This window comes from Columba livia, chromosome Z, assembly GCF_036013475.1.
Source record: "Columba livia isolate bColLiv1 breed racing homer chromosome Z, bColLiv1.pat.W.v2, whole genome shotgun sequence".
NCBI lineage: Eukaryota > Metazoa > Chordata > Aves > Columbiformes > Columbidae > Columba > Columba livia.
This window is the reverse complement of record NC_088642.1, coordinates 67,507,104-67,578,699: the sequence shown is the minus strand read 5'-3', so window position 1 is coordinate 67,578,699 and position 71,596 is coordinate 67,507,104. Positions and strand designations below refer to the sequence as shown.

Here is a 71,596-nt window from a genome sequence, read left to right as displayed (position 1 = left end):
CCGCGGAAAAGGGGCGTTTCCCCCCTCTGCGCAAGGCTCCCGCCGCGTCCCTGCTCTCCGCCGTTCGTGGCGTTTCCGGAGCTGATCTCTAGGCCCCATGCGCGGATTTTCCGCTCCTTTCCACGAGCGATTCCCGCTCTTGCTGGGCTGAGCGAGAAAGCCTGAGCAGCGCTCTGCGGCGCTGACGCTGTCTCTCCCCGCAGGTGATGATGCTGGGCAGCACGCGGGTGGCCGAGCTGCTGCTGCAGCGCGGAGCGGACCCCAACCGCCCCGACCCGCGCACCGGCTGCTTCCCGGCGCACGACGCGGCCCGCGCCGGCTTCCTGGAGACGCTGGCGGCGCTGCACCGCGCCGGGGCGCGCCTCGACCTGCCCGACGGCCGCGGCCGCCTCCCCCTCGACGTGGCGGCGGGGGGCCCGCACGGAGTGGTGGGCCGCTACCTGCGCCACCCGCCGCCCCTCGCTTAGACTCTTGTGCGACCACTCCCCTAATTTATTGTCCGCGCTCGCTTCAGGAGACTCGAAGTCGAGCAGCATTCACGCGTTGTAAGTAATTCCCGAATCGCGTCTCCCGACTCGGACGAACGAAAGACCAGAGGGATACGTATTGTTTTGTACGCTATACTTTGCACGTGTCTGTATGTTATCCTACACTTGAAATCTACACACCTCCACGCCGAGCGTTATTCACGCGAGAGTCCAAAACACTGTGAAGAGTAATAAATATGAAGGAAAACCCCTGCAGAGAGGTGGCACAATAAACCCTTCGTGTTTTCACAGGACAGCGTCTGGGCTTTCTGTTTATGCTTCTCCCCGGGGCTTCCCGCTCGCAATTACCAGCCCTCTGTCGGAACGGGACGGGAGAGGCTCCGGGATCTCCCGGGCCCGAGCCGGCTACCTCCCATTTGATTTCAAGCCCAAGTTAAATCGGACTGAAGGGGCTCTGAAACCAGTCTCAGCCTCTCCCTAGCAAAACCTGCCGAACGGTGGGGAACTGAGGCTTTCTGGAGAGATTGTGGCTTTGGCAAATACCTTCTTAAAACCATATAAGGTGCTGTGCATGTCTGTACATGGGCCCGTGGCGTATCTGTGGCTCTTCTCATGGAAGCTGTAAACAAGGCGCCTGGAAGGAGAAAATAAAGAGACAATTGTGTCTCTGCAAGCCCGATACCGCCCTCGCTTGAAGTTATAGGTGCTTTACCAACTCGCAGGTGGCCTTCCCTGAGTTACTGTAAGTTTAAAAGTATTTTGAATAAATCGTGACGGTTACAGTGTGGAACTAACAATTAAAAATCAAACGTCCGAGCTCGGTCCCAGGGTTCCCCAAGGTGTTCGAAGGTGGCACCTTTGGTAAAAAGACAACAACTCCTTGTAACAAGTGGTTGTAACACCTGTGCTGCTGGAGTAGGAGCGGGGTGAAGGGTAGATTAATTAATTGTCCGTGAGCCGATCCGTATTTCACTGACCGCCGCGTCTGGTCCCAGACCCGCAAGGGTGTGCTGTGGGAGGGGCCGGGCAGCAGCGGGAGGGGCCGGGCAGCAGGGCAGGGCGGTGAGGAAGGCGGCAAGGATGGCGCTTCCAGCCCGTGCGGCTGTCGCCGCTCCTGCGACACGAATGGGAGACCTTGCCTCTGCAACGCGGGGCTGTGCTTGCACATCCCGCGGGCTGGGGACAGAGAAAGGAATCGCAAGGCAGAGAAGCAGGAAAGGGCTGGTCTTCTTTCCCAAGTGCAAATCTCGGGCACTTCGCAGAGCTAGTGGTAGCAAATTAAAGGGGAGAAAAACGTATCTTCATTTTACATTCCGACTGAGTGTCCAACTCCTAGATAGTTAATACGTAAACATTAAAAATAATATATATACTTTTTTATAACGTATTTGATTATGTAATTTATTGCAACATAATTTCATACAACGCATGCTTTAGAATTGCTTCGTTCAAATTAGCACACTATAAATACGTAGTTATGCTGTTTATGTACATAGTACATCTATGTAATACCTGCATTAAAACGTACATAATATGCGTAGATATCAAAAACATTATGATTCTGTATCAAGCCCACGTATTTGCTTATCAATTATTTTATATGTAATATGTTTATGTTTAATTTTAACCACTTCGTATGTATACAAAATATGTACAAAAGAAATCATATTATGTTTAGTCTATATTCATACTTGTTTATTATAATGTCTAGAATATATATTTTATACATATATTTAAAGAGAAAATACATAAGATTATAATATGCCAAGATAATACCGTGTGAAATTGTACTGTACTCTGCCTCAGTACATGACATAGCCATATGCGAGTCAAGGACAATAATGGGGACACAGCATTCAAGAACCTGCATCCCATGCCTGAGGGAACCGGGATGGAGCCAGGACCAGATGTGGAGATAGGGCTAGGTTAGAGCCTGACTACCCTCTTTACAGAAAAGTAAGGGTCTAATAAACTGCACTTCCAACCTTAGTTAGACCAGTATTCCTATTTTAAAAACCCTTTTTTCCCAAAAACTATAATTCCATTTAAAATTTGGGGTATTTCCATTACAGATTATGAAACAACAACAACAACATTAATAATGATAATGATAATGATAATGATGATGATGATGATGATGATGATGATGATGATGATAATAATAATAATAATAATAATAATAATAATAATAATAATAATAATAACGACAACAATGATGCATAAAATCGTCAGCAAAATTACAGATTTTCCTAGACTGATCGCACCAAACGAGCAGAATATGCCCTCAAAAGCCAGCAGGACTAAATGCCCGGTAGCTATAAATTTGCCTCGCGCCGCGGGTGCAGAGTCCCTGCCCTGGCCAGGCCCACGCGGGGTCTACTTACAACGTGGGAGGATGTCGGTTCCCAACACAATCCCGCCCGACCGCGGAAACTTTCACAGGCACCTTTTATTCTGGCGGCAGCGTCGGCTCCAGCGAGGACCAGCAGCAGAGCAAGGCGCGGCTGAAAAGGTCCTGCCTGAAAGGACGAATAGTGATTGTTAACAACAAACAGCAGCAGCAATACACATTTCGAGAAAGCTCTGAAGCATTGCGTTTAACGTCGCAGATGACTCGCGCCTTTTATTTTTAATATCGCAGCTGTAATTGAATACATGTGGAGACACACGCACACACAGCCAACCCTCTGCAGCACGGTTTGCGCCCTGTGCATGGGTGAGATGTTCCTTGGGCCCGGCTCGTCCATGCATTCAGCGTTGGTGGGTATTTGGTTTCTATTGCCAAAACTGTCAGTTCATCCTCCCACCACCACTCCAGCACCTGTATCATGCACCCAGGTAGGCACACTTTTCTCTTAGTTGTGCCTTGCCTGTCGGGGAGGGGTCGCCACGGGAGTGGGAAAAAAACTAAATGAAGTTAAATGAAGAAATGAAATTAAATTATTTTTTAAAATAAAATAAAATAAAATAAAATAAAATAAAATAAGATAAGATAAAATAAAATAGAATAAAATAGAAAAAAATAAAATAAAATAAAATAAAATAAAATAAAATAAAATAAAATAAAATAAAATAAAATAAAATAAAATAAAATATCTCGCAGAGCTACTTTCTTTTCGAAATTTACTCGGTCCAGGAGAAACCAATACAGCATTGCTGCTAGGGTCACTCCGTTCTGAGGCAGAAGAGACCTTCTATTGACATGGGTGTTATTGCTGTTTGTCAAGCCGAGAGAAGGAGGTGTTTGTTATGGGAGAGGAGGATGTTGTACACGTGTACATTCGCTGGCCCTCCCCGGGATCGCCAGACTGCCTCCCCTGTCCGGAGCCTTCCCCGTCGGCTCCCTGCAGCCCCTGCGCAGCCCCAGCTCCGCGCCTAGCCGCGTCCACCCGTGCCGTGCCGTGCCGTGCCGTGCCGAGCCGAGCACGGCCCTGCCGCCCCCGAGCATGGCAAAGATGCGCCCGCAGGACTCGCACCCTCCGTGCTCATCACTCTTTCCCCGCGCCTCTCGTAGAGGTACCCGCACCCTGGGAGGAAGGATGCGCAGGTAGAGGGGCTCCCAGGGAGAGGGTGGGACGGAGGCAGCAGGACCCCCAGCCCAAGCCTCCTAGCGATCCTTTGCCGGGCGGCGGGCCGTGCTCCGCACCGGCTGTCAGGGGGCTCAGAACCCCCACGGCCGTCCCTGTGGTAGCTCCTGGAGCCGGCCCGGGCGGGGCGGGCCGACAGGTTGCTCCAGGCTTTTCGGTGCTTCCTCCCCGCCCCCCGCTACAAAATCTCACCCTTCGAGCAGAAAACAAAGCGGTCCGGCACCGTGGAGCACGGCCGGGGAGAAGCTCGGGGGAGATTAAACAGTTAATTACCCGTTTCTGTTACCGGCGGCGGGAGACGAGATCCGCTTTTTTTTTTTTTTCTTCGCTCCGCTACGCAACGGCCCCGCGTCGCGTTCAAATGACCATGTGACAAGGAAATAGCTGTTCGCCCGGGGCAATACTGGCCTGTGCTTTTAAAGAGGCAGGGATCCGCTAGCCGTCCCTGCGGGGCACTACCGCGGCCTCAGGCGAGGCGGGCTGGGATCGCGGTGCGCCGGGCCCCCGCAACCCCAGTCCCACCGAGAGAGTCCCAGAGGGACAGGGGTCCAAACCCAACCAAATTAGAAGAAAACAAAAATGAAATAAAATAAAGAAATAACACCCTCCCCCCCTGCAAACGGAACGGGAGGCGGCATGTTTGGAGGGGACAGACGTAGTGGGGGAGGGCAAGGACATGTCGTCAAGGCTTTATTTGAAAGCAGAGGAGCGCCCTGCGATTGGCCGGCCTCCACGCCCGTTTGGTGGTGGTGCTCCTGTGGGAGGGGAGAGGAGCCGGCGGCCTCCCCCGGTCCCATCCCCCGCCGCCGGTCCTCCTTCGCCTGCTTTCGAGGCGGGAGCCATCATCATTGGAGGCGTTTAAGTGCAGAGGAAGGGGGGGGGGGGAGGAGGGGAGAGAGGTAAAGCAAAATGGGGAGTAGAAATCAGTCAAACGGAAAAAAAAAAAAAAAAAAAAAAAAAAAAAGGAAAATAAAATCCTCTCCAATGAATGGAGGGTGAGAGAGCCGATTCCCCCATGGGGCCCTGCCAGGGAGGTATTTGTAGCGCGGCACACCAGGGGTTCCCCCCGCACCCATGACCCTCCGGATAAGGTGCACTGTCCGCTTTCGGCGCGCCGGCAGCCTGCTCCTCGCCCGGGCGCTGGGCTGGCGCATCCTCCGCGGCGTCGTCGGGGCGCTGGGTCGGCGCTGGCCGCCGCGCCTCGCTCTGCTGCTGGTCCTGCGGAGAAGGCGCCGCGGGAGGCCCCGGCACAGGTAGGGCCCTGGGGGAGCGGGACTGTTGCCGTGGATGGCTCGACGGGACAGCGGGAGCGGGAGGTGGTGGTGGCCGCCCCGGGGCCGGCGGGAGGCCCGCTGCCCCCGGTAACCCGGCCCCGGTCGCGCAGCGCCCCGGAGCCCTCTCCGCACCATATAATCAGATTGCACCGGGACACTTGAGGGTTTTTTTTTCCCCTGTCTTTCTCTCTCTCTCTTTTTTTTTTTTTTTTCAAAACGCAGTAGGAAAACTACAGATTCTTGAAAAGTTGTAATGTCTTATTTATGCTTTTTCCCCACCTCGTTTAAAAGCTTATATTTTCGTTTTCTTTATTGCTATTTTAGAAAAAAATAAACTCACCACCCCTCACCAATGGTTGCAGACGGTTCCTTGCGAACAAGGAACAAAACTTCTTCTCTGAAGAGAGAAAATGGCCACTGTTTTCCATGCGTCTATTACTTTCTGCTGCTGTAAATGGCAGTGAAATACAGTGGCTTACTTTGCCTTCCCTTGCTCTTATATAAATATGCATAATAAGGGTCACAGCAGCTGAGCAGCGTCAGAAAGAGTAATTAAAATACACACGTATAAAGGATTTGAGATACCTGGGGTTCAGGCGTTTTTTTAGAGACTTTTTCCTGATTGCAGAGTGCAAAATCGGATCGTTGTGGATCTGCGTGGAGTAGTTTAGGCCTCGATCATTACACATAATTAGAGTCATAATGAATGATAAAGCGAATATTAATTTTGATGAGTGTTTGGGGATTGTTCTGCGAAATCCTCATAGGGGGACATTACAGGAGTCCACAACCTCCGCTATTCCAAAGCACAGATCGGAGAAGAACAGAAACAGAAGAGAGGGAGGGTATAAATATTTCCCTAGAAATCTGTGCAAAAATTGAGATTATATATATATATATAAATTAACCCTTCAAGATCTGGGTCTTGAGATAAAACAATTCACAGTTTGCCTGCTCCAATGTCTGGTTAGATCACTTTCAGAACTTTTTGAACGTCAAGTGTGGCGAGACTCACATATGTGTGTTGTGTGTATTTTTATGCATATATATAAATTAGAACAAATATTCAGTTTTCCTGGTTACCTTCAAATCCCTTGTTTTTTGAATTTGTAGGCCTAATTTCTACATCTTACAGTAAATGTGGGAAAAAGAAACTATAAACTCTGGCTGAATCGAAATGCATGAATGTCGAATATAAAACATAAATATGAAGATGCTGATTATGTCGAAGTAAATTCGCTGGCAAAACCCTTTAATGAATGAGACTGTGGCATTTTTTCCTCTCTGTTTCCACACTTGCTGTAAATACTGCTGCATTTTTTTTTCCTTTCTTTACCCCAAGCTTTTCTTCGAGTAGATTGAGTTCTATTAAAATGCTGGTTAGGTCTAAAATAGTCATACTTCTTCCATAACTACATGTAATAACATTACAATCACAAAAGTAATGTACAAATATTTTGGCAGCTCGGAGACAACAGATCCCGAACTCATAGTATTTCGGGCCGCAGGTTTCAGCAAGAGGGTGGCTTCACGTTCAGATTAGATGGAAGTTTATTTCGGGGGCGGGAATGGATGGAAATAAAGAGAAAACAGCTCTTTTTGGCCTCACTTTCCCGTGTAAGTAGACGGGTCCTGTTTTCAAGCTTTGTTCAAAATGAAATTACTTAATTAAATAGATGGAACAAAGAAGACTCGAGCACTCGAGCAGTGTTAGAGAGTGTGTCTTTCGCTGAAACAGCGTCCAGGAAGCTGCTGCTGAACCCCGAGTAGGTCCGAGGTGGGACCGACACTCAAAAACTGTTTGACAGGGACAGTCCAACAGTTGCACACCCAAGCAGAGCACTGGCCGAGCGCGGGCATATTTTTATTCCAAAATCTACATCTCTTTATTTCTTAGGACTGTGGGAGAGATTTTCTTTCTTTTGCCTTCCGTGTGTATTTTTTATTTGTCTTTTTTTCCCCCTCTCTATTTTTCTTTTTATTTTTATTTTCTTTTTTGTTGTTTTTGTTCCTCTTTTTTTGTTTTGTTTTGTTTTTTAAAGGAAGGGAACATTTTTCCTGATGAATGCTTAAGTACTTTTTGTAAAATGTAAGGTAATTATCTAAAGCCACCATGTCGTTTTACTTTCCGATGACTCCTTAGCCCAAAATGAAGGAGCGAAATAACGTGCATGTAAAATTTTCTGTAGGATTTCTAAGAAAAATGTCAAAATATCTAGGGATATTTTCACAGCTATTTAGGGCAGCATATTACATTCAGAAATGCATTACTCGCAAGTTTTTATCACACGACTCAGAAAACAGAAACAAGTATTTATTCTTTATTATTGCAGGTTGTTGTAGTGGTGGTTTGGTTGTTTTGTTTGTTTGGGGTCTGTTGTTTTGTTCAAAATAAACCTCTATGGCACAACTTCTAAAGGTCTAAAATTAAGGTCATAGATTTTCCAGTTCTTACCCAATATGTGTAATGAGGATAATTATCTTTGCAAATACACGAACATTTTAAGCTGGTGAGTAGAAGGATACTGTAAACTGTTTTATTCATAGGTTCTGCTTCAGTTTTAGCATAACTGCAAACAGCTGGGGTTTTTTACCCTGTAATTGTAAATCAGATTACTTCTGTGTAATCTCTCCATTGTATCCCACACCCCTGCCCCTCGTGCACCTTTTTCGTACTTGGATCGATTTTTTGTTTTTTTCGACAAAATACCTTTCCTGTAAGGTTTGTTGGGGAGGTAAGGTGGTTTCTCCTCCCTTCCTCCATGATACAAGTGTGATACGAGGGTAATTTTCAAAACATATTACCACGGGGTCGTCTGTTATTTCCCTAATCTCAGATATGACAGTGTGTTTTTATGTTTCGATTAAATTGCGGTCGTTTGCTGGTACCAGAATTGTGCAAAATAGGATATGCATTTGTGGAGGAACAATTCATATAAATTCAATAACATAACTCAAAATTGTGTATTTTAATGGTCCAGTAGCTTGGCAAGTGCTTTTGGAGAGTCAGTTAGCACAGGGCCGTATTTGTTGCTCTACACCATTCTGAGATTTCGTAGCTTTTAACAGATTTTTAGCAAGGATGGAGAAGCACACAGGCCCTCTGACTTCTCTACTAACGTCTTAATTTACAAATATGTTGAAGTGTGAGTGTACCATTTTTTTTATACTTACATATGAAAAAAAAAAAAAAAAGACACGTATGCAGATATCTTTACATACACAGACACACAAAATCCACTATCAATACTATTTCACAGAAAGCAAGAATAGCCAGCGGCAATATGGAATGCTGTGGCGCCTCACTATTGATTTGGAATTTTAAGACACCTGACACACGCAACCACGGACTTTTTCTCCTTGGATTTATCTCTACATCGCTGTGATTAAAGGCAGGTAGCACACGAAGGACTGAAGGACATTTTGCCTGGTGGGTGGGGGATAATTTCCTCTTAATTTTTCACAGTTTACGGACTTACAAAAAAAATTACTTTTACATTGTTTGTCGATTGATTTGTTCATTTAATTGCCTGACAGCCCCTGGGGTCTGCTCTGTACCATGCGCTGCAGCAAAACCACGGTTTGTGGGAGCCCGCCACAGGTCCCTGCCGAGAGAGTGTCTCACTCCATCCAAGTCTCCTTCCTTCTCTTACAACGACATTTTCCCTGGAAACTTCCCAAGGGAAGCCCAGAAAGTCCTCAGATGAGGAAATTTCAGTGAACTTCTGACTTGCCTACGCAGGGACAAATTTGTATTCATTTCTCCTCATCCAAAGATGCTTCTGCCTTTCGGCCGTCCGTACATGTAGACAGAAAATCGCCAGTTTTCCCCTTCGTCATGCAGGGCTGCTCGTACTCCCGAGCGGCGAGGAGGAGGTTAGAGACGAAGGGGAATAAAGGTGCATCTCCACGGCAGATACTTCTTCTGTAGCAATTCCACCGTTTTTCTGCAAATAAAAGAGACTATTAGGGAACTGACGTGGGGTGAGCGGGAGAAGAGGGGGGAAAAAAAAAAAAAAAAGTCCTGAAAAACTTCCTTAATCTATCTTCTGTATTTCCCCACTTCACCATCCCATCTCGGCGGTGGCTCCGAAACGACCCGCTCTCCGCGTTGCCTGCGGGAGCCTTAGACCCCCCCTCCTTCGCCTTGTCTCTAACCCAGGTCTGCCCGTAGCTTCCATGTGGCGAGGTAAAACCTTCAAGCCCGCGGATCGTGTGTGCCGCGCAGCCCCGCGGGCCCTCGCCCGATCCCCCGTCTCCTGGACGGGGGGTCGCTATGTGTGCGGGGGGGTGTATCACGCGGCCCGCAGCGGGGAGCTGCTTTGTCCGGGTGAAACTGGGGGGGGCGCGGAAGGGGGCGCGGAAAACAAGGGGAGGAGTCAGGTGCTTGCTTTTGGGGGACTTTTACAGCGTCAAGGCGAGGCCCTGCTCGGCTCTGGCTGCCGGGCTGCCGTACCTTTTCCCGGCTGCGTCTCTCTGCGGCTTTCCTGCCCGCGAGAGGCTCCCGTAGGGACCGGCGTGAAGCTGTCCTCTTCTGCCGGGTGCCATTAGGTGGATCGCAGACTTCCTGCGGGCACGCCTCCCTTCCTCATCCGGGCCGCCAGCTCCCGTCCGGCGGCGGGATGGAGGGACGGACCCCCAGACCCACCGCTCGGAGGGGCTCGGGGCAGGGCAGACCCCTCCTCTCTGGAGGCATAAGCCAAATCAATCCCTTCCACAGAGTCTCTCTCTGCCCCGGGGAGGCTATGGTCCCCCCCCGTCCCGCCTGCCTCACACAAGACAATCGCGGGGCGCGTTCCCACCTGCCCGGGCCGGGGCGGCTACGTCCAGCCTGGGCAGCCAGGAGAAGCCGTTTGTCGGTGGGATGCGTCCTTCTGCCCTGTCTCAACACCCCACCTCCCCCGTGTGGGGAGGCACGGGAGGCGCAGGGCCGCAGACCCATCCCCTTCTTTCTCCCGCACCGACGGCGTCTCCGGAGGGAAGCAGTGCCCGCAGGACACTCTCCGCGCTCTCGGGGGTTGTGAAATCGCGCTCCGCCGCGGGGATGCCGAGCTGCCCCCGGTTTTCAGCTTGCGGAGCTCTCTGCTGGCACCTCGCGGTCCTTCGCCGCCCCCAGGAGCCCCCCAAAGAGGGTGCGCTGATTTTACCGCAGCCGCCAGCACAGGGCTCCCCTCCTCGCTTGGAGCCGGAGACGGGGGGAGGTTGCAGCGCCCTGCCCCGCCCGACGTGTGCGCAGGGGACTACGCGCGGCCGTGCCCAAGGGCTGGGGGCCGCCTGTCCTGGGGGGGCGAGGGGGTGGCCGCTGCCCTCGGGGAGGAGGAGCTGCGCCGGCGCGGCGGTCGAGCTCCCGGGCAGGGGAGACTTAAAGGCAGGGGTGGCCGTGCGGGTCGGGCCGCCGGGGGCGATGGAGGGGTCTCCCCGGGGCGACGGCTTCGGCGACCGGCTGTGCAGCGCCGCCGCCCGCGGGGACCGCGAGGAGGTGCGGAAGCTCCTGGACGCGGGCGCGGATCCCAACGCGATCAACTCCTTCGGGAGGACCCCGCTCCAGGTACGGAGCATTGGGGGTGGGGGTGACGGGTACGGGAGAGCTGTCCTCTGCCACGCTGGTGGGGGGCGGATTTCAGGTTTTGAAAGAATTTTTATTGTTATTATCGGATCTGGATTCCAGACGTAGCTGCCTGAATACAGTGCGGCGCTTTTCTGAACCCTTGCCCTCCTGCAAATACTAGATGGAGTGTAGAGGGGCACCGCCGGCAGCAAACGAATTATGCTAGAAAGTAATTAAAAGGAGAAGCAGGACTACAAAATCCGCTTCCAGATGGGTTCAGGAAGTTGACTGCGCTTCGATCGACTTTTCTTGTTTGTTTGTTTGTTTTAAATATAGCCTTAACGGGTGTTCTTCCCCGAGGAAATGGAAATGGGGTCCCTTGCTAGTATTTTCGCTTGAAAGAACGGCATAGAAGACGGGGTGGAAATTGTAACTGAGTAGAAATAGTAAATTGAAACTAGTTATTCAATAGTAGTCGTCACTATTAGTAGTAGTGTTTTAAATATTCGTTATTCATCAATATTGGTAGTATTAATTTATACATACTGTAATACCAGTGTGAGTGGATTTGCTTTACAGGCATTTTTAGAGCTAAAATTGTGTTATATTAATCAACATATTTAAGATGAAAACTTTAAAATGTTCACTGAACAATTAATATACTGCGATTTAAACTGGAGTTGTGTATTTCATGAAAAGGTTTTATTGTGTTGTCATTTGAAGTGATATATTGAATGGTTCACCAGCTAAGCTGGACAGCCATTTTAGTCCAGTCCTTATATAGAAAAGGAAATGTTTTTCTGAAGTTACTGAGCAAGGCACTGAGAAAGTTATTCGTTTGGTTTCTGTTGTACATTCAAATTCCATATTAAAAGGATCTCCAAATTTTTGTAAATTTTCTCTTTCATGCCCCATTTCAGAGTGAGACTAAGTTCTGTTTCCCTTACCAGCACTTTGCAAAATGGCTGCCACTCTGACTTGTGGACTCTATCTGAAAAACCTCTATAGGAATTTATAAGTTATTTAATTTATAAGCATTTTCACATTTATATTCTAAATAAAATAAAATATTTGTAGTCTATAGCCAAATTCTCATGATAAAGGAAAAGGAAATAGAGAGAGAAAAAAACCTATAATTTCAAGGTATTTTCTATAGTGTTAAGATTCAATTTATGGAGGTTAAAATTCCATTGAAAATGACCATGTAAATGCGGGAAGCAAAACCGTAAGTGTAACTTTCTTTTTTTCATTTGTTTGTTGGGGTCGATTTTCTCTGGTTTTGGTTTGGTTTAGTTTTGTTCAATCGTGCAGGATCAGACCTTGGCAGGAGTTTCCGCTTTTGCTTCAGCTGCGAAGTGGCACCGGGGTTCAGCGGAGAATTTCGTGCGTTACCCGTGGGCGCTGAACACTTTTCCCTGCTCCTGTGTGAAGTAGTGCTGGTTTAGCCAGAGCTGAGAGCGAGAGAAACGGCTCGATCCAGAATTCAGGGGGGAGGGGGGTGAATCCAGAACTCGGGGGGGAGGGGAGCTGAACCTTTGCCAGGACCCTGCCAGGCAGAGCTGCGCTGTTCGTTGACAGAGCAGGAACGCGTTCTCAGTGGCAGGCTATATATAGAACCACCATAACGCAACTCTGGCAGTAAGCCACATCCCTGAGGACCACATTTACACGGCTTTTAAACACCTCCAGGGACGGTGACTCAACCACTTCCCTGGGCAGCCTGTTCACAACCCTTTTTGTGAATAAATTTTCCTTAATATCCGATCTGAACCTTCCCTGGCACAATTTGAGGCCACTTCTTCTCGTCCTATTGCTTGTTACTTGGGAGAAGAGACCAACAGCCTGCTCACCACGACTTCCTTTCAGGTAGTTGTAGACAGCGATAAGGTCTCCCCTCAGCCTCCTTTTCTTCAGGCTAAACAGCTCCAGTTCCCTAAGCGGCTCCTCATCAGGCTTGTTCTATAGACACCTCATCGTAGTATAGAATATCGCAAGCTGGAAGGAACCCATGGGGATCATCGAGTACGGCCATGTGCATTTACGCAACTCACAAACAGCTGACGTAGGAAAACTGCACCCAAAAGTGACCCCGACCCACAGCCCCTTACCCCCCAGCCACCGCCCCGCGGGTATTCGCACTCGCGGTGCTCCGCGGCGCTGACGCTGTCTCTCCCCGCAGGTGATGATGCTGGGCAGCCCGCGGGTGGCCGAGCTGCTGCTGCAGCGCGGAGCGGACCCCAACCGCCCCGACCCGCGCACCGGCTGCTTCCCGGCGCACGACGCGGCCCGCGCCGGCTTCCTGGAGACGCTGGCGGCGCTGCACCGCGCCGGGGCGCGCCTCGACCTGCCCGACGGCCGCGGCCGCCTCCCCCTCGACGTGGCGGCGGGGGGCCCGCACGGAGTGGTGGGCCGCTACCTGCGCCACCCACCGCCACTCCCCGCCGCCGCACCGGGAGCCGGGCCGGCCGCGGAGGAGGCTGCGCGCTGACCCGCCCCGGCCGTCCCTCTGACTCGCCCGCTGCCCGCCATGCCCCCACGCCGCCGCTCTCGAAGCCCCGGAGGCAGCCGTCCTCCGCCTTCCCGCGCCGGGCCCCTCTCTCATTGTCCTCTGCGCGCATCTTCGCGACAGCTGGCGCGCAGGGTCCCCCCGCCACCGGAGCACCAGCGAGCGCTCACGGCTGGCGGTGCTCCCGGCAGCCCGACTGCTGGAAAGGGTCTTCCTCTGCTCCTCTTCCCCAGAACTTCTCCTGCACACCCCGGGCATTCCGCGTCCTGCTCCCGCGAGGCGCTGCACGCTGCTGGATTTTCTAAGAAAATGCGGAAAGAACCAAAATACGGCCACGGGGAGAGCGCCAGGTCCTCCTCCTTCGCAGGCTTGCCGACGGGTGGATGAGAATCAGCAAACCATTCTCCGGTGCTCCAGGGAAATGAATAAATAAACAATTAAACAAATAAATAAATCGCCATTTCCCCGCCTCTATAGGTTGTTAAATTGATGCAGTTTAAAAAAGTGAGAACGCTCCGCTTCCCGTAGCGGCTTTCTCACTGCCCGGCAAGACACTGTCTTGATCTCCATCAGATACTTGTTTTACGATGGTACTGATTTTATCCATAATCGCACAATCCTGGAGTGCTTTGCATTTTAGTGATACCTTGAGATTCTTTTATATAGCGCACCGAAACAGTGAACACTCTAGCCATCCCGTTTACAAATCTAATTCATCTTCGAATCTTCTCCCCTGATCACCCCGTTCAACTTGGAAAGTCTTAAAGTACTGAACGCTGATCGAGGTTAGAGTTTGGGAACTACTATAGATATTTTGTACAGATATATTCAAAGAAGGCCATTCACATGAGAAAACAATTAGTAATCGTTTAGCTACTGTTAGCTTTAACATCTGGAGATACCCCGTTCATCCAGAATATCTGAAAAACGAGCTCGGTATTTTTAAGAGAGCTTTCCGGGTCTCTAAACCAGAAATTTGGAAATAAAAACAAATGACTGGGGTTGGTTAAAAATGTGAGTCTATTCACGTCCATTACTTCTTCTCTCTTTTTTTTTTTTTCCCCCCTATGTGATTTCCATTGTCTACCCAATGCTCGCACTGCTTACGTGTGATGAAATACCTGTTGTTGTTATTCAACTGTAAGATATCGAAGGATTTGGCTTAAGAAAAAAAAGTATTGTGTTCAACTATTAAATGGTTCTGCCCGCAGCACTTTTCAGTGTTGGACGGTGTCATTTATTTTTACTTTGTTCATCCCTTATGTCTGTACATAAACACGTACGCATACACACATCGCATTCACGCAGGTCGAATACACAGGGCTTATGCGCAGATGTGTATTATTCATGCACAGAAATACTCGAGAGAAAAACATACATGAAACTCGATATTTTCCCTATTTATAACAACTCCAACAGAGCAACAAGAAAGTCCAATCGCACTTCGTATCTTTGCACGAATTTATGATCTTTTTAAAAGCGAAAGTTTTGTGTTGTGTTTTGTTGTTTTTGTTTTGTTTGTTTTGTTTGTTGTTGTGTTTGGGTTTTTTTTTCCGTTTTCCTGCTAAAATAAACAATGGCAAGCACACACTGCAGAATAAGGCACCATGGGCACACACTACGCCTGAAGGCTATTTTTTCCCATTTCCCAGATATGCTGGCATTTTTGTTACCCGCGCGTGGGAGCCTGCACTTTGCTCAGGACACACACCACGAAGCTGACAGAGGCGCTCCGATCACTCATCGTTTCGCCTCTAATTTCTAAGCTCCTACTAAAAGGAGCAGCTTTCTGCCGTTCATTGCTTTAAAATAGAATGGAGAAGAAAAAGTCACTCACCTCTTAAAAAAAAAAATATGTTATTTCCTAAGTCTCTGGGGGACAAATCGAAGGTGAGCCCCGTTTTCTCCTACCCCCGCGAGAGCGTTTGGCGGTGGCGGGAGGGGGTCAGCAAATCGGTCTGGGGCGGGGGCAGGGCTCTCTCCCCGGACTCCCCCGGCTAGCATGCAGACAGGAGCCCCGCTCAGCTTTGCCATGATCCTGGGGGCAGGTGACGGTCCCACCCGTTCTAGCTGCCGGCGGCCCCGGCCGGCGTGGCGGAGAACGGAGTATCCCCGGCTTCTCGGCTCCCCGCTGCCCCCGCTGCCCGCCTAAGGAGCCCACTTTCCCGTGGGAAAGAGGGCCAGAGCCTCGGAGGACCCCTTCAGGAATACGGCCGGTGAAGCGGCGTTCACACGGGGATGGCCGGGGGGTTTCCACGCAGCCTCTACCCTCCCGGGAAGGCTTTGCAGACAGACTGTCCCACGGGCTTTGGCTTCGGAGCTGCCGAAACTTCAGACTTCATTGTGAGGACGTCTGAAGAGAAGAGAAGAGAAGAGGATGAAGAACTTTTGGGACAGAGTCACGCACGGTGACTTCAGATATGTTCTAAGTGCGGGGTGTGACCGGGCAAGGCTTCCATGTACTGCTGCCACCGTGCAGGGAAGGAAAGGGAAAATTCACACTGCTTGGGCCAGTATAGAAAAAGGTTTTCCTGCCAAGTGTCCAGCCCAACCTCTGTGAAAAAATAATCTCAACTTTTTTGTCTCTGTAAGAAGTTTTTAAAAAGATAACTTTCATCACATTGAGGTGGCAGCACTATGCTGCTCTCCTTTCTGTCGTTAACGTCCACTCTTTGGACAAGGAGCCAGCACCACTGTGTTACAAAGCACCCTTCCATTGTGTGCAGATGCCAGCATCTGAATAATTTGACTCATATTTCCCATTGTGGTGTTCTCTATGAAGCTTTTATTATTTTTTTTTTAAATTACTTTTTTAAAAATAAAAGTATCTTCAGGTGCAATGGCACTTAGAAAAACAAGGTGTTTTCTATTACACATTCTGGAAATTAAGTCTTTGAGAATATGACTCCCAAGCTTTACAACGGGTACTATCCCCTTTAAATTCACGTACATTTAACGAAATGTATGGTGTTTAAGGGTTCATAGGTTTTGAATATTGTGTTCACAGTCTTTGAAAGCTTAATGCAAGTGGAAAATAAAAAGCATTTTAGGAAAGAAATTAATAAACTGACCTTGCCCAGGCTAAAGGCATGGAAATATTTGAACCCCACTGCCTACTTACATAGGAAATAAGCCTCAAACACTATGAGTAACAGGAGTAAAATGGAAACAGAGCCCTTCTAGAAGGAAGTTAGGAATTTGAAGATGGCACAGGTAAGCCACAGGTGGAGAGAGGCCTGTGAAGACATTCATATCTTACAAGAGCTCTGGTGGGACAATTTACCTAGGGCTTCTAGATCTATTTTTTTTAATCAAGTCTCATTCAATCCTAATCTGACACTCACTAAAGTAATTCACCATCTTTTTTTTTTTTTTTTTCCACTTTGTGGAAAAGAGAGCATGCTTTTGGTAGAAACACTTGCTAAGAAAGTGTTTCTGTGCTGGAGAAAGCACAAGAAAGGGAAGCAAAATGAGAGTTAGTCCTTAAGAGCTGAAAACCAAGAACCTTGCAACAAGAGGCTTCAGGTTGCCTCACAGAAAGGCAGCCAGACATTTGTCACTAGACCAAACATCATTCTTGGTAATTACTGTAAACTCAGGACTGAGGATGGGCTCTGTTTGCACCTATTGCTGCAGCCAGAGGCTGTGCAACCAGGGAAGGGGTTGCCACAAACGACCAAGGGGGCCAGGCATTTGGAATCCAGCTCATGCTGTCAGTAGAAGTCATTCGCAATACCTGATTTCCTATGACTGAACTAGGCAGCTCATGCTGCCATTGATGCAGTCACTGTTCTCAGGAAGCAGCCTCCTATACGCTGTTTCTGAACAAACACATTGCTACTTGAGGGGGTGAGAGAGGTGACCTAGACTTTCCAGGTGGGGAATGTCCCAAGATAAGCATTTTTTCTCTACATAGTGCTCGTGGTCAACAGCAGGGACTGGATAAAAAGACAAGAAAACATGCATGTTGAGAGCTGGGAAGATGGGGCAGAGGCACAGGGTTTCCAGAACAGGGGGGAAAGAAACAGATCCAGCTGAGGGAAGATGTGCCTGGAGAAAGATGAAACAAACACAGCAGAGTCTGCCCAAGCCTGAGAGGGTGCACACCAGACATTTACCTCTACTCCACCCCATGCCAACCTGGGTCAATGGTTTTGTTTGGCTTCTAAAACAAAGCGCATCCCTGCAGACATCCAATGCACATGGCTGATGAGCAGCGGCACTTACAATTAGACAGCAGACACTCTTCAGTGGAAATCATGTGAGAGAGGGCACCCCTTGCCTCCAGAGGCCACGCATTTGCAAGCTTTACTGTTTGTTTACTGCTTTCACCTGAGGTCCCAAGCAGCCTAAGGGCCAGAGAAGGAATTGAGAGTCAATCCAAGGTACTAATAACACCATGGACTGGAGAACTTGTATCAAATATTGTTCAGTTCTGAGGACTGAACTGATTCCACTGTCCTCCTCACATGCACTTTAATGGGAAAGCAATACCGACATGGGAAAGAATTCTTTTAAATGTCTGACTGTGGTATGAAAACAAGCAAAACATTATTTCAGAACATTCTTACACAGTGGATAAAAGCCCATTAAAAAGCTGCTCCATATAAAACATTAATTAATAACACACAGATTCTAAGGTCAAATTTAAAGATTTCCATGAGATCAAATGTCTCCCTCCTTCTGCTAGATGAACCACACTGCAGGAACCCAAACAACTAGACAGCTTTCATGTGCCCTCTATGATATGTTTCACTTACTACAGGCATTATTTTTGGTTCCATATGTTGCTAAATCTGGGGATGAAATATTGTGGCCAAACGTTTTTTTATTTTTCTTTTCCCTCTTCTCCTTTCAAGGTGCACATAGAAATCACTGTATTTTTAACTTGTATTGTTCCCTTAAGCAATGCTATTCAACACAGCAGACATTGGGATATTCTACAGTTTTGCATCATCCGTTTATTTTCTACAGCTGTACAGAAGCACACAAGCTATTATACGATTTATGAATGCACTTCATTTGTAGATATGCTTCTTCTGTGGTTGCTTTCAGTGAAAGCTCATGCACTTCTGTTCACTGGTAGAAAGACAAATTGTTTCACCAAATGTCAAGCTAAATAATTTCATGCTAAATAATGTACGGAAGAAACTTGATTCCATGAGGAATACCTACCCTAAGGCAGGACATTTGAAAATACAGAGGTATACGCATCTGGAAAGGATATCTTGCAAACAGACTAGTCCAGCAAGCTGGTTCACAAAAATTATATGCAGAGTTACTTTTGCATTTCCTGTCAGTCAACAATTCCTATAAAATCCTAGTCTACGCACCCATGGAAAAAATAGATGATATTAATTAAAAAATTGAGAAATGTCTGGATTCCGCATGATTTATTGTACATGAATTAAAAACATTTTGTTTTCTAGTATTGCTACTGAGACCATAAGGCATTTATTTTGCTCTGCTCTGAGTAGAAAACTGAGTCAGAAGGCTCACAGTGTCATTCATACCTGCCTACAGTTTCAGGAAGCACATTACATATTCAGAGATAATCGCAAGAGTGATAGTGTTATTCCTTACTGCTTGGTTAACTGAGAATAAAATGCAAAGACAATGGAAACTACACATATAGAATTAACTGTGAGCTTTCTTAAATAAATCTTTTTACTCCCTTTCAGTAAAAACATCAAATTAGTGTTACTTTCTCCCATACAGTTTAACAAAGATCAAGAGATCCAGATGCCCAGTTGTACGCTGGGAACTAGACTACTGAACAATTACTTGTTAATTTACAAGGATTAGTAGAAAACAGATGGTCCAAATTTGTTTTTTTTTTCAGCCTAAAGTTTTTCCCATAGAAACAGCATTAATTTCAGAATCAGTTCAAGAATGCTGAAAGCTAAATCGCTTTTCTTTTGGAGTGCAGTTCCAGACTTGCAATGAAAATACCTTTCCTGCTGCCACTTGGTCATGCAGCCCCACTGTGTTGATGCCCTTTCATAACATGCTTTAACTTGCTAATATGGTGGAATATGTTCCATTTTGGGGAATTTACTTTTTCTTTTTTCTTGGTTCTGTGAACTGATGAAACCTAAAGAGGAGTTTGATGTGCACCAGAACCAGAACCAAAATAAGCAGCAGGGAGCGGTAGGAGAGATGAGGAACAGCAGCCCTATAACACTGGAGGGAGTTAAAAAGTCCCACCAATACTTGTGAATAATTTTAGATGTGAATCTTTGTAATCTCTGCAATGCAGCTGGACCTGCTCAATGACACCCTGGTGATCAGACAGAAAACATATTTCCAAATATGCCTAGTCATGCATGGCTTTGCACCACAAATGGCCCGAGCCAATTCATAGCAAAGGTGGTAAAAAACTTGACAATTATTTAAATGAACCATTTCAAATTTTTGCAAAAACATGATTAAATATTAATTTCAGTTCTCTTGCACTGTCCTGCTTCAGTCAGTACTGCAATGACAGTGGGGAGAGGAAGCAGTCGTTAAAACAGTTAAGCCAAAGTTTCCATTTCAGAGAGCTGATCCCGCCCAGTACTGAGCACCTCCTGAATTAATTTCTCCCCTTACTGATACTCAGCTGGTTTTGAGAAACAAAATACTCTCCTGCTGGTTACACTTCTGGGAACCCCAACTGCTCTCAGGTCTGTTTTGAATAGTAATACAAAAACTAAATTCTGATGTCACATGCCTCTGTACTGATGCTGAGAGAGGCTTTCTATGTTGTTAGTATGAAACAGCGTGAAGTGAAAATGAGATATGAGTGGGCAATCTTTTAACATTAGCAAGACAGATCAAAGTTAGGCTGCACAGAATGATTTAGAGCAAAAAGAAGAGAGAAAAAGAGTAAATCTAATGGTCCGCCTCATGGTCTTGTTTGTACCATATTTGAACCTGCTGTATTGTATTGGCATCAGTACATTACACTGTTAACACACACATGAGAGGATGTTCCAAGCAAAATAAACTGAGAACTCCTCCAAGAGAAAAGGACTCTAGAAGCCTTGGATAGCTGGGGTAAGCAAAATACAACATCCAGACAATCAGTGAGAAGCAGGGTAGGGCACAACAGCAACTCCACAGTCAGAGAGAGCAAATGCTCTGGATGCGAGCTCAGAATACAGACAAGGTTCTGTTTGGGTCTGAGTGCTCCCGTGTCCAGATGCGGAAGCCTCTTCAGTCAGACCGGAAGGAGATCTGTGGCCTGTGACACAGGCGCCACGATGAAGCAGAACTCCTGACGAATGCCACTGGAAGCGCAGTTGGACAAAAGCTCCTGTGAGTGGGTGTGAGTCTTCCTCTTGCGTTTGTTATTTGCATGTTGAACTTTCTCTGCAGTGACACTTCTGCTTGTGGTCTGTGTGGATCTGGACATTTCATGTAGTTCCAAGTGCTGACATTTCCTTTGGGGCGCCAAGGAAAATTCTACAAGCAATAAGTGTGCTGCTGATTCTGTATTTCCCAGTCCTTGGCTAATAACAGCATGCCTCCTGCTTTGTGCCCGTGTGCTATTCACAATTGCTCACTTCCATTCAGTCTCTGCGCTGTGTATATGTGGAAAAAAAGGAAGCTTTCAGCATTTATTTCTAATATACCCACTGTTGCCCAGGTGCATTTCTCTATTTCACCAAGGCAAATCCCACACAGGAGCATGAAACATGACCTGTTCCTCAACAGCTCCTGCTAGCTCTAGGGGTCGTCTCTTTCCCCCAAAAGCCTTGGAAGCATTTAGGCCGTATAAGTCAATGAGTTAGTTTAGGACAATTTCACTGGAGAATGAGAAGGCGGCTTGAAAGACATTAAATTTCATTGGTCAATAACTTCACTAGGCTTTCATGGTCCAAATCCCTTTTGCATGAGACACGCAATTTACTAACAGATAAGCTTCTTTGATTGCTTCAGTGCTCATTACTTTGGTACCTGAGTTGAAGTAGCAACTGTTTAAATGAGACTTGAAAATGTAAGGGTTTGGGAAACATATATATAGAAACCATCCAGACTCTGAAAGGTCCTGCTGAAATAGAGACAGTATTTAGTACAAGAGATGTCAGTGTAAAACTGTAGTGGTAAGTGGATAACAGGTTATGTTTAACACACAGAAAACACAAAATTTCTGTAAGAGGAGCAATGGCATCAGTCGACCTTGAAAGGCTTTTATTGTAGAGTCTGACACATTTGAAAACCAGGCAACAGCAAATGTTTAGCATCCTATACTCTGGTAAGCTGTTCACCAGGCCAAGGTGTGACTTTGCAAGAACCTCAAGCTAGTATTTATTCACACTGATTTTGATGTTATGATACAGGAGCACTGCCAACACTATGTACCAGAAGAAGGCACTCCAAATCCACCACAGCAAATGGCCTGAATAATGTTAATTAAAAAAATTGAAATTGTCATGGAGAGACAGTCAATCAGGAGAGGCAATTTCCATCAATGAAGTCCTTTGCATGTCATTGTCTCACTCTTGTCAAATCAGAGACATATTGAGTCTAAGAACCACCACTGTTCTCTGCTATAATGTTAACTCGGTTTTAATAAAGCAGTAAATTACATTTGTATCTTGTTCTCTACTGTACTTGCAGTACTTCCTACAATAAATCTGATAGCTTTCTTAGGACTGTTTAGACATTACCTATGCTTTTCTTCCCAGATAGCATCTTCCTGGTATAGTCTGCTGGATAAATATCTCAGAATACATTTAAAAGAGTATAAAATATATGCTAAACTTTGCAAAAACACACTACACACTACCACTGTGTTACTGACTTTATATTAATTCTGCATGAGACACCTTCAAATAACAAGCCTCTACTGACAGAGCATATAGGTATCATAGAATAACAGAACAGTTTGGGTTGGAAGGGACCTTCAGAGGTCATCTGTCTCCAATGCCCTGCCTTGGGCAGGGACATGTTCAGCTGGATCAGGTTGATCAAACCCCAGTCTAACCTGACCTTGGACACTTCCAGTGATGGGGCATCCACAACATCTCTGAGCAACCTGTTCCAGTGCTTCACCAACCCCATTGGAAAATAATTCTTATGTTCAACCTAACTCTGCCCTCTTTCAGTTTAAAACTGTTGTCCCCTTCCTGCCACTACAGACCGTGGTGAAAAGTCTGCCCCTGACAGGCTGCAATAAGGTCTACTCAGAGCCTTCTCTAGTCTGAACAAGCCCAGCACTCTCAGCCTGTCCTCACAGCAGAGCCGTTCCATCCCTCTGATCATCATGGTGGCCTCCTGAAACTCTCCAACAGGTCCATGTCTTTGCTGTACTGAGGCTCCAGAGCTGGACACAGGACTCCAGGTGGGGTCTCACCAGAGCAGAGCAGAGGGGCAGAATCACCTCCTTCGACCTGCTGGCCACTCTGCTTTTGATGCAGCCCAGGATATGAGTGGCCTTCTGGGCTGCAAGCGCACATTGCCAACCCGTGCCCAGCTTTTCATCCACCAGTACCCCCAAGTCCTTCTCGGCAGGGCTGCTCTTAATCCCTTCATCCTCCAGCCTGTATTGGTACCGGGGGTTGCCCCAGTCGATGTGCAGGACTTGCATTTGGCCTGGTTGAAGGTTCACATGGGTCCATTTCTTAAACTTGTCCCTGTCCCTCTGAATGGCATCCCATCCCTCAGGCATGTCAACTGCACCACACACCTTCGTGTCACCTGCAAACTCAATGCCGCTATCTTAGGTCATTGATGAAGATAATACATAGTATCAGTCCCAGTACACACTGCTGAGGGACACCACTTGTTACTGATTTCCACTTGGACACTGAGCTACTGACTGTCACTCTTTGGACATGGTCATGCAGCCAATTCCCTGTCCTTACCTAGCGTTATATTAAGAATTTATAGCAGAAATGTATAAGAAAAAACACAGCTCTGCACCACACTGTCCTGTGAAACTGTAAGTACTCTGCCTATAAAACAAGAAAGTTAACACAATTATCTTTATGTGTCACTATGGAATGTAAAAAAAACCTAACCCAACCCAATCAAAAACAAACCCAAACCAAAAACGAAGGGGGACTGAAAATGGAAACCCAGAAATAACTTTTTCTTAAAACATCCAAATACGAACTTTATGGCTTCAATCCATTTCAGTGAAACTGTCTAGGGACAAAGATAACAACAATGAAAACTGTATTTAAGGCTAGTCATCTGATTTGGCTAGATATTAAAGGTAGTAAAAGCACATTAGATCTGTAGCTGCCTTCTGGTCAGCCTTCACACTTTAGCTCCTGCAACCTTAGCTCTTTAAAAAAAACACTAGGACATATGGAAAGTTGGTTAAGCTATTTCATCCAGTATCTGAAAAGCACCTGTACTGGTTTTGCTAGGGACAATATGTCCAAATCCAAAGGCTTTCACAGCAGGAGAGTGGGTGCCTAACAGCACGAGACTAGCAAGCTAAAAAGCTTCTGTACTTGCTTTTAAAAAATTTCCTTTGGATTAAAGTGGGTTTTGTTTGTTGTTTTTTTGTTTGTTTTTAATGTTACATTACTGTGAGAATGAATACCTTTCATGTTTCTGTTTTTTCCCTTGCTTGCCTTGTCTAGCATTCTTATCCCCTTCTGTCTCAACAATTCCTGTTGTTTCATGGACTTTGAACCTTAAGTTCTTCGTTGCACAATACTTTGTAAAAGTGATCTTATTAAAAGTGGTGTTTACAACATATCACCACTAACCCGTTCCATGAATGGCAAAAGTCACTGTCAGGCAACGAAAACCCACTCACAACACTAATGACTAGAAACAAATTGAAAAAAAAAAACAACAAACAAATTATTTCCACACAATTAGGAGAAGCATAGGTTTAATTTATTTTATTTACTAGACAAGAAGCAGCAGATTTTATTGAAGTAAAATTGTATTAAAAAAATGAAATGCATACATTCAAAGCACTCAAGCACATTCATCACTTAAAACAGAAAAGAAACCCACAGTTGTTCAGATCAATGAAGCAGCAAAAGGCCAGCAGAGTGTTCACCATGCTGACAGCAAAGCACTTTTCTGTGCAGTTCTGTAAATCACTTAAGTACATCCCCAGGCACATATTTGACTTAGGTATTACCTATTTTTTTGGAATGAGAACACTGATTCATTACACAACTGCTGCTGGGAAAGAAACAACACAAATGTTAAAACACCACATATTCTAGCACACAAACAAAAACCACTGCTTTTAAAAAAATGACTGAAATTAAAAAATATGGATAATGTATAAAAATAGTATAATTTTATTTTGAAATTGTCTCTTCAGTTTTTCTGGTATGTTTCTGAAGTGAACTGTAACCATTTGCCTCATTAAGTGAAAAAATGAAAGGCAGAAACAGCAAAGCAAATCGCGTATGTGAAATCTGCTTTCTTAGATCTTATTTTATGAAACTGCAGAGTTATCATCTAGCCTTTCCTTTCTTATATTAACTAGCAGGTGTCATTGAAAAGAGGATGACCACTCGCTACTGAATTTTTTCTTTGACCACTGTCTCATCCAGCTTGATAGCAAAGCTATCCTAAGCTTAGAACACACTCAAAATCTAACTTTAGCCATCTTACACATTATCAAGCATGACAAAGATTATAACAGCTGTCTTATACATTATCATTGATCAAGGTTTACTCCAATTTTTTTATGCTTGTAACAATTTTTGAAGATATTATAACCTCTGGAAGTTCAGAAGTGATCCACTCTACCTTGTGAGCACCCAAACTTCAAGGTCCATCCACATTGTTACTGCTTTGGCAGGATGACCGAACACTGCACTGTTGTCTGAAATACAAAGTCAAAGGAGATGAATGCTTTCTCTGTCAATGCAGAGCAGAATTACTTTTCAACATAAAGGCAGATTACGTAGCTTCCATTTGGATTACGAACAGGTGTAACTCTTTCCACATGCATGGTATCTCAAACCTCCTCCAACACCACAGAAGTTATAAGAATTACAGGGAGGGCATACCCTACAACAGTTCAACAACTTGTCATTACAACTTTTTAAACCTGTCTAACAGGCTTACTGGTATTGAGAAAAACAATCTGTATTGGATTTGTGTGGCAAGGTTTTGGTAGTGGGCTGGGGCTAAAGGGTGGCTTCTGTGAGAAGCTGCTAGAAGCTTCCCCCATGTCTGACAGAGACAATGCCAGCCAGTTCCAAGACAGGCCACTGCTGGCCAAGGCTGAGCCCATCATCAAAGGTGGCGGTGCCTCTGGGATAACATAGAATATTTAAGAAGTGGGAAAAAAACCTGCTGAACAACAGGTGCCAGAGGAGAGAAGTTAGAAAATGTGAAACAACTCTGCAGACGCCCAGGTCAGTGAAGAAGGAGGGGCAGGATGTGCTCCAGGCACTGGAGCAGAAATTCCCCTGCAGTCCATGGTGAGGCCAGTTGTTTCCTGGCAGCCCAGGGAGGTCCACGGTGGAGCAGAGATTCACCTGCAGCTCAGGGAAGATCCCATGCCAGAGCAGGTAGATACCCGGAGCAGGCTGTGACCCCGTGGAGAGCCCACACCTGAGCAGACTCCTGGCAGCACCAGTGGCGCCGTTGTGAGGGCAGGAAGGACTGTGGGAAGGACTCATGCTGGAGAAGTTCATGGAGGACTGTCTCCTGTGGGAGAGACCCCACACTGGAGCAGGGGAAGAGTATGGGGAGGAAGAAGCAGCACAGACCTGATGAACTGAACACAACCCCCATTCTATGTCCCCCTGTGCTCCTTGGAGGAAGGAGGCAGAGAAAACTGGGAATGAAGTTGAGCCTGAAAAGAAGTAAGGGGCAGGGGGAAGGTGGTTTAAGATTTGGCTTTGTCTCATTAACCTACTCTGATTTGACTGGTAATAAATTACACTAATTTTCCCAAGCCAAGTATGTTTTGAACATGACAGTATTTGGTGAGTGATCTCTCCCTATCTTGACCCATAAGCTTTTTGTTTTATTTTTCTTCCCTGTTTCAGCTGAGGAGGGGAATGTTGGAGTGGCCTGGTAGCCAAGGTCAACATGTCACACAATCATACTGCAGAAACACTTAATTAGAGTTTAGGCTCAGAAGCTACAACGGAAAAATTGTGTAACTTGCTTTTCATTTCTAAGGCTACCATACTGGCTTACATGCATAATATACACAGAAAGCTCTTCACAAATACAATCAGAATACTCTTGAAAACAAAGTTAATTCAAAAAAGTAATTTCTACAAGTTTCTTCATCAATTTTGAAGAACAGCTATCAAGAACAGAAACCTTTCTCTAAAGGTGCACTGACTGGTAATGAATGAAATACTCATGTTATGCAGGAACAAGCAACCTTGACATTAGCCACATTCAAGGGTAAGACCTGAGAAACAGTTCGGTCTCAGCTTTATGGCAAGGCCCTTAGCCTGCAAGGACTGCAGTATGCAGACTCATGCAACTACAGTCGAAGTGAAGCCTTGATGAACTTTCCACCTCCACCTTATTCACCCGAGCCAATTTGCTCCAGTCACACAACTATGTTCACCGATTTCATTGAGATATTTTTTGAAGAAGAAAATTACTCAGCAATATTTACAAGATCAGAGCTCTACACACATAAATTATGAATGTAAGTTTCAGTCTGTGACTAGAAAAAATGACTGAAAAATGCCCTTGAACTTGTAAGCTACCAAGCATATTAAAGTCCAAGTATATCAATGATGAAGTGTGCTGAAACACCTACTGTTACCTTACGTAATCTAAACTATCCCACAGTATTCACTCACCACAGCTCTCTCATCAAAGTACATTACTCCTCGTATCAGAGATCTGACAAATACCATTTCACCTAGGCTAGTGCAGAAGTTCAAAAAGGACAGGCAATATCAGCAGGTCCCCTCAGAGAGGCCAGAAGTTTATCTGAGGAGCATTCACAGAAGTTCTGACACCCTACCACAGGCTAATTTTCTTACACCTATGCTGTAAGAAAAATAAGTTCTAACATGAGATTCCTTTTATCATCCCAGTAGAGATTCTCTCCTGATCCCCATGGGGTTGAACCTTACCACAATAAAGGTACAGAGCTAAATTTTCCACTGTCATGAGTTAAAATTCTTTTCAACGAGACAGTTTTTCCTCTTTCACCAATACTTTTCCTAACAAAAATTAAAAAAAATATATTACATTGGTTCCCTTTTGAAATTCTCTGCTGTCACTGATTTGTTTACTTAATTTGGAAATGAGCCCGTGTTTTACTCAATCAGCTTTTGATGGCGTGGATGAAGTTCTGGTTGCCTTTGATGTCCCTTCCAAGTGTCAACTATAGGTAAGGTTTAGTTTTCCTGAAACCATCCCTACATGCCTGCTCTTGCTTCTGGATTCCTTCTTTGCAGCTTGTTCCCGCTTGCAACTTTTGCACTGGAGCTCTGTTTTGTGTTTAGCCAAGTCAATCTCCTGATTAGTCTTTCCATGGGTCACTCCCATGTTTGAAGGATGCTGCCCTTAAAGAACTGCCAGCTTTCTGGGGCTCCTTGCCCCTTCCAAGCTGCCTCCCCTGAGAGATGATACTTACTATTTCACTGGTTAAACCCAAGTATGCTCACCTGAGCTCCAGCACCTGTGCTCTGCTGCTTGCCTTCCTCTCTCTGCAGAGTACATGGAACATGACTATTTCAGGAGCATTACAGCAATAACTGCCAGTGGTTATCACCTCCCTAAATAACTCTTTTCAGTGAACAGAAGATCCAGGTGTACATCGCCCATGGTTGACCCATTCTATCCCAAAATTTCCCTGATGCCAGCCAGAAATCACTTGGACCACTGTGATCAATAGCATCACCTCTGTTTCCTGACCCATTACACAAATACAATGTGGTCATGCCCCATTCTCAAAGAGGAAGGGCTTTGTAAACTGGTCACACTGCAAAGAGACAGGCTGCAGGAAGATGCTCTGCCTGCAGAAAAGTTTGCTCCAAACTTTTTTCGAGGTCCTGTAACCTGAGCCTGGAGAATAATCTCTTTTTATAGCAATGGAGCCAGGAAATACTGGCCTAAAGACATCTTAGGCAGTTCAAAAATAGTAACAGATGACACATAAAAGGAGAGATGGCAGGCAGTCTACCCTTCAGCAGAAAAACAGCCTATGGACATTTTTGCTTCAATACTCCAGGGTTTTCTCAAGTCTACTGCGAGATCCAGAGGTGACACCACTGCATGTGTCTGGGTGGGCTGGATGGGAGGAGACAGATAAATGCAGCTGTGCAAAGAGACTGGCAGCATATTTTCTCCTGCCTGAGGTTTCTCCAGTCATAGCAGCCAGATTACAGAGCTCAGAAAGGAAAACTTGTGTCCATGTAGAGCTTTATGCTTCCTCAAACACTAAAGCCAGTTAACTGGCAGAGGCCCATTTGAGATGCCCAGCTGTGGCCTGGATGTAGGCTGGCATGGCTTTGCATCACCACTAATCACAGAATCCCAGCTGCAGTCTTGCTCAGCTCCCTCCTTCTCTGCATTCCTTACCACATCAGTGTAGTGCAAGAAGGGCTGCCTTTAAGGTCTAGGAAGAGGTGCCTCCGAAAAAGATCAGTTCAAAAACATCCATCATCTGACCTTTGAAATTCCCAGAGTAAAATATACATAGGAACACTTCACATCTACAATGAAATCTTCACATCTACAGATGTGAAGAGTTCTAGAACTCTTTATGGTTCAGCTACACACTTGTACAGAGGCACACAGACACATATTTCTCTTTGCTGTGTTGCAGAATTGCCTCTCTTTTAACTCACTAACATAGAAACCTAGGACCAATCCTTCATACTTTACCAAAATTTAATGCCTCAAACAGCAAGATTTTTAGTCTTTCCTGCTTTGCCTATGTAAAATCAAATGAGCCCCCCAAAGCCTCAGACTCTCCTGTCACTTTTCCAGAGTACTTGGTTATGTTAAATGAGAAACACTGGTGACTCCTACTCCCCTGACAAAAACTCAGGCCCCACTTGGCAATACCTAGTTCCTGTTTCCAGTTCTTCTAATGCCTCAGAAAATTATCGCTGAAAGCAAGCCACTACTAGCAAAGAGCATCAACACATAATGATTGCCAAGCCAAAGCAAAGCTACACCAATATTCATCACTGACAGCAGGCACTAGCACGTGCTTAAAACAAGCTACATTAGGATGGAGTGACCCTTCCCTCTTGTGCATCATATTTTCTTCTTTCAGCAAATAGCAGTTCAGGGACTGAGCTGGAGGAAGCAAGTGAATCAGTGTTTTGAACAGCTGATACTGCACTGAAGGAATGGTAAGCGTTCATTAAAGGGGAATCTTGCAAACTCAATGCCAGCTGTTTCCAGTCACCTGCTCTTCCACTCCCAATGAAGAATCAAGACAACCACGCAATTGAAAGCAACAGGACATTGCTTAATGAAGTACATCTGCCAGATTTGGAGGCAGATCCCTCAGTACCTAAGCAGTGCTATATGCATCACCATGACCAAAGCAGGTAAGGAATATCTTGCACATTATTTATTCAAACTCTGTGTTTTGGTGTTTTTTTTTTTTTTTTTTTTTTTTTGGTGTGTGTGTGGTGTTTGGTGTTTTATGCATGTTTTGGTTTTTTTTTTTTTTATAGCCAGGCATCTGTATTAAACAAAAAGCATGGCCCAGTCCTCTGAAAATGTTTTCTGTGGATTAGAGGGAAAAGGAATACTGATTCTGTTGTCTCCCTTATCCATCTATGATACTTCCACAGGACTGCAAAGGGGAAATGGAAAAGTCAGTTACCTCTCACAAGTGTATAGAAGGGACATTAAAAGAACTGTTTCAGATAGTCAGGTGAGGAAGGGTCATAAACATAACCCAAAGCCTCCAAATAGAAAGTAGGTTTTCTAGTGAAAAATTAGCAAAAGACTGATTTGAAAGATTTGGTTTGGACCTTCACAATCCTGACTTGGTCAAGTATGCTCAAAAGTGTCTGGGGTGAATTTTGCTTGAAACATCTTTCCTTTAGGACACTGGCTAAGCTAGAGATGACAGTCACTGACGTGAGAACCATATTGGAAACAAAACTGAAAATTTGATCCTAATCAGAAGACAAAAAAGGTTTTTACAGCACATATAGTTCTATTGATAATTGCATTTCAGGAACACATTTTCATTTATATGAAGACATGACTTATGTCTGTGTTCATTTTTCTTACCCATTCAAATTTCAGTCACCACAGTGAGAAAAGAGAAAGAAATAACCTAAGAGAGGAGAGAGTTATAAGAGACTGGACTCTTTCAAAAGTTTCCTCAACAGGATTCCTCCTTTTCAGACTGCTGCTGCTTCCCCTAACTGAGATCCTTGTGGCCAACTTGTCTGCTCTGTCTTTCATATTCTAATTCTCTTTCCCTGTCTGCCATACCATTTCAAGGGCAATCTTCAGTTGCTCTTTTGCTTCACACTCCTGTACTCTTGGGAGTGGCTATTAATCACAAAAAGCTTGTCAAGAAGTTGGATAAACATCCAAACTATTTTAACATTGTTATTTCCCTCTACGCTACTGCCAGAAACGAATCTGAAGGATGTCTGTGAAATAGCAGTGATGTAAAACTTGTAAGTAAACTCTTCTTTAAGAAAAATTCTGCCTAAAAATTCCCTCATATTTTGAAATGTTTTTATTTTCCACTTTTTTTTTCATGGTCTGTGGATTTGAAACCTGTGGGAGAGCGCAGTTCTAATAATTTCAGACTTGTTATTATCCATATCTTGTAACAAATTCCTCTCCGACATATTAAAGAGCACAACGGTTTTGGTTTGATTCAGTCTTTCCGCTTGGCTCTCCTCTGTTGTAAGATCTAAGCTAAACCTGAGCAGAAGTACATTTTCAGTTGGATACTGACATAGATTTGTATCTTACCTGTGCTTTGAAAGATAACACTTCATCAACCATATATAGATGCCCTTAATTATTTTACCTTTTGTAACACTACTACTTGTAAAATTGAAGCAAGATCTTTGCAATAAAGGTTGTGAGAGTCTTAATGAATTTGTTTGCCCATCTTGAATGGATTTGGTCTGTTGAAGCATCTGCTCCAAGAAGCTACAATTTAAGCAGAAACATCTTGGAACATATACCTATATTATGTGTATATATGCATAGATCGTCGCAAGTACTGATCAGCCCCACATGTGTACTTACTTTCAGGGTCTGTAGGGTGTTGGTCCATTCCATGGAACCTATCTGAGGTATAGCAGAAAGGAGTATGCTAGTAGCCTTATTTGCATTCCCTTTCAGTGTCTTCAAAACTTTATCCACTGAAACCTAGAAATACAATAAAACTGACTGGTGTTTCTCAATTTCAATGGCACACATTTTAAATAACCAAATAAATTCCTTTAACTCACATACCTCTAAATACTCAAATCAATTCATTTAACTCATACATCTCTAAGTAAAATGCCACAATTATTTTAGCCAGTAAAAACCTCTTTACTCTGTAGGTATATGTCTGATGGTATTTTACAAAAATAGGAGAATTACAGCAGATACATAATTTTGCATAGAGCTGCAAAGGAAAAAATACCAAACCAGTTAGAGGAAGACAAGCTCATACGCAAAGCTCACAAGCTTCATACACAGAGAGCCCCTGAAGCAGACATGAGGAGACAAAAGGTTTACTAGTCGTGAGGCGAGTTTATGAAAATGAATGAGGTAGCAACAATTGATTCTGTTCTTACTTTCACAATTACACATCCAGAGTAACTCAGTGATACTGATGTAAATAAGAACAGATTTAGTTCAGTATGTGATCTCTTATCAAACCCTACAGGTTCTCAGTAGATCCCTCAGGGTAAGACCCAGAGAAGAAAAAGTTTCACTCACTGCTTCTTCATGTTCCTTCCAGCAGTCATAATCTGTTGCCATGGCAATACTAGCATAACTCATTCCAGCTTCTTTTGCAAGAATCACTTCAGGCACTGTAGTCATATTGATAACATCAGCTCCCCAGCTGCGGAACATCAAACTTTCTGCTTGAGAACTGAAACGTGGGCCTTCAATGGTGATCATCGTCCCTTTGGAATGACACTGCAGGCCAAGCTTCTTGGCAGTCTCAATAAGAACCTGCAAAACATGCCAATATCATGAAAAGGAAATAATTCCCTTGGTGTGCTACTTTTGCATCACATCAGAAAACTTACATACAAAAGAAATCTGCTTTATACAAAGCTGTCACGCTTCATACGGCTACAGCTGTCCAAACCATGGACTAATTTCACTTTCCTTACCCAGCAAGAGAAATTAATAGTCTTACTACTTGTTAATATCAGCTGGATTACTGTTTACAGTGCAGACCAAGAAGACTGGAAAACAGAAAGTTTTGCACAGTATTTAGGCTGTGCTCATATTGAGAACACAGTGGTGAAAACACTCCACTGAGCACTACATTACCACAGGGTGGAGCTGAGCTGTTGAGAACAGTAATAGGAAATTTACTTTTTGAAAGTAAAACTCCACAGCATGTACTTCAAAGAGTAGCCTAGGAATCTTTAGAGAAATTATTACCACATTTTCCCATGCCAGTGACTTAGCTGTACACTTCACATATACCATGTACCTAACATTAGTTTTTACAGCTCCAGCTAGGCTTTTGTATATGGCAGAATCATCACAACTGTCTTTCTTGATGAATGGCCTGGCTAACACCAGTTGATACAGCAGGAACAGGAGTGTACCAGCAAGTGTAAATGGGACTGGGACACTCATTAACTGTCCTGAGTAGGAATGGGAAAGGAACTACGATGGCATCTGTTTGAAATTACCAACAGAAAAGCTTGAAAAGATGTATAAAAGCGGTATGAAGACTGTGACAGAACAGGAGAGACCTTTCTAACACAACACCAGTGAAAAAGTATTCTGACACTGCCAGAAGCTGCCTTGTCAGCATCTTGAACTTCACACAGGCCAGGTGGAGCAGCTTCTAATATTAATCACACCTAATACTGTGGTTTATTGCTGATATTAATTCTTAATGTATAATTCACCGATTGCCAGTTAATTACACTTTGTTAATTAATCAATAGATAACTTCAATTGTGATTTGACTTAAACCACAGTTCAGCATTATTTCCCTGAACATCTTTACAAGGTTCTAGCTTTATTCCCTTATAAGATATTGCAGTGACCCGCAGTTTCTGAAAGCAGTAATAACCAAAGTGCTCTATGTTATTCAAAAGTTTGCAGTCAGGGAAAAGAAAAACTCCTTTCAGATTTACAGTGCATAAACCAAATAAAACAGAGTATTTTCACATATTTGCACAAATGGAAATTAATATAAAGTTTTCAGATGTTTTCATGCAAAATTCCTTTATTAGTCTATTTCAGTATTAGTTTTGGCTTTGTTATTATTGCATTTATTACAAAATTCCCCTGAATTAGGATAAACTAAGCTGAAACAATCCCAATGATCTTCAGGTAGAGTTCCAGGAAAAAAAAAATCATTTCTATCTGTTATTTTCAAACCAAGTGAAAGCATCCCTTTTCAGCCTTGCTAAGAGCTCAAAACCACATGCTCTTTAAAACACCTGTTAGGTTGATTAGAATGCATAAGCTAATGACTTAATGATCACATGTGAGACTGGGAAGTACCTAAATTTTTTTTTTCTGTTTCAAAAGGAGCATTTCTCTGTTGGCTTAAAAAAAAATGTAATACTCAAAGAACATTGTCTCTACTTACCTAACAATCAAATGAAAACCAGCCTTGGTGTATGTTTCCTGCAACCTCAGGAAACAGCTTATGCATATCTACTTACCTTTTCAAAAAATGAGAAAGCGACATGGTGTGAAGTACTGACAATAACTTCAGTAACAACACTGCTTTTAATTTAATTCATTTCAGAAAGTGCACAATTAGTTCTCAATATACTTCTTGTATTTGTTGTGACACGACATCAGGCTCCAAGTCAGCAAGCAACTATATGCCAACTAAGAGTATGTAGCTAGGCTCTTGTTGTGTAAAAAATGCAAAGTATTTTGCATGATTTTGCTGCTCAATGGAAGAAGGGCAAAAGCATTCATATGTATAATATGTAGTGGTGTGCTTCCTAACGAGACTTCAAATGTCCTTACTTCATTGCAAAACGTCTTGACTCTAAGTGCACTGAAGCTCTGTTCTACTTGCAGTGCTGTGGACCTGCTGGTGGGTATATCGAAACCACACTGTGTCTGGCCAGTTAACAAAAACAGCTTACAACGACACTGAAGTGAACTGGTGACAAGAGCAGAATAGCTCAGGAGTACAAATATTTGTACAAGCTCTGAGTACAGATTGAGCCACCTGCTTCACAATTCAGCTTTGTCCTGCTCAGTGTAATAACCTACTGCACAGGCAACACCATAAGTGCAGTTTCATTCAGAACAAAAAGGAACTAATTCCTAATTCTTTCTTCCTGCTTTGTCCACTTCATTGCTCTCTTGGCTTGTTACCTGATAAAGACCTTCTGTTGTGTGATTAAGACAATGGGGGAATCTATGTCGCTAACTGACATCTTCTGCATAACTCCCTTAGGAAACCAGCTACTATAGACATAGGATCTTTTACCTCCCACACCTTTCAAATGTTATATTTTTCCTTAAAATCATGACATATCCGAGAAACAGGAATAAAGAGGTGCAGAGCATCTCTGTATTCTAAGAATGAATAATTACACTACTGTACCGTGAATAACTGCCATAAAAATAACATTTCTAAATACTATTACAGAGTTCACTGACCTCTCTGGTTTTGGTGCAGAATGGCTCTGCCATTGGAATATGACATACTCCTGGAAGTGTGGAATGCTGCCCATCATATAAAGTACAATGTCTTTTAGTTGTCCTAGAAAAGCAGAAAACATGCTCAGGGAGAAAAACAGGGAGAAAACAGATGAGAAAGCAAGAAATGTATACAAATCTGAAAACACAGCATTCCTGTGAGGGAAGAAAAATACCAGCATGATATTAATGACCACCTGTAATCCTGTTTTGCCTCTGTACAAACCTTTCAGAATTGAACTCAAGTATAAAATTGTTACTCCAGTAGAGCATTGTAAATTAATTACAGAAAAATCTATTGCTAACAAGACCGTGAAGTACTGATTTGTTCCTAAATGAGACAAACAGCCATATTATGCTGTGCCTCTACCCAAAAGAAATCCGCTGAATTTAAGTCAGGCAATTAAGCCCTGAAAAAAGGAGCACAGTAAGCTTGCAGGAAGGGAAGGAATCAAGTCTGAATTACCATACAGCTATTGAAGATAGAGCTTGTTCATATCATTGCATTCCTACATTGAAATGATGGGAATTCATATGAACAATCTCCTTAACAAGAAAGGTGTTAATTCAACCAGAACAATTCTGGAATAGGATGTCTTCATATTCTCAGAAAGATTACACACATGCATGGGCAGCTTGCAAGTAGAAGAATCCTTTTACTCCCTTCAACTGCGGAACTGTTTTCTTGCATGGCAATAGTCAAATATGCTGCAGAAATTACCACCCAGCACGCCACTTTGACAACTACCGGAACCGTTAATTCACCTTCAAATGCACTGCCTCAAGTTAATTCTGCCAACTGGATGGCAAAAACCCTCAAAATTCTTTGAGACATTCCCTTCTTCCTCCCACTGTGTCACGTATTGTATTGTATTCTAAGGCAACAGACAAATTCAAGCCACAGTTAAAATACAAAATTTCTCCTGGTAATACTGCTCACAACAGTTCTCCACACAAGTCACCAGCAAATATTTTGAAGGTTTTAAATACAAGTGACTTGTCAGAATGTAGATTTGGAAGAAAAAAACAAACAAGTTCCCAAAAAAAACAACCAACAAAAAAGAACCAATAGGGTAGCCTTAAGGATGAGATTATAAAACAGGAAAAGAGAACAGCAAATTAAAACTGTCTGCAAAATGGGGTACAGCTTTTCAAATTGGTTGAAACACTAATATTAATTTTTCCTTCATGGGTCACTGAAGACTTGCAAACGGAATGTACCTGATTGTACACACTTTTTTCAGTGTATGCTAATGAATTATTTATAATTGGAGAAAATGGGAAAATTCATAATCCATTTCCTGCATTATAGTATTTGAGACGTTGTTAGTCAGGCCCTTTCACTCAGAAAAGCCCTGAGGAAAGACTGCATTTGTAGAAATACTCATCTCTGACTTTCAGATACCTTGTATTCTTTGGACAGAAGATCCACACCACTACATGGTCTAATAAAGAAATCCCATTATGGTTAGCACCATGCATGGGGATAAGTAACAGCGGTAAGACCTACAACTGCTCTGAGTAATGGACAATTTGTTTGCACTCAGTGCAACAACTGCTCTTCTGCATGGAAGGCTGCGACTCTGCAAAGCCCATAGCTATTTGATATGGGGCCAGCTGATGTGTCTATAAATTGCTAGGCTTAGGGTGATAATAAAGGCAGATTTGAACTAATCTCTGATTTTTGCTACCTCTGAAGTAATGGCTGGCAGAGAGGAATGCCTTTTAGCCTCTATTCCCTTCTGTAGCCTGGCTACTCAAGCCAGGAGTTGGCCATCCTGACCTGTCCCACTCACCTGTCTGCAAGGTACAGCGCAGCAGCACATCATTTTCACCACTGGGATACTCCTTCTCTGTGTCTCTTGTAGACAGAATGAAGGTACAGAATCACAGATGCTTTCCTTGCCCTGCTCTCACTGAGACCAAGAGCCAGAGAGCAAAGGACAGTATCTGCCTAAGGCTCTTCTCTTTACACAAGTTTGAGAACCTTCCTCACTCTACAGCCACTGTTCAGAGACAACCTGCTCCTTAGATCTCATAGTTTTAAATGTGGAGAAGTCCACATGCTCTCCTGATTCCCCAAGTGCCTGCCCAGAAACTGGCCATACTACTCAGACTAGGAGTGCACAATCCAGACTGATCAAAGATAGCATGAAGTGAAGGTATGGGGATGCCCCAAACAGGAGAGATCAGAAGCAGCACTTGAAAGCACTGGGCTGATAGCTACAGGCAAGCAGCTAAGAGCAGGGGCTGTGTAGGGTCCTATGGAGAACCACCAGACCCTCATGCCGCCTCTGTGCCAAACAGTGGATGGTGGTACCAGAGAAAAGGGAATTATTTCCCTGGGAATGTAACATGTACATTTTCATGCACAACTACTGGTGTATCAAGCTCAAGAAGGCAGCGGCGCTCACAGCACAAGCAAATCCTTGAATTGTTGCACAGTTTTGGTGTGTCTGCCCTGCTCTTACTGCTTTTTCAAATTCAAAGTTGTGTGTACTGCAGTTTTGAAGGTGTGCCAAGAGTTTGTATTCCTCACTCTGTAGCAAAAGCCACCCTTTTAATCAGACAGCAAAGTGGCTTTTGCCCCCTTCATTTTCTCACAGTAACATAAGATTTTCTGGCAATGTTGGCTATGACTGGAAGCAAATAAGTGAACGAACCAACCAATCATTTCCATCTGTGACAACCAGTCCTCTTCCACTTGCATCATTACCTTCCCCTTCTTCCAGTAATGCTGAGTTATCAACAAGCTATTCATAATTAAAGAACAAAATGAAAATTCACACTGGCATCTACTGTATAAAAAGCAGTTTCAGTATGCTCTGCTTCTTCAGGCACATTGACAGAAAATTCTCACATGAAAAATTCTACAGAATGTAACAATACTGTAATAATTGTAGCGGCGCATGTGACACAAAGAATTCAAACAATAAAGCTGGCAGCTGTTACAGGACTTCTTTTATGAAGCTACTTTCCACATCTTCTGACTGAGCTGAGTCTAAAGTAAGTAGTTACCTACTTTCTTATTCTTCGTTTCCTAGCAACCATCAGCAGTGAACAAAAGTATTAAAAAGCTCCTAATTACTCCAGTCCAGCCAGGTGAAAGTGCTGTAATAAACTAACAGGAGCCAAAGGCAAAGAAAAAATTCCATGGCTTTTTAGTTACTTGTTTCAAAGAAGTGACCAACTATTGAGAGCCCATACTAGTTCCTGTGGTTATTTTTTTATTTGGAAGTGGGGAGAACACCATGTAAATATTTTGGTACTTACTCAACAAAATGTATCTTTTATTGTTTAAAGACACACACTAATAGGTAAATGTGAAGAAAGCAGACTCTATAGATGAAATCAAACACTTACTAGGAATGCTAATGATCTGCAGAATTGAGCTGTCAAAAGTCTGGAAATGCTATACTGTTCTAATTTCACCTATTCAGGGTTCCCCACTGTAAGTCAAACCTGTGCCCTAAATGAGGCATAAGTCCTACACAACTCCATATATTGAGATCCTGTCATCAGTGGCACAGTGTGAATGCCCAAAGGGGGCAAATTACACTTGCTGCCTACTGCTTTCTGCTTAATTCTTGCTCTTCTTGCACTCAGCATTCTGTCTTCCTGCTTCCTACCGGAAAGGAGAATTACGATGTGCTCCCTCATGAGAACTAGAGCCCAGATACTAAAAGGCACCTGGACACCTAGAAGACACTGATTTTAATGGCAGCTTGAGTAAATCCTTCCGACCTAGACTCAAGCCTCTTTCTTATGTAGTGCCTGGCATGGGCTAATCACTACAAGCCAGGGTACCTTTCAGGAAAAACTACCAACCGTTTCTGCAGGTTTAGCCAGTACCTTCTTTCCAACACTGTTGACACAGTTTGTTTGCAGGATCCTGATCTTTCATTAGAATGTATTTTAGAAAAACTGTACCTTTTCAGAGTTTGGTGAACAATTGATTTTGTCCCATTAAAATACCTTCCTATCAGGAGCACTGTTTTCATAATAATTTATGATATATAATGCAATCACTCATAGAGACCATCTACCTCTGTGAAAGGCAAAAATGCAGACCCTACCTGCAAAGAACCAGCAGTCTAATATCCACTGGCAAAAATCATCAGAAAAAAAGACTTACCACAGAAATAAAATTGTCAAATGAAACAGACCATTATGACTGGTCAGTTTCCTGAATTAAAAGGGCAAGGTAGTAATGATTTTTACATTAATATTACACATATTGTTTTCCACATGGAAACCTTCTAATTTATTTTTCAGAAAAGCTTTTTGGTTTCCTGAAGCCATGAAACAAGTCCATGACAAGTCCCATTCTTCTACATCAACATGAAAACTTGCCTGAATGAAACACTGCTCATATATAGGATATGCTGTTACTACTGGTGACCATCTGACTAAACTCTAAATGAAAACACAGATCAGAGAATGGTTGAGCTTAGAAGGTCCAACTTCCTGCTCAAGCAGGGCCACCTAGAGCTGGGTGTCCAGGACCCCATCCAGGCATCTTTTGAGCACATCCAAGTAGGGAGACTCCACCACTTCTCTGGGCAACCTGTTCAGTGCTTAGTCACTCTCACAGTGAACCAGTGTTTCCTGAAGTTCCGAGGGATCTCCTGTGGTTCAGTCTGTGTCCATGGCCTCTGGTCCTGTCCCTGGGAACCACTGGGAAGAGCCTGGTTCCATCTTCTTTGCACGCTCCCTTCAGATATTCACATACATTGGTGAGATCCTCCCTGAGCCTTCTCTTCTCCAGGCTGAACAGTCTCAGCTCTCTCAGCCCTTCCTCGCAGCAGAGATGCTCCAGTCCCTTCAGCATCTTCGTGGCCCTTTGCTGGACTCTTTCAGTATGTCCATGTCCCTCTTGCACTGGAGAACCCAGCACTGGACACAGTATTCCAGGTATGACCTCATGAGTGCTGAGTAGAGGGAAAGAAGGATCACCTCCCTCAGCCTGGCAACAGCCCTACTAATGCAGCCCAAAATACTACTTTCCTTCTTTGCTGCAATATAAACAATCCCTGTCCTTTCACTCATTGTCACATCAGATAAATATGTTCTAGAACAACTGGGTTTTTTTCTTCTGGAAAGGGACATGTTCTTAAAACCCAAACTTAACCAAGATGATTATTTCCTTTCCATCTCAAGAGATATGATGCAGACCGTCAAGTCCTGGGAAATTTAAAGCTGTGGGAAGAGATTACGTAGCTTCAAAATGAATTGTTAATTTTGATAATGACATTTTAGATGAAAGATGGTCTCAGATTTCATATCTGGGTTAATTTCCTGGCCCTGTTAATGTTTTTCTGCCTGGCCTCTGCAAGAGTTAGATTCTCCATACTTCCAAGCCTCATCTGTAGCAGATAACAACTCTGCAATCAAACTGTTTCGTGTTTAAAACTGCAGGGTCTCTGGGCCAGAGGCTACTCCTTACCACACAAGCAATTCACAGATTAGCACAATTAGGCTCCTCTCACCTATCTAGGAGTCTGCTAGATGATGATGCTGTTGCAATAACCGGCGCTTTACTCACAATTATCCAACTGGTGTACCCAAGTATGTTTAACGTCTTTCCTAGATAAATCAATATCGATGCTAAGATTACCCATTTCCGAATACTACTAGCAGAATAAGAGTGATTATGATTTAATCTGTATAAACAAAGCAATCAGCCTAAATACTTTCAGACTTGGTGGAAAAAACCAAAATAAACAAACAAAACAAAAAACCAAAATCCAACCAACCAAACAAACACCAAAAACCAAGCCATTGTCAACAATACAGCTGCTTTCCACCCATAAGTTAACTGTAGTATAACAGGAAGCAGGTTATATGGGGCTTGCTCCTGCAGGGTACTAAGTAAGTTAGATACACTGTACTTAAAACATACCCTCTTACAAGAAAAAGCATTTCAGGTACACAGACACAAAAATATCAGTAAGTCAAAACTTACTGCACTGCAGAGAACAATCTAGGTACAAATGTTCAGTTGGCAATGAAATATTGACAGCAGCCCCACAAAAATGCGAGGAAGCTGCATAAAGCATTCCAAACACTTAAAATTGGGTGAAATAAGCAAATAAGACTTCCAGATACAGTACACCTATAGGTAGTAATAATAAATCTACCTCTTCAAATGCAACTATATTTTTCAAATACCTTGTGTCGATGGTGACCTTTAGATGTAGCTTTCCCCCTCCACGTATTTGATTTTTTTCTAAACATCAGGCAATCAAGGAGGTGAGGACTGACTGGAGTATACATACTTTGGAAAAGATTTATTTTCTTATGATTCTTAGAAATAAAAAAAACATTAACGTCTCTCCTTATTTTAAAATAACTTACTCTTTTCCCACTGTGTTGCATTTGATCTCCCTCCTTAGAGCCTCATTATTACTGCGTATATTTTCCTACCTGGCTCCTACTATGCTTTCTGACATCTTTCCACCTCATTTCATATTCTTAAAACTCAGAATGGCCTGAGGTCTTATACGTGTCCAAGGGTGCTTAAAGAGCTGGCTGATGTCACAGCGAGACCTCTCTCCATGGTTCTTAGCTCCCCTGGGGATCTGGGCAGGTCTCAGGTGACTGGAAGTTGGCAAACATTGTCCCAATCTACAAGAAGGGAAACAGGGATGACCCTTGCAACTACAGGTCTGTAAGCCTCACTTTTGTTCCTGGCAAAATCACGGAGAAGATTGTTCTGGGAGTTATTGAAAGACATCTGAACAACAATGCAGCCATTGGTCCCAGCCAGCATGGGTTCACGTGGGGAAAGTCCTGTTTAACAAACTTAATTTATTTCTATGACAAGGTTACACAGCTAGCTGACCAAGGAAAACCTGTCGATGTGATCTTTTTTGGATTTCAGTAAAGCCTTTGATACTGTCTCTCACAGTATCCTCCTGGACAAGATGTCCAGCACACAGCTGGGTAAACACACAGTGCAGTGGGTGGGCAATTGGCTGACAGGCCGTGCTCAAAACGTTCTAGTAAATGGGGTTATGTCAGGCTGGTGACCGGTCACCAGTGGGGTTCTGCAGGGATCCATCTTAGGGCCAGTGCTCTTCAATGTCTTCATAAATTACTTAGACTAGGACTTAAGGGCTTGCTTTGTAAGTTTGCTGATGACACAAATTAGGAGGAACTGCCAACACTCTTGAGGGCAGAGAGGCCCTCCAGAGGGATCTGAACAAGTTGGAGAACTGGGCAATCGCCAACCACGTGAAGTTCAACAAGGGCAAGTACCAGATTTTGCACCTGGGACATGGCAACCCTGGCTGTACATACAGACTCGGGGATGAGATGCTGGACAGCAGCTCCGCAGAGAGGGATCTGGGGGTTTTGTTCAACGGCAAGTTGAACATGAGCCAACAGTGTGCCCTGGCAGCCAAGAGGGCAACTGTGTCCTGGGTGCGTCCAGCACAGCATGGCCAGCCGGGCAGGGAGGTGATTGTCCCGCTCTGCCCTGCACTGGTGCGGCCTCACCTGGAGCCCCGTGTGCAGTTCTGGCCAACACAGGTTAAAAAGGATATAAAGCTGCTGGAGAGTGTCCAGAAAAGGGCTACAAAGTTGGTGAAAGGTTTGGAGAGGAAGCTATATGAGGAGCAGCTAAAGCCACTTGGTGTGTTCAGCCTGGAGGAGACTAAAAGGAGACCTCAGCACAGTCTACAGCTTCCTCACAAGGAGAGGAAGAGGGGTAGGCGACAATCTCTTCTTTTTAGTGACCAATGACAGAACCTGAGGGGATGGAGGAAGATGTTTCAGGGGATGTTTAGGTTGAACATTAGGAAAAGGTTCTTCACCCAGAGGGTGCTGGAGCACTGGAACAGGCTCCCCAGGGAGGTGTCACAGCTCCAAGCCTGACAGCATTCAAGAAGAAATTGGACAATGTCCTCGGACACATGGTGTGAACTGTGGGGTTGTCATATACATGGACAGGAGTTGGCCTCGATGATCCTAATGAGTCCCTTCCAGCTCAGGACAGTTTATGATTCAGCTGCCCATACTAGTGGAAACAGCATCAAAAATTTCCTTGGAAATTTCTTGTTCACTCTGCTGTTCTGATTGCAGGAAGCAAATCTGCGCGTTTCAAGTGTTTTCTTGTGGGATATGCAGCTTAACAGAGTTCTCAGAAAACGCTATTTGAGCTTGTAATTTGAGCTTGTGTTCCTCCCCCACATCTGAGAACAGGACCTCTTTTCTCTTCAGACTCTTCCCAAGGAGCTATACTTTCCTTCATTTGAGGCAATTCTTCAAACCTAGGTACTTCTAAGTCTGTTAGACCTGAACTTCTTGTATCATCATCCCTGTTTCCTATAATGTCTTCTTGCATGAATCTCACTGTTTGCTGTAAGAACTGAGGCTATCAACTCATTCCACAAAAACTTAATTTAACATTAACTTATTATTATATGGTTTAACCCCACTTGCCCCTTTTTTTCCCCAAAAACTAAGAACACAATTAAAAACAAATGTTACTCACCTGTCAATGAATTGGTCAATTATTACAAGATCACCAGGTTGTATTTCCTCTCGTAATGAACCACAGGCAGTAGTCACTAAAACATGCGAACAATTTTCTTCTTTTAATGCCCAGATATTGGCACGGTAATTGACATTCGATGGCATAATTGTATGATGTCTTCCATGTCTGCAAAGATACATGTTGCAAGAGAGTAAAATAAATCAGACTGAAATTCCCTTCCTTCTCCCAGGTAATGAGACTTCCAGAAAAACTTAAAAATATTGGAAGTGAAACTCACCATTTCAGCTATCTCCAGTGTACCTTCTTTTCCTAACTGTATTAAGGTTCTCTCACTATTTAAGAAGTACTGGTGTAGTTTTGTCTTGAAATGCAAATTTTTTATGTTCAAGACTGTAGTGAAAGAATCTTGAAAACACAATCCAAATATATTTTAGCATCTTCAAGAGTACAAAAAAGCACTCCTCTCCCAATTTTTTAACTCAGTTCCATTGATTCTGAAAACGCAGGTGTATCAAATTAAATCTTCCATATACTACAACAAATTTGTAAGATTTATATACACCTCTACAAACTTTATGCTCAAAAGTGCTGTTTGTATCCTTTCACCCAGAAAAGAGTGGCACATCACAGGAAATTAAAAACAGAAAGAAGGTTGTCATCTTTCTGAAGAAAACATCAGAATCATCACATTTTTCTCTTTGCTCTTAAAATGATCTGACAGCTTTCATAAATCAGAAGGATGACATTACACTGTTACAGTATATTTCTTCACCAAGACAGGAAATAGTTAGTCTTACAAGCACATACTTTCATGTTATCTCTGTCATCACTACAGAGGTACCTCACTCTCATAATGATTAAACACATTTGAAAATTATTTTCAACCACATAAGAGGAAAGAAGGAACTTAATTTCCCAATTGATTCTTTCACAGAGACCAAAAGGTCTTAAGAACTTGATCAACTGGGAACTGGGAGTTGCACACAACATGACCAAGCACTGTCAGGGAGGATTCCCATGTTGTCACTAGCGATTCTAATATGCTACAAGGCACACAGATCTGTTGTTTAATGTTGCGGTTGTTGTCATATTCTTCTTCTAGAGTATACAGGCTTTTTTTCTTTTTTTAATTGGTCATTGACAAGAAACTCTGTTATTTTTCCCAAAACACAAAGTGAAGTTGCACATACCTTAGCCCTGAAAGTAAACTCGCAGGGTTCGTACGTGAATGGTCATAAATCCCAGTGAGGACATAAACCACAGCTGAGTTATTCAGCCATCTGTAGCCCAAGGCCTACTTTGATACAGCACAGCTATGAGATTTGGCTTAGCACTACATTTGAGAAAATGAGAAAAATGTTGTCCATGTGTAACAAAAAACATGAGCAAAGTCCATGCAAGATAAGTGAAACCACAGACAGTAGTGTGGTTGCAGAGATGGCAATAGTCAGCAGCTTAATGGAAAAATACTGGCATGAAAAGAATCAGGGCCCTGAGCGTACCATTGGATTGCAGTTGCCCTGGTCAGTCTCACCCTGGGCCTCCACCCAAATACCCGGTGCCTGTCGGCCCAGGTGCTCTCACCTCCAAGCTCAGGCCCCAGCCCTTGCTCCTGGCCTTGAGCTGTGTCACAGGTGTGCCTGTCCCCAGCCCTGCCTCCTGGATGGCCTTCAGACCTAAGCTGTAGTTTATCTCCAGACCTGTTCTCTGGGTGGACTTTGGACGCATGCTGCAGCATTGCCTCCAAACCTGTCTCTGGCCCTGTCCCCTGCTGCTCCTGCCTGGACTCCCTGAATGGATCCTGGACTTGATTAACCACCTTGACTTTCTGGGACTGCTGATGGACCCTGTTATCGACACTGGGCTCTGCCTGTGCTGCCCAGATGCTGAGAACTGTGTTAGCAGTCTTACGTTTAGTCTTGCGGTACACTTGTCCTAGACATCCAGTTAGATTAGTGTGGAATTGCCATGCACTCATCTGCAGATCTTGCTTCCAGAGTCTCTTCTGAGTAGGTAAGAGATATCTGAACAAAAATAACTCAGAGAGAGTGAACTACGTGGGATGCAGCCTCCTAAGCAATAAAGGTAACAGCCAGAGGACTCAATAATTAAGGGAATTATTTGAAAGAGTCTACAGTGGTACCAGAGACCTAGTCCATCTGTAAACAGGCAATTTCCAAGTTTCACAAAGGAAATTTGCAGAAACAGGGAGCAGATGGGTTACTGAGGTTACCAGACAACACCTACCTAGCTACCCACCAGAACAGTCAGTTCTAACCAGGGCAGCACCCTGACTGGATTTCTCTTTCCTAACTTAAATGGTGTTTTTACGACTCTCAGTCCATGCAGTATTGAATTTCTTCAGGAAAAAATCCAGACTTCTGCTGGACTTTGCTAGCAACTCCATAGAGCAAGATGAAATCAGACTAAAAATTCAGTTAATCAAATGTAAAAGGAAAAAACTTTTGAGAAAACTTTAAGACACATAATACAAAGCCCCTTAAAATGCTCATTCACCTTGCCAGTAGCACACAGTCCACATTTTTTATCTTTCCCAATATCAAGGCATCCGATGGCTGCAAAACAAGCAAATAAGAATGAATGATAACCTGATAATCACAATAGAAACCTTATTTGCTACTTAAAAATAAGCAGGATAGTTAAGAAAGGAAATGCTGGTTACCACTGTAGTCTCACATTTTCTTCAGCTCAGAATAAACCAGTAGTTTGATATGGCTGATTTGCAACAGTCTAGAATTGGAAGATCAAACTTGACACCAGGATTATCACAATTTTTCTGTGTTCATACCTCAATATTGCCCTCTTTATGTTAGGGTTTGAAACAGTAATACTTTCAAATACTTTGCAACAATATTTGAAACAGTGTTATACATACATGAAAGCAGCAGGATGTAAATGTTGCCTTTAAATTGCTTAGCACATCTCACTCTTTCCTGTAAACTTCGGTTGTTTTTTGCTAAACAGGTGCCATTCCCTACTAGAAGCCCCCCCTCAACAGAAATCACATTTAATCTGTTCCCCTCCCCTCCCCTCCCCTCCCCTCCCCTCCCCTCCCCTCCCCTCCCCTCCCCTCCCCTCCCCTGTCTACCATGACCCCTAGCTCTCACTTCATGTTCTAGACCCCTCCAACCCACCCTTCGCTCCCCTGCAGCATCCTGACAAACTCCCTCTTCCCTGCTGCTGCGAGTCCCGCTTTCGGAAAGTGAGGCGTGATATGACAGAGAACTGCAGGTACACTGGTGGCGGAAGCAGCGTTGTATTTAGTCAGCCCAGGGACCAGGAGACAGCACACACTCTCCTCTCGCAGTCACATGATGAGAACGTGCGTTCTTCCTGACTAACCAGCCAGCCAGAGCATTTTGGTTTTAGCTGCCCAGCTGGGACACGTGCCGTGCCCTGTAGACAGTCACGCCGCCCATGTCGGGCAGCCCCCAGGTCACCAAATGCCACCACAACAAATTAACTGTGCTGTGGGCTGTGTTCTGCACCTGGGATACATGTATCAGGGATCTGAAATACACAATGCTTCCAGCTTCCCTTTTTCTTAAAAAATTTCTCTGTTTAGATGCTGAACAGCATTTGTGCTGTTCAGAACTGAGTTCAGAACTCACTATTTTTACTGAGTGTAGAAGAAACTGTAAATAAGCTGGAAGCCACTCTGTGCCAATCTCCCTTTCTGTGCCCTAGGATTTAAAGCTGAAATAGGTATTAACAAAATTACCATTTATTTACTGATCACAAGTTTGTTAGTGTCTAGACTCACACATTTGGATTCAGAATTGTTCTGTTGTCTGCTACTTGATATAATTTTCTTTGTATTTTAATGCTAGCTGCAAGATTTCAATTTTCATTCAGTTTTATAGCTGTTAATTCTATGACACACATGAAAATCTGCAGAGATCTAGAATAAAGTAACATAGCTGCATCTTAGAAATACTAAGTTCTAATAAAACTACCACTTCTTATTCCCTATTGCACAGCTCTTTTTGGCCATTTTTAATGTGAAATATCTTCAAAGCAACATAATTTACTGAATCACCTAGGTTTAAATTCTGCCAGACACAGATTCACCATTTTTTAAAATAAAGGGAATGTTCCAGAAAATTTATTTTTAGAACTGCAGTGTATTCTGACTTCTTTTAAAAGAAGCCCCCATTTAATATTAACCTATTGACATTTAAATGTTTAATTTATTCACCTTACTTTATGTATACTCTTCTGAACCAGACATGGCTTTAAGAATGAAATTTCACACAGGGTGAAAGCCTTGCTATCTAGTTGCGAAGGCATTTTGGTGTTGGAACATCACATAAGAATGACGTTCCACAGTAATTAGCATACAAGGTTTGTTTGTTTGATTGTTTGTTTTTTCTTTAGAGTTCTCTACAAAACACATTTAGGGCGCCTTCCAAGCTTGAATGACCTTCTTGCACGTGATTGCTAGAAACACGGCAGAGAAAAAGATCTGGAACAAAAAATGGACTGCTAAATGATGAGCTGACAGCTTAAGAATTTGCAGATACTGCATCATGAGTCATTAAAAGAGAGGAGACAAGGATAAATCAGTGTGTGCAAAGTTATAAGTAAGCGAAAGATAACAGAAATTTCAAACTGTGTTAACCATGTAACAGAGCCAGTATATGTTTCTCTTCTACTCTCCTTCTCCCACAAGTTCTTTCCAGTGCTGTACCTCTGTACTGTTATTGTAGTTGTGGTCGGAAGCTTTGAAATGCTGATAAAATAATATAAACAGCCAATGGAGCAATCTGAATGTAAAGCTTTAATAAAGTATTTTAAAGCAGAATTTAATAAAAGGGCCAAGAAAAAGTTCTCAAACATTAAGAGTTCATACACATATTTATCTACTTCCCCCTTCCACAAAATCCAGGTCAGATATATATATTACTCAGTGTTGCAAAACAGAAAAGGAAGCAAAGAACCATGGGCAATTAACCCTAAATTATGACAGTAACAAACAACTGAAATAAATCCCCTTTGTCTGCAACATAAATATTCATGAAGTATTGTTCATGTGATGCTTACAGAACTCATTTTTTCCTTGGTCTTTCCTCAGAAGCAAGCTGCAACAGAAAATACCCTGAACAAGCAAAATTAAAATCTAAGGAAAACCTGAGATTGAATAGTATGGTTCCCCAAGCCTTTATTTAACCCGTAATCTTGTTTAGGAACCAAAATATGTAAATCACTTTGAAGAGGCAGAAGAGGAGCTTGAGTGTTATGTCACATGGTTTTCCTGACGCAAGCATATAAAGCTCCTTTGCAAGGTGGAATCCCCCTGCCCCACTTTGTTTGCCAGATATATATATGACCAAAAAAAGAGGAGCACCTAAAATAATTTTCTAGAAGAGGAAGTTATTTTGCTGATTCGGGAAAAAGTGATTCAGAACCAAGTTCTGTCATCCAGAAAGTAAAACAATCCAACTGAAAGTATTTACTGAATAAAGTTTTACTAGTAGGTTCAAAATTCAATTATGAGGACAAATGCTGTTGCAAGACATCTCCTCATCCTATAAAAAAACCAATATTTTCCATATCTGGAAATGGAATGCCAAAAGGTTTTAGGGTGTTTTCCATGGAATACCAAATTTTTGATGCAATGAAAATGGAGGAAACAGACAAGGGAAAAAAGGAGGCTGGAATATTAACAGCTTTAAGCATATTCATTTTTTAAAAAACTAATCTGCTGCATTTTTGCTTGTATTACTTGAAAACTCATGGGAGGATAAATGCCAGTATAGAGAATTGCAAAAATTCTCATATTAGTTTCCTTTAAACTTTTCCATATTTCACCTGAAAAAAAAATCCCCACATTCCCATATGATCTAAGATTAGGTATTAAATGATTGTTAGGATTCAAAAAGGCCAAAACAGAAGACAAATAAAGGACTCTGTACAAACAAAACCTATGTTATTATTCTGCTTCTAAAAGTACAGAAACAACATTAAGGAAACATCTATTTTGCTGTTGTCAGATGTCATATGTGTCAAGGAACATCACCAGAAAGGTCTTCAGCTAAAAGCTTTGTCCTTGCCAAGAAACTCAAGAATTAAAAAACAAAATTTAAAGAAAGTAGAATTGTACACTTTGCATTTTTGCAGTATAGAATTAAATGGATGTACATTTTTTAACTAAGCCTTTTTTTTTTCATTCAGACATTTTCATTCTTCTTAGTTTTGGTTGAACTAAATAGGCTTCCTGTTGCCTCTCTAATTCTCTCAGCAACTAAAAGACCACAAAGTTCTGAACAGTTTATTTAGATTGAGCCCTTTACCTCTTAAACTTTGAGGCAGATTCTTTCTCCATTGATATCACAGCTCTATGAAAAAGCCTCTTTATGGAAGAAAATGCCCTATTTGGTTTTATTTCAGTAACGATCAAGAACATGACACACCTTCAGAAAAAAATAGTAACATAAACCACAAACTTCTAAACTTTTCCAAGTACACTTAAAAAAAACTTCTCATTTGCCCTTTCCTATTTGGCAATAGCTGAATATCTCTCATCTCCATTGTTCCACAATGAGAGAGGCAAGCTATGTAACACCTTCCTGAACGCTAAGTCTCAGCAGCAAAATAAGCAAACACTGATTCATCTAATGATACCCATTAAATTTATAAGGTTTGTTTCTGCTTCAATTGAAGTCTATCAACTTGACCCACTCAATGCACTTTATGCCACTTTAACTTGTGGTCTAAGCCTTACAGAGTTGCTCCATGAGGACAAAAACTGCATTCAAACACTGAAGTTAAAACAATTCTATTCAGGAGTGAATCTACATGAAACGATCATCAGACAGAGTTCTTAGAACTTCAGAGCTACAGGCAGAGAGAGGAAACACAGGCCAGCAGTGGTAAGGACAAAAGCTCACTGTTTGGCTGTACTCCCTTTCACAGACACAGAAGCTCCACAAAATTGCAGTTTTCCATCCAGGGCAGCTTAACAGTGCTGGTTCAGCTCAACAAGCTATATAGAATCCACGCTTGCCTTCCTACCGTGACATCTCAGTTATATCCCGTCCCCCCATACACAGATACAGAATATTCACAACTTTGTCTTTAAGTTGAGACTAAGCTGAATACGAAACTTAGACATAGTCAATCCATCGATCAAGGTTTCCCACAAACCACACCACATAATGGAGGTTTATTTTCCCCTATTCATGTTGTATTCTGTGAAGGACACAGGAAAAAAGTCAGTAGCTAAAATGCTTCCTAAATGAAATTTTAAAAGCCTTCCGCACTGACCAAGGGATGGTAGAAGATTTTTCAACTCCCCTTGTGCAGAAGCCATCCTGAAGATTCTCCTACTCTTCTCAGCAATACTAAATCCTCCTGTAGGCCACCTACTGTACCTTAGAATCTGAGCTACCCAGATCTGTTGCATCCCAGCACTGTGACAGAGCAGCCCCACAAATGCTGTGCTGCCACTGTTCCCTTAACTCTGAACTGAACAGACCCCTGTGAGGGAGGTGAAGAACTTTTCATCCTTCCTGGATAGAAATGCTTCAGTTACTATCTGCTACAGGCATACTGCTATTTTTGCTTTGTGAGCAGTCTCCAGACACAGCCAGGCTGTGACCATCCATGTGAGAGTCAGTCCGCCACAGCGCTCAAAAAGTAGGGAATGCAGTGGCAACTGGTTTGGTTTAGCCAGTGGATTCTACTTCAGACCAATGCTGGCTACTGTTTGGAGAGTGGGGTACAGAAAATGCAGGAGGCAAGTTCCCTTCATTCTCTTGCAGTTTGTTAACAGATTTTGAAGGATGGTGGTAAAGTCAAACTTATTTTCCTGTTTGTTTTATCCTGCCGTAATCTTTGTCTCCTTCCCCTTCTTGAATGGTGTGCACACAAACTCTGCTTGCTCTTTATACTCTTAAGCCATTTTTAAACTCCTCAAACCATTTTCAATGGAGGCACAGATTCACAGCACCACAGTGCCGAGCTTTCTGGCAAGCTTTTACCCATAAAATGGCTCTTGCTGCTACATGCCAGATATTTTCTTGTGTGTACACTACCTTATATCGGTAAGATTAATAAGATATAATTCTGATTGCAATTATAAAGTCGCCAGACTTTCCTGGTCTTATGACATTACAGAATTACTAAGATCCAGTTCTTCTGTAAACTTCCTGTGTCAACGAGAAGCTCTCTCCCTCTTGATTTTCTGCCTATAACACTCTCTTACCCTTTGTCTTGCCTGTTCCTACTGTCCTTGCTCGGGGCATTATCCTCCACAACACACTTGGCACTGTGTACAGAGCAACACCTCTATCCTCCACTCCCTTTTGCTGAGGAAAAGAGTTGAAGCAATGTGAAGGAGAGTAGGCCAAGACTACCTGTGCCACAAGAAGAGTTTCAGAGGTTCATTTTCAAATCAGTTTCAAATTATGTGGTTATAAACATGACTGTGGTGTCATGCTTATACCAGTGGTGATTGGTACGTAAAGCATAATTCAATGGTTAGAGGGAAAACGGTGGCCCATATACCTCAAAGGACAATATTTTGCAGTTCATAAAGTTCCTGAAGTGATCTGACATACATTACAGGTCATACAACAGCACAAATTTGAAGAAGAGGGTTTAACCCTCTTGACTGCAGATTCAGAACTAAGTTGGTAAATTCAACCAGTCTACAAATGGGAAGAGGTATAGTCCCCTTAACACATAATCTTTGTAACACCTTATTTCTACAAAGTAAGAATCACACACTACATAGCAGCTAAAAGGAAACAGTCTTGTGACAGTACCTCCTTTATGCATTAACAGTCTGAAAATTCTTAAAGCTCACAAACATATTTAAAAACAGAAAGTCTCAGTAATAAAAAAAAAACATAGGTTATACAGACCTTGCCATAGGGAGTATCAACATATTTTTCTGTTCTTCCTTCCAAGATATCCGGATCATCCAGGCCAGTTCCACCAATAATTCCAATCTTACATAGAAAAGTAAATATTAGTCTTCTTGAGATTACACTTCATTTAACAGCATGTCTGAAAAACTTAACAGGCAGTTACAAAATATATTTTCTACTTCAGACAGGGCTAGACTATAGATCAACAAAACCTAATATGCTCAGCACAGCTTTCCAGAAAGGAAATTTCAAATTACTAATAATTTAAACAAGTGTATTTAATTTGCCCATTTCTTACACTGTGATTCTCCCCTTTAAAGATACCAAATGAAAAAAACAGTGGAAAATGCACAAAGATGTGCTGATTCATCACTTATTCCTAGTAGAAAAATGAAGGCTGTTATTTGGCAAAGCTGCTAATGAGTGAGAAATACCTGTATAAAGCACATTATAACAAAGGCTTTTTCTTTCTATGGGGAAAGACAGTCCTACACATAATTGCCATACTGAATACCGGGTATTACTATGTAGTATTATACATACAAAATAATATCTTTTGCAAAAAAAAAAAATAAGAACATTTTTGTACTAACTTGCCAAGATCTAGAAACTTCCTTGTTTCTGAAAATAATCTCTGTACAGCTTCTGAAAAGGAGGACAGCTCAACAGCATCTTCACAAGTGAAATAAAAAGAATCTGCCGACAATTTCATCTGCTGTGAGCGCTGCTGGGTTTCTTCACATATTTACAATTAGGTCATCTGTAGCTAAGAAGATGTAAGTGCTCATTCAAACTTCGTTTGAGCTGGGTCACTAATTGTCTCCTGTGCAGGCACACTGGTGTCAAGTGTTATTCAACTCACAACCCTTCCCTAAGTAGAAACCTAACAGACTCTTGCTCCTCCTACTTTTTTAATGAAGTCTTTTTCAGGTACTTTTCCCCCAATTTTTTTTATTGAATTGACTAACAGTTTCAAAGCATAATGGAAATGGAGAAGACAGAGCAAAGCAAACGGCCACTTAAATAAAATATATTGTATTTCCTTAGGAAATCAGGCTAAAAGTCCTATGTTATGTTTTGATACAACTTACAATGAAGCAGCATGAAGTGACTCACAATTACCACCTGTCATGCTTTACTAATCACCATTTTCTTGTTCTTGCTCATTGCTCATCTGTTCTAGCTCTTTTGTAAAAAAAAGGGGGAAGAAAAATGTAATTTGAAACATATATTCTCACTGAGACTAAACTCACCTGTGATTTCATATTCTAGCTAATGAAAAGTGCATCTGAATTTTCCTGGTTCTAGTTCATGATTGAAAAGTATCTTGGTTTTGTTTTTCTAGTGATAATTCCATTTTCAATCAAGACAAGTTTTCTTTTGAGGCCAGAACACTTCAGTGTTTTGGATGAAATGGGTAATGTCAGGCCATTCACAACCTCAGGCTTAGTAATGGTATTTACAAATAATGTCACCATTTATCACACAGAGAGAAAATGCTACCGCTTTTCTTTTTTTCTCCAGTGCAACCAGTTGTTGCAAAGTTTGCCTGGCTTTTCAGCTGAAGAATTCATATCATGGCTGAGCTGTTTATTACTGAAAAAAATATAGGGAACCATTCTGGCATGACTTAATACTGCACAGTTTCATCATTTTTTAGTATTTTTAAAGACAGAAAATTTCTCAAGTAAAAGCTCCAGACCCCAATGTACAACAGTCCTCTTGCATAACACACACCCAACTGACTCTTACTCTAGCTTTTTCTCAATTTTCACATCCATAGAGACCTCACTTGTTCAACCACTACATTAACTGGCTCATCAAGCATTTTGTTTCAAAAAGTAGAGGCTCTGTGGTCTTCAGTACACATGAAATGCTTATCTGAGAAAGGTTTCCGTAAGAGATGCTGTAAGCGCTGATACACTGACGTAGTTTTAACAGATCTCGCATTTCCTTTTGCTGCCCCCGCGTGGAGCACGAGGAGTAGTGCAAGGGGAAATACCAGTAAAAATCCACTAACCGCAACCCCGAATATACTCAAGCCTTAGGCAAGACCTAGATCAGTGGAGTCAAACTGATTTTCGCCGGGGGCCACATCAGCCTCGCGGTGGCCTCCAAACGGCTGAATGTAATCTTCGGGCTGTATAAATCTATACATATGTAAATTGATAGTAAATTGTTTGCACTAGTATCAATGGGTCTATTCCCGTGTTACTCATGTTGCTTATTTATCACAAACATTCAGATTATGATTGTTCATGAAAATCCTGAAAATTACATAAATTTTAGGACGAATAATTTTTCGCCTTGATAGTAACGTAAGAAGTGTGCAACAGTGGTGCCCGCCGGGCGGGAGAGAGACCCCGAGCGGGTGAGGCGGCGTCCGGGGGGAACACTCGGTCCGGCGCAGCCCGCCATGTTGCCCCTCTCCCGCCTGGCACCGCTGAGGGCCGCCGAACTCCCGCCAAACTCCCGGGGCAGCTCCCGGCGGGAGGGCGGGGCCGAGGCGAGGCGGGAAGGGAACGGGAAGCAGCGGCGTGGCCCGCACACCCCGCTCCCGCTCCGCACGCCCGCCCGCAGGCGGCCCGGGACGGGAGGAGGCGACAGGCAGGGAACGGATTGAGGTTGGCGGTGGTGGGTGCCGCCTCCCGCCGCTACCGCCGCCTCCTTCCCAACCCTTGGCGGCGCGCGCCCGCACTTACCTTCACGGCGGCGGCGGCCATGTTGGCTGGAGGAAGTGGCACTCGGCCAGCCCACTGGTGCCGCGTGTCGCCCGGCCCCGCCCCGCTCCCGCGCGCCGGCACCGCAGAGCGGGGCCCGGCCGGGCCTCGTCTGGCGCCGCTCGCTAGGGGGCAGCGCCCGCCCGCGCTGAGCGGGTCTCTCCGCCGAGACCGGCCCGAGGACGCGCAGGGCGGGCCCGGCAGCGCGGCAGCCCTGCGGTCCCGGTGGGAGAGGCCGGGGTGCCCGAGGACTCCGCTCCCCGGGCCTGAGAGACCGGTGTGCGGGTGCGAGCCCGGTGGCAGCTGTTTTGTCACACGGCTGGGGTTCTTCAGGAAGCGGTTAGAAACACACGATGCCGAACGGCTTCTTGGAATGGAACCTGGTTTATCGCGATTTTGTGTCACAGCATACAGCATAACTGCTTTTTTTTTTTCCCCACTTCTTTTTTTCTCCCCCACAGGATACCTCCTCTCCCGAAGTGGATATTGCCACCCCCTTATTTCTGAGTATTTCTGTTAATATGCTGTTCCTGCACGTCACCAGTGGCTTCATCAGAACATCTCCAGCATGATTTTGGAACATCCCTGTCGTCTGGTCCGTAAGCCCTGAAATGTTTTTACATCCTTGAACTGTATCCCCATTGAAGGTTTTGATACTTTTTCAAAACCTTTCGTCTTGGAAATACTTTTGTTAAATCAATGAGAATGCTGCTGTGTTTAAATACCTTTTGAAATCGCAGCCAGGGTACCCATCCTGCTTTATTTTTAATACTTCTGATCTGCATGTTTACATGTGACTTTCCAGGACTCTTCGCTGGCCGTGTGCAGCACAGTGATGCTGCAGCTGGTGGCGTGTAAGTCATTTTCTTAGTCACGTTGCAGTTCCGGAAAAAAGTATTCCACAAATGTTGTGGTATAATACAAGTAATTTGCCTACTTAAACGTGTAAGCATGTGCTAGTGCCAAGTATTGGCTTGGTTTCTCTGAAAAGTAACTTTCAAATGGTCCATATTTCAGCCGGACCACCTACTGTATTTGTGGAGACGCTGTGGTTTACTTAACATGCCCCAGAATTCGTCAGTTTTTCAACAGAGGGTGGAACTAAACACGGCAGAATCCCTGGATCACCCTATAAAATAGTGACATGAAGCAGAAAGTGCTTAGTCCTGAATTGCAAGAAATGGCAAAACGAGACAAAAATTCCAGCTCTAACCTATGTGAAAGTTTCCAATTTATAGTATTTGTATCTAACAAGAAGAGTTTTAATGTGGTTTAAATTACATGTGTTCCTTTCAATATTCAAAAATTATTCTAAGAACAAACTGGAGCATGTTTTAGAAAAAAAAAAAGAAGAGTTCATTTTCTTTTTGAAGTACACATATATAGAAAGTGCATATATTTAGCTCCCCAAACTAAATACAGCTTTAAGTGATATGAAAAGGTAAACGTTTTATCATCATGTGTTAATAATTACAGTTTTCCTCTTAATGATATTTTTCTTGTTGCCACATCCCATACATTTAATTAGAACACTTGTTTTAACATAATAACATCTAACATGTTGAGAAACATGAATAGTTTTGATATATTTATGATTTATTACTATAGATATTAATATCAGCTGTAGAGCTTTCAAAAATAGCCAGTATTTAGTTAATTGGAACTACTTATTTTAAAAAATATTTGTAGTAGCTTTTCTTTAAAGCAACTTTATGTGTCGGAGAGACCTCAGCCATGCAGACATGCCATTCTCACGTGCCACTTGGTGCTACCTCTCTCTGTTAAAAATGTCAAATACCTGCTAGTAAATGCAGACTCCGATTCCTCACTGAACGCATGTGCTACATTTTGTTGCAGCTGAGAAATCTGCTGAGATCTGTGCGGCAGTTCATTCTATACCAGAAAAAGGATATTCCTAACAAGGCAGTAGCAGCTAATGTGCAACTTGTGTTTCAGCTGGCATTTGCTCTCTGTGCAGTTTTAAACACTTTGTCCTCTTGTCTTCAGTGCATGTGAGAAATCTTCATGCAAAGCTGGGATGTTTGTAACAGGGACTGAAGACTTCTTGCTGCAGTTCAAAATGTGAGACTGTACTGATGACACATGCATTTTGGAAAACCATGGTTTAATAAAAGGAGAAAGAAGGACAGGGGTGAAGTTACGTGTTAACTTCTCCAGTGTGGTGCAGTGTAGTCGTAATACCAGATGAAGGCTGAAATTTACCTTATTTTCTCATTCTAGGTTGACCTTTCTGTTGAAGGTGCATGTTCCACTTCCAGTGCATAGAATCTTTGAGTAAATAATTTTTGCCAATTCCCTCTGTTTAATTCTACTATGATTTTCCTCCATTGAATTGCTTATAAAAAGCTGTGACAGTTCTGTTGCAGTATTCATCTTTTACCACAATCATGTGTAATCTGTTTGCTTTTCTGGTTCTACTTTTTGCTTCGTTTTTAATATGAGAGCTCATTGAAAATATTCGGTATTTGAACTCTCAGTGGCCAGGAGTTAAAAGAGTCCTTTCTTACTCCCACTTAAAACCTGTGCTGGCTGTTCCTGTGGGAGTTTGAAACTGTAGCTGCCCAGAGAGGAGCCAGCTTTCCAGCTTCATGCTTGTGGACTTTCTATACTGTATGTATTTTGTAGGAGTATTACTCTATATAAAGCTCTATGTATGTCCAGGATAAATCTGAACACAGCAAGCAGAAAAGCCTGTTTGTAGTGAATTGTTAATGACATAGATACCTCAAGAAATGTTGAGCTGGAAGCTCAAAAGAAGCTTCATTAGATGCAGTTTCTGAAGTTTAGTCTGAGCCACTGTTTTGGCACATTTCAGACAGTGGGGGGACAGTTTATATTCAGAATCAGAAAAAAGATCTGAGAAGTTGTATTCTTGCAGACAAACTAAATACCTTTTGAAATTTAATACCATGCTAATTTCAATTTAGCAGCTAAATAGTAAGGAAAACCTGTATCAATATGAAATTTTGCACTTGAGTGAGCTCATTGTACATCAACAGCTAGTGAATTCTGATTACTCCCACCGACGTATAAGTTAGGTCAAGCCATACATGGATTTAAACCATTTAAACCATTTAAACTATTCAGTAACAAGTAAGAAATAATGCTTAGTTAGATACACATTTTAAAATTATTTCATTTATGTAGACAATATGCTTTTGGTAACTCAATTTTGAGTAGCTCAAAATTAAAATCCTGTTATAGGTCTGAGAGATGGAATCTGGTTTAGTGACTGTTCAACAGGAAACTGTAATCTAGAAATTCTTAACAAGGCATCTATCATTGTGAGCAGTCAGCTTTCTATAGCAGCCATTTGTAATTGGAAGCAGGCAATCAACCACCACCCCACCAAAACCACCACCATAATATTCAGGAAAACTTCCTGAACATGGATTTTCACATTTTCACTTTGTACACTATTAAAAAGACACAAGTTACACAATTACTAGAGAGGCTGCAATTTCAATTCACAATCCCATTTATGACATTATAGAAAACCTTGAAATAAAATGGTACCTTTGTGTTTTCCCAGATGGTCACTTTGTACTTCGTATTCTAAAGAGTGGAATGTAGATCCATTTACCTGAATAAAAAGGAGTCATTTAGTGGAGTTTCATTTCATTATTTTGAAAATAAAATAAATGCACAGTGACTTGGAGTTCTCCTGCTTTGATTTCTTAGTATTTCAGGTGTCTTATGGGCAGTGTGTCCTTGGTGTAAGTTAAATAATGCACAAGAACTAAGTTTCATTTACACCTTGCACTACTCAAAAATACAAAAGAACCTTAAAATGGAAATAAATAATTTATGCACCAGATTAAAGCTCTTCAAACTTGAGTGTAAAGTGTAATTTTTTTATGTGTCAAGACACTCTTTGTGAAGAGTCCTTATGTAGTCAGTAGGTGAAGACCCTGTCCTTAGAAGTACTGATGGGAAGGTCAGAAAATTCAGGGTCCCCACAGCTATCTAACAGTTTTGATTATGTGCCTGGCAGAGTTCTGAAATTTTGGCCAAATGAACTGAAATGTTCTGGCTTGTATAAGAAGCACCTTAATTACACAAAGAGTATATTATTTAGTTAAATATAGAAAACAGTCTATGTGTAAGATGTTAATTCTTCACGGTGTAAATCAGGGTTGGGATAAGAGAGTTTAATGTGGTCAGATAATTAGGACATAGTGACCCTTGAGTTTTAATCCCTTTTCTGACATCAGATACTTTTGTGTATTGAAGTAATTTAAATTCTGTCCCTCCTGTAATGTCATGATCCTAATGATAATCAACCTTAACTATGTTTAAAGGGGTGCTCAGATTAGCTAGGTTGTTTTTGTGAAAGTGCTTTGAAGATGAAAAGCACTGTGTCAAGGTAAAAGGTCTTATTATTTTTTTGTTACAACAAAAGTTACTGTAAAGAAATAAAAGTGCTGTGTACACGTAGCTGAGCTTTGAGTTGCTTTAGCTAATGTTACTTCAAAGAAACAACAGTGGGATTGAAAAGAGGGGAAAATAAAGGCTCAGTCATGTCAAATTTACCTTCTGCATTTGTTCGTGCAGGACTTGGTGTCCAGAGCTCCCATTGCACTGTACTGCTTGTAGACTTTGTTATTTCTGTCCTACAGATTCACAAAATAAATTTCAATAATGCTGGAGTTCAAGGAAGAGTGTCCTCTGTGTCCTTCTGTATCAGCCAAGAGCTGACCCAAAGAGGAAGCCTATATTTACCATATGATCATACCATGAAAATATCTTTCTCTTGCAAATTCCATGTAAATTTTATGTTTTCTCCTGTAAACTGGAAACAATTTGTTGGATCCTGTCCCCAAAGTAGTAATTTAAGATTTCAGCTGACTTCAGAGAAAAATGAATGTCTGTGTTTGGTGTGCAGACTAATATATTTTAAGTATAAACTGCAAGACTACTGCATGGAAGCATCCAAACGTCATGTTCGGGAATATTTGGAAGCCTAAGTTTCCAACTGTTTATTACAATCCACCACCTAGAGTTTAGTGCTTCTACAGCTCTCTTGTGGAGCAGAAAGGTCTGTGAACTCTCAAAAGCATGCCAGCAAAAAGGCTAACTGATAAAGTTCAAGCAACCCTTATCAACAGCTAAAGTGAAGATGTCTCTCTTTACATTGACGCTGCTATGGAACTGTAACACTTTACCTTGGTCCATTCATTTGCTAAATGAACAGTTGGCTTTTCCAACATTTGCAATAAGTGGAAGTATCTTCAAGGGACCATTTTAGTAACGCAAAAGCACCAGAAAATCCCTTCCCTTTTTCTCGAGGAGGAACCATCAAGAAGCCAACCACATCAGTTTCAAAGCTGTGATGTGTTCCTTGAGCACTAAATAGCCTTAATGAGGTAAAGATTGCACAGTACACAGAAAGAGGAACTCTGCCAAATGCAGGTGAGGGGAGGAGAATTTTTCAGCTTACAGATAATTTACTGATGCAGTATTTTAGAAAGCTTTCATGCAAAGAAACGCACATTGTATGAGATCAGGTATATAAACTACTACAAGATAAGATAGTCAGGTCCAGGACCTTGACATTTGACATTACTGGCACAAGTTACTTCAGAAAATAAAATCCATACTGCAATTAAGCATTATATGTCCTCAAAAGTCCCCATTATCTTCAATGAGGCCACAGAAGAAAGACAACCTCAGATCATGTAGGAAATGATTACAAAAGATGAACATTGTATGAATTAACATCTGCACTGGTCTGCTAGAATTAGAAGTGTGTGCGTCTCCCTAATACTGCCCCCATACCAGTTAGTTTTTGTGTATGAAGTACATGAGTGCATCTGTATCACCTGTGCATAGAAGTGCTTATACAATTGATCTAGGTAGCTATAGTACAAGGTACCTCTTCTTGCGGCTCTGCTGGAACTTGCTTACCTACCACATGCTTCTACTTCCAGCATTTTTTTTAACAAAGCACATTAACTTACCTCTACATCCATCACACAAATATAAAAAAAGGAAGAATGAAAAAGACTGGCATAAATTTTCCTCTGGTTTATGTTGAAGTGTAGTTTTTCGAACCCCAGCCACATTTTGTTTAGCCAAGAATCCACTCTGACTGCTTCTTCACTTCAGGTGCCTTCCTTGGCTCTGCTCAGGCATCACTCCTGTATGACTTTGATGACTAAGAGTTATGTCCGGGTGAATGTGAGCTGTGCCGCAGGGGCCTGTCCCGGCAGCAGTGTGACTCAGAGGCTCTGACGCAGATTGCCTCCCCGCTTCCTCCTGGCCGCGGGCGGGCAGGTTCTCACTGCTGGCCCGGCGCATCCTGAAGCTGGTACATGCCCATCCCGCGCAGTCCTGCTGTGGACGGTGAGTAACGGGAGTGGGGCCAGAGCTTCACCTCCTTCGTGCCTCTGCCTGCTCCCATTAAGTGGGCTTGCAGTCCCATTTCTCTGCAGTTAAACCCCTGGTCTGGTAGGTCCCTGGCAGAGGTGAATGGGCATGTGCGCATTTAATGCTTCATTCTAAGCTGGTCCTTCTGGCTTACATCTGGCTACACGTGCCAAATCAAGCTCATACTGCTCTTCACTGTGAGTCCATTGCAGGTACAGCTTACGTGCTTCAGCAATGTGATTTAATTCTAGCAGTGGAATAATTCCTTTTCCTTGTATCAGCAGCTTCTTTGCTAACGGAGCCTGTGCAACAACACTAGTTAAGCCTTGATGTATATGCCACTTTCTAGTTCATAAGTTTTAAACAGCAATTAAATATTAGGTCCATGTATGTTACCTGAAAAAGAGAAGTTTTATATGTCTTGTTGCCATCTTGCCATCTTCCAAAGTAATGAAAGAAGCTTGAGCTAAGAAGATGGTGACTTTAAAAAGTTTAATTCAGTAACTATTGTAAAATATTTGGAGTGAAGCTAAAGAGGTATTTGAAAGTTTATACCTAATACTTTAGTTGGTTTCATTACAGGGTGTCTAACACAATGTAGTAAGAGGAGTAAAATAAAATCCTTAAATTGAAGGACATATTACTATGCAGCTTAGTAAAATGACAATGCTTTGAACAAAGACTTTATGTCTGCTGGTATCCATTATGTGTATGGCATTCATCTTATTGTAGTAGAGAAACATGCAATATTGTAAATGTATTTCTCCTAAAAACACACAAATGAGATGGGAAAATTACTTACAGATGATAGGTTGAAGTCTTGGTAAAGATAGAGGTCAGGGTGTTGGAGTACTTAAGATCTCAGCTGGTGCTCGGGTCTCTATGTAGGTGATCAATTGATGGGGAGAGCTGCACAACTCATAATGAGATCAGAGTATTCCAGATGCCAAGAGAGACATCACCCAGAGCTTGCAGAGTAACTTCTGTGTTGTCCCTGCTACAGGCTGAGTCATTTGGGAAACCTGAGCAGGAGGGCAGTGCAATCGTCGCGAGTTCTGCGTTGTTCATGTCTGCAAAGAGAAGAGAAAGAATTTCCCCAAAAAAGCCTTTTCCAGGAGAATTCTCTGGGTCTCAAGTGAACACAGAGGTGCATCCTGAGACATCACTGCCCAGGCATCTGATTCTTGTCCAGACTCAGACACAAGGAAAATAAATAATTGATTGTGACAGGGAATCTCCATCACATGCTCAGGTGACAGAAGGAGTTTTCAGAAGCTGAAATTTTGTCTGTGAATAAAAGGATATCTTCTGAAAATGTATTTTCTCCTGTTTTCTGATTTAAGAAGAGTATATTTATTTAACAAGATCATATTTTTCTAAGCAATTAATATAAATCCTTGGAGGAAGAAGGGGGAAGGGTTATGCTGAGGTAACTGATTTGTCTTGTTACTATAATGCATTATCAAAATACTTTCAGTTTGAATAAGCTTTAGAAAACTGTCAAAAGCTGTCAGCAGTGTAAAACCTTGCAGCCATAAAGAAGTTTCATGTGTTAGTTGTTCTGCCATAAGGAAAAAGCAGGGGACTAGAGGAAAAAGTGCACTGCACAGATACTATGTAGACCCCTGTAAGGACGTTCTAAAGGGCCTGTGATTGGGATTTGTGCAAAATTAAGGAAGGACCACATGGTTGATGAGCATTTCTTGGCAGTCCTGAAACAGGACATACCACATTTTATGAATTTAGGTAGAAGCTAAAAGACGAAAATATTGCTGGAGGGTGCATTATAGAGCTGGGGTACTTCAGCTGCTAGATAAGGAAACATCTAAAGAAGTAATCCTTAACACCCTATTTAGAAAGTACTTAAAGTCACTGCCTTTGGTGGGGCTCTAAGAAAACCATTTTCAACCAGTGTGTAGGAAAACTGCTTCCACTACAACAGATCGCATGATCCCATGACTCATTTGAACTGCAGAAAGTCGACTGGGAAAATAAAGAAAGATTGGCAGAATAACAAAATAAATATAAATCGATGTGTGAGCAGGAAGGACACAGTGCTATCCTGTGTGGGTGTACATACTGATGGTCTGAATGTGCTGCCTACTATTGTTGTGAGAAAGGTGCTAGTTCAAAAAAATGGCAGGAGAGAATTGGGGGCTTTGAAAAGGTCTTGGCAAAGATCTTCTGACTCAGTGGGAGCAGAATAACTTCAAGCCCATCTGAAAGGCAGCAGTAAGTGCTCCTATGACTTCAGTATTAGTAACAGCTGTGTCCTGGACTTCTGAGTGAAGTTAGCATTGCGATGATACCTTTTTATCTAAGACACAGAAAATAATGGCTATACAAGAGAAAATACCAACAAACTAGAATACACAGGTACTCTGTCTAGATGCTTTGTCTTGATTATCTGATTTATTTTTCAACTGATATTCTTGTCAGGGGAATTTCTATTTAGTTGTCTGTATTAGTCAGTAGGTAACTGTAAAGAAAGCAAACAAAATATTCTTAACATGAGTTGATGTTCTGCATTGTTTGCACGCTGATGTCCTGGCCCACAACAGAAAATGACAAGGCCTGTGGAAGCAGAGTGCATCCTGGTTCCCCATGAAAGGGTCTTTGCACCACACACAGGGGAGGAAAAGAAAGAAGCTTGTGATCCTTGTAGACAAATATAGCCACTTAATAGCTTTCAGCCTTGACATTCCTCTACAAAGAAGAACAAGGAGGGAGATGAGGATAGAAAAATTTTAAATAATGCTTAAGCTTCACATACTTATTTTAGAGGATTTTCCTAGAGAGAATTTGACATATTTGGCCAGTCTGCCTCTGTGTGTACCTACACACTCTTTTCTCACCCCCTTCGGTTAACTTCTGACATCACTGTCCAATCTCAGTATAATCCAGGAGGGAGAGAAGTCTCAAAGATACTGATTCCTTTAAGATACGTGAAAACATGTGTCTGGGCAGAAAAGAGCCAGTAAATAATTGTCTCCTTCCTGCCTCTTCTTTCAAATGAAAAGCTAAAAACCTGTCGTTTTATTGTCCAAGAGAAAATCCTTCTGAAATATACTGGAAACCAGGCTTCAGTGTTTCTGCTACTCAGATGGCTATATTTATTTTTTTAGTTAGTTACGTTCCAGTCAAAGAAGCAACTGGGTACCAAGACATATTTTAATAATTCACTTATAAGTGTGCAACTGAAATAAACCACATTAAGCTGAAGTCAGGAGCAGTACGTGCATGGTCTCATTAAGAATTGGCATAAATGCTCTGAGCAGATGGACCTGTTCGGTCAAGTTCAGTTTTAGAGAGGTGCTTCCCATACAAATTCTCTTTAGCCTTTCTTGACAGTGGTAATCTTTTTCATCTCTGCAGGGTGTAATGACTGGACAACATGAAAGGAAATGGAAAGTCTGGAAAACTCATTTCTTACTGATTTAAACCACAGGCTGAGAGACACTTGAAGAAAAAAATTATCCTTGGGCACAGGTGTGAAGATTTATGACATTACTTCTCTATTTTTTTAATAGCATGTTTTATTCCTTTTTGTACTTTTTTCTTTCTCTTTCATTGCAAAGCTTAGATAATATATTCCTATATTATTCTCATTCTCCTTTGTTTCTAGGCTTCTGCTTTTTCCATCTCATTCTGTCTTCCCAACTTGCTTGATGAATTCTTCCATCTTTATTTAGAGGTTTCTGGGGAAAACAAACCAAAGCAAAACAAAAAGTAAAAGCCCAAGAAACTTAGGAAAACCCAAGTCTTCTTATAACTGTTTGATGTCACTGTACCTTGCCCTACTTCCATTGCAGTGGTAAATACATATGTGCAGCAAATTTTCACCAAGAAACTATATACTGGAATAAGTTTTAGCTTGTATTGTTCATGGGAACAATTACCGATAACTTCATCATTCTGTGTTAATACTGTGTTGATATTTGGTCATATTGAATCTAAATAAATAACTCACTGCCTGGCAAGCTTTCAGCCAACTTATCTTGCAACATTTGACTGGCTTTCTAATCTGGGAAATGCTTCTTGTTATTAAATAACAGTTTTTCTGACTAGGCTGAAGAAATGGACTTGGAGTTCCATTTAAATATGCTGTCTGTCTCTCCAGTCAGCTGCCAGTTGTATTGCTATATCACAATATTACGTTAAGCAGAATGTGTAGCTTCTGTGGCTGATCCATTAGAATTTGTTGATAAAAGTCTGTAAAATGTAAGAAATTGTTATTATTCATAAATGTGCGTAACAACATGTTACTTTGTGCATGAGCAGAAGATCTCTTCTAAGGAAAACTGTTCCTTAAAAGGAAATTGACTCATATATTGCATTTTGTTGTTGCAGTGTTTTTCTTTTCTTTCACTCAAGACCTAGGAAGACGATCATCAGGCTAAAAGAAAATAATCCGAGGAATAATGTCTTTGCTTCACATTTAAAAATGAGGCTTTTTCTAGTCAGGATATTTGTTATAGGGTAATTTGAAAAAATGTTGAGTGATTCTCTTATTATATGACCAATAAACTCAGTCATTTTTATTTTGCTATACTAGAGCAACTCTTCTAGAGAAGGGCTCACTTTAAACACGAAAGATGACAAAATTCCAGGCAAATTTGAAGGCAATTGTTGGACAAAATGCCTGGTTATAACACAGAACAAAACCTCAGCAGTTAATTGGCTCACAACTTACTCACTGGCTAAATCTAAGATATTTAGAGGTAAATGGGTGCCTAACACTCATACCTAGATGGTGGATAGTTACAGGGAAGTTAGACATGTTTGGGGCTTTGTAAAATTAAACATACAACCATTCAGTATTAACAGACCTTAAGGGAATTTCAGAGTTAACCGTAATACTACTTAGTAATGATAACATGCCTGTATTCCTTATGCTAGGATGACAGTTTATCAAACAGACACAAACCCCAAATCCTCCCAATAAATACAAATAATTTCCCATCTATTCAGACAAACATGCCACATAACTACCATTCATTTATGAAGCATCATTAGACTACTGACATCAGCCGTTCAACGCACGTAGGCAAAGAATTAAATGATGCATTAAGGGAAATAGGTGGTGTGAAGAACTTAAAGCAGGTTTTTGGACAGATAAATACAGTATAAATGCCATGGTAAAGACTTGTGGTAAAGAGGCTTCAAGCTGTCTGATTCTTTAGTACATAATTTGGTGTCATGCATATATAATGGAGATAGAGACCATTCTTAATAATAGACTACATTCCTGTGGGCAAAAAGCAGCAACATTATGTGAAGCCTTTTGAACACAGTCCATCGAGTGCTTGTAGAAAGGAAAGTGTAAAGAAGAATCATGCTCTTTTGCCTTTGAACTGAAGATATCTAATGTTCAAGAAATGCTTATCACAAGAGGACCAATTAGAAAAATCACTCAGGATCGACTTCTCCAAACCTCAATTTCTGTAGGTTGGAAGTGCTTGAATCCAAAGAATCTGCCATGTCAAAGCAGAAAACAAAGAATTACCTTCTTTATTCCACAAAAAAAGAGAAAAGTCCCCAGATATTTCACTTTCCCAACTGTTTGGCACTGAGCTCAACTTGCTACATTTGCTAAACATTCATCATTATTAATTTTGTAATGCCGTGTTACTATTTGGGAGTTCCTTTGATTTGATATCACAAGCAGTGGATGAGAATGCTATTACTTCAAATTAGAAGCTGAATAATTTCTTCGTTGACCTCTTGTGCAGCTTAAATTGCACACATATGCCTTACATTAGTTTTCTTTAAGCTTAGTCACTGCAAAACCAAAACTTTTAATGAAATCTTTGAAGTAATGAACACCTATGAGATTCAGATTAGACTGGCTATTTTTTTTTCTGAAATATTTGGCACTTGTGAAGGATTTTGAAATAAGGCTGGTAACGAACATGGTAATCAAATTATTTTTTACTTGCTTTTTCAGATTGTTTTATGTGACTGAGTCAGCAAAAGTATTAAATCCACATTGATCTTTAAGCATAACTCAAAATTATGTGCTGAATCAAACAATTCAAACAATATATATTAATGCAAAATTGGAAAAAAACCCCCTTCTAAACAGTATAATATGCTTGAAATGAAAATAAACCCTGGTATCTTTGATGAATACCATTCAGCTACTTGTGTATCAAGCATTCAATGATGAGTTAATTAGGTTAAGGATTTGGTGTCCACGTTGTAGTGTAATTGTCAGTGAACAAAACGAATAGGTGGGAGGCACCACAGGTGGCCACCCATGGTCAAACTTCAACTGTGTCTCCCTGAGGAGACAGGGAGGTTCATATGTCAGTTAATTTAGCTGCTTTGCTGTGAAATCAGCTTCTTCTTACATTGGACTGATCCCCATAGCAGCAGAAGTGGGCCAAGGATGAAGGCATTTGAAAAATTCTATCTCACTTTACAAAAGTAACGACATTCCTTACTGAAACACGGTACTTGAGAGAATGTCAGAAAGACCCTTTCACCACTTTATGTCAGTGGTTTGAGTCCCATTGTGTTAGTGCAAAAACATGGTGATGCACATGTAAAATGGTTTGGCAACTGGTAGTTCATTGTCAAACAAACAGGGACCCCACTACAAAGTCACCTCTCCTTTGTCAACTGCTACTTTTTTGTTGTTAGAGGACATCAATAACTGTGTACAAAACACCACCTAAAAGTAGATGAAATCAAGTTTGAAGTCCCATGGACCTAACTGAGTTCAGGTAGGATGAGGGAGAAGATAAACACCGGTGAATTCAACCAGGCTGTGTCCTAAAGGGGTGACAGGGATGCAGGTCCTTCACCCCAAGCCCTCTTTCCTGTAGCATTCAATATCTGTCTACTCTCATTACAAAACCAGGCTGATGAGTCATGACTCTGTTGTAGATGTTTTGCCTTGCTTAGCCAAAACTCAGCAAATCCCAACTGATGGCAATTTATAGCAAATATGCTGTTAGCCTGCGTAAGAGCAACAGGAACAAATAAGTGGCTTGGACACGTGCCCAACTCTGCACTGTGCATGCATTAGGGAAGAAGCAACTTGCTTAGTCATCTCTTAATGCTTCCAACCTTGGCTGGTAAATTTATGTATGCAAATATTATGGCTGTTTTGAAAATCTCCTGAAGCTTTGAGTGTTTTATAAATCAGATCACTGGGATAACACTCTGTAACAAAATTAATTTGAAATATTTTTTCCTCAAAAGTCACAAGATGGGGCCTCTTTTTTCTTTACACCTCAAAAATAATTCTCAGGATTTGTTGTGAGATGTAATGGGGCAAAACCACATTGTGATAAAGAATCTAGTACAGACTACAAAATTCTGTGGGAGGATTAGATCTGTGTCTGATTCGTTGTCAATACTTACTCAGGAAAGAAGAAACTCAGCCCGCTTTAAATGGTCCATGCTATGCAACATAGCACACAAGGCAATACATTGTAAATTGCAAATGATACAGACAAAGAACCAAAGCAAATGAACAATCCTTGTATGAATTTGTAAGAGGAAACCCAATGGCAGTAGCAGTCTCAGTCCAAAGTCAGGGAGAGGAGACCACTGAGCCACCATGAGGCCTTAATATAACTTCACTTTTATCACAAAGCAAACACAACGAATAGGTTTAGTATTGTTTGTGGTGAAAGACTAATATCCTAATGTACCACTGGCCCAGCCTAACTATAAAGCCTTAGCATGTTTATAAGACCGCAATCAAATTGCTTACACGCATTGTAATGAAGACATTTGGCACACTGCTAATTTAACGTGATTTGTAGAACATAGGACAAAAAGTGCAGTAATGGCATGGTTAAGATGGCCAAGGCAATAATGAAAGCAGCAGTCACCTCCGAGCCAGTTTCACAGGGTGAACTCACCTAGGAAAGAGCTGCAGGACAAAGACATAGTAATAGGAGGGTGCTGTGAATGGTCATTTTTTGATCAACTCAGCAACTCAAGAATGATGAATCTGTCCAGAAAACAGAGGAAATGAAGCCCAGAGGGCCATGGGTCATGGTGTGCTAAACAGCTAAATGGATAACCCAAGGATTACAGGGGTGAGTGCAGCAGAAGGGGGCCAGCATTGATGACATCAGCTCATGACCATCAGCTACCATGGTGGCTGTCCTCTTTTCCAGATCACCCTGACCACGTGAGTCACACCAACGCCCCACACCATCAATGTGGATGCTCAGGGACAAAAGAATCAAAGACAAAGTATTTAAAAGCAGCAGTAAGGAGCTTTTGATTTGTAAAAAGGTTAGTTTCAAATTGAAATGGCTGAGGGTCTATGAACTGGTGATATAGAGTTTCTCTTCTGAATATTGAAAGTTTTAGACAGTCTGCTCTTACTTCACAAGATGTACATCCCATAAAACCCAATATATGACTGCACTTTGACAAGTGCCTTGTTCCATGTATGTCTAAATTTCTGTGATCTTTATTTATGTAGCTGTTCATGACGATTGTATCTAATAAATTAAAAGCATCAGTAGTTGTATTTATCAGCTGGATTAGATTTGTTAATTGGAACTGACTTAAATGCTATATCCTGCTTATCCTGAAGATATGGGTGTTTCCAGTTGAGAGGAAGTGTTAAGACTACTTTACAGTGAATTGTACTAATAGCATGATGACTACAGATAAGTAGAGTAGGTGACAGCAGCAGAGCCCACCTTTACTTGTCTGGGAAGTTTGCTCCATAGTCCTCCTAAGAGTACCTGATGGCCATGTGTATGCATGCCAGCATATATATGTGTTTGTATTAATGCATACAGACCAATCATCTGTAAGTCGTGACTTATCTTTGTACACATGGGTTCAAACATCATGTCATGATCAGACGGTTTGCAATGTCACACATGGCACATACACAGCTATTTTCTTCCTTTAAACCACTTACTCCCCAGTAACTCTGTCTCTCGGCCACTGGCATTGCCTAGAACATGAGCCAGGAATTGGAATGTATTTCTTTCCTTTTATTGTTCTGCAGTACTGGACCTTCTTGACATTAGCTTAACAGACAGAAGAGGCTAGAAATAATTCTGGGAACTGTACAGCAGTGCAGCTTGTGTTGTGGTATGCTGTCTACCAAAAGCTCCACAGCCACCAATGCCCTCTGGCTTCTTCAGCCCATGACATATTCCCTCCCCACCTTGTTGTCTGCCAGTGTTGGGAGAAAGTCCTCCAGGGATAAGGAAGATGAGCATTAGATATTCTGTTCTGAAGAACAATTACACCACTTCACCTTCACAACAAGTTCATGCACGTGCTTAGGTTGCTACTGCCTCTGTTTGCTTACCTGGTTCTCATCACCAGGTGAATATCTGTAGCATATAACTCTCCTGTGTGCCTGCTGAAAAACAGGTACAAAATGCAGTTTGGTGAGTGTGTAAAGGGGCATGGTTGTGAGGAAACCTGCTGGAGGTAGTCCTGACCTAACAAATCTGTGCCAGTTTGATCCATGATGTTTAAAATAATAATAAAAGGTATTGTTTTTTCCATGGCTTTACATCTGGGGAAGGGTGCTGCATTCTCCAAATGGAGAGTGGAGGAGAGAGCAGGGGCCAGAGGCAAAACCCACCTCCCAAACCAGGTGAGTAGATGTCAGAGTGGAGGTTGGCTCAGCCCTCTGAGGCAGTCACTCCCGTGTTTCTGATGTCAGTAAGCTAAGAACATCGAATCTTCCAAAGCCAGAAGTGTCCATGATGTCAGCATAACTGCTGTGTAAAGCAAAAATGGGCTGAAAAATTCCTCTTTTCAAGCCTGTGTTTGTAAGCCATCTGGATACCTGTCTGACTGTAGAACTTATTTTGAACAGAACTGTGTACATTTTACTAGATGCTTCCAAGAGTGTGATTTCGATAGCACGATGATTGCAGATAAGTGAAGCTGATGACAGCAACTATGCCTGGGACAGAGATGTGGATC

At 42.5% G+C, this 71,596-nt stretch overlaps 3 protein-coding genes and 1 long non-coding RNA gene across 7 annotated transcripts in view; 3 read left to right on the top strand and 1 right to left on the bottom strand.

Moving 5' to 3' along the window:
* CDKN2B (cyclin dependent kinase inhibitor 2B) overlaps positions 1–781 on the top strand; it is a 2,409-nt gene extending 1,628 nt beyond the window's left edge. Inside the window, exon 2 of the mRNA XM_065046261.1 lies at positions 204–781. Coding sequence (XP_064902333.1) covers positions 204–467 — 264 coding nt within the window. The 3' untranslated portion in view covers positions 468–781. The remainder of the gene's footprint in view (positions 1–203) is intronic.
* Positions 782–10,213: 9,432 nt separating this feature from the next.
* On the top strand, positions 10,214–14,976 carry LOC135577310 (uncharacterized). Its single transcript, XM_065046260.1, has 2 exons — positions 10,214–10,897; positions 13,077–14,976. The coding sequence occupies exons 1-2, from the start codon at positions 10,214–10,216 to the stop codon at positions 13,383–13,385; spliced, it is 993 nt and encodes a 330-aa protein (XP_064902332.1). The 3' UTR covers positions 13,386–14,976.
* A 9,247-nt stretch (positions 14,977–24,223) lies between these two features.
* On the bottom strand, positions 24,224–56,229 carry MTAP (methylthioadenosine phosphorylase). Of its 2 annotated transcripts, none has more exons than XM_065046259.1 (8): positions 56,002–56,229; positions 52,551–52,637; positions 46,180–46,238; positions 43,660–43,827; positions 35,124–35,226; positions 32,235–32,474; positions 31,551–31,673; positions 24,224–25,197 (listed from the first exon to the last, which is right to left on the bottom strand). In XM_065046259.1, exons 1-8 carry the CDS (start codon positions 56,227–56,229, stop codon positions 25,159–25,161), a joined length of 1,047 nt encoding a protein of 348 aa, XP_064902331.1. In that variant the 3' UTR covers positions 24,224–25,158. The 2 variants fall into 2 exon arrangements, with proteins under 2 accessions (XP_064902331.1, XP_064902330.1); XM_065046258.1 differs by lacking the exon at positions 56,002–56,229 and adding an exon at positions 55,259–55,743.
* LOC110364754 (uncharacterized) lies at positions 55,446–62,985 on the top strand. 3 transcript variants are annotated; one of them, XR_010469012.1, is made up of 3 exons: positions 55,446–55,615; positions 55,738–61,642; positions 62,670–62,985. It is a non-coding gene; the product is annotated as an uncharacterized LOC110364754 (long non-coding RNA). The 3 variants fall into 3 exon arrangements; XR_002423736.2 differs by lacking the exon at positions 62,670–62,985 and having other exon boundaries at positions 55,738–55,871; positions 57,134–59,952; XR_010469013.1 differs by lacking the exon at positions 62,670–62,985 and having other exon boundaries at positions 55,738–55,871; positions 56,294–59,952.
* Positions 62,986–71,596: the final 8,611 nt, after the last annotated feature.

Excerpts from the sequence above, each read along its gene's own strand:
- LOC135577310 (XM_065046260.1), top strand. The coding sequence starts at position 10,214 with ATGCGTCCTTCTGCCCTGTCTCAACACCCCACCTCCCCCGTGTGGGGA. Across the intron at positions 10,898-13,076 it reads TCGGGAGGACCCCGCTCCAG|GTGATGATGCTGGGCAGCCC; the intron begins GTACGGAGCATT and ends CTCTCCCCGCAG.
- MTAP (XM_065046258.1), bottom strand. The coding sequence starts at position 55,693 with ATGCTGTATGCTGTGACACAAAATCGCGATAAACCAGGTTCCATTCCA. Across the intron at positions 52,638-55,258 it reads TGGCCGCCGCCGCCGTGAAG|ATTGGAATTATTGGTGGAAC; the intron begins GTAAGTGCGGGC and ends TTTCTATGTAAG. Across the intron at positions 43,828-46,179 it reads GACTGTGTGCTACTGGCAAG|ACATGGAAGACATCATACAA; the intron begins GTGAATGAGCAT and ends GTATCTTTGCAG.